At 36.0% G+C, this 72,089-nt stretch overlaps 1 pseudogene; it reads left to right on the forward strand.

The window, feature by feature from the left end:
• Positions 1-19,170: 19,170 nt before the first annotated feature.
• Positions 19,171-40,895, forward strand: LOC149177037 (uncharacterized; annotated as a pseudogene).
• Positions 40,896-72,089: the final 31,194 nt, after the last annotated feature.

A 72,089-nucleotide genomic window follows, 5' to 3' on the forward strand; every position in this document is an offset into this window, starting at 1 on the left:
ATACATAGGTAGAAAGCCGAATGGGCTATTACACAGTAAGAAACAAAAGCATAACAGTGCACAGGAACCGTTGGATCAGTTAGATCAATGGATGAGATTGTGTGAGGTAGGCAGCTAAGATTAAGTCGTGCAAAATAAAGTCAAGAAGATGAATGGAGGAGATTAAACCCACATGTTAGCAAAATAGTGGAGCAGTCTTCGTAGGTGGTAAGCGGGTTCTGGCGCGCCCTCAAAGCAGTAAACGGTATTCTAAAATTTCACGCGATTAGCCTAAGTGAGCGACACGTAGCATGAGAAAACTAATTTTCTCACGTGCTCTCGAATTGATATCGGTCGTGCAAGTATCTGTGCGAGATTGCACGATAACCGTTCGATTGGATGGGCCACATCGACGGTAGAGATTGTCCGGGCTAGTTGGTGAGCGGACGACGTGATAGTCATTGGATGGGACGAGACAGATCAACGGTGGAGGTTGAATGCACTAAAGAGAGCATCGGTAAATGTGCAAAGTCGTGTGAATTGACAGAATGGTAAATTAATGAAGGGTTAAATGGTTTATGTATAATTTCTATTACACAAGAGTTATAATTGAAATAAAGCGAAATAAATATATTATGGTTAATGTTGGGTTTAAACTAAAATCCAAGTTAAAAGGGTATTATTGATATGCGTGGATAATAATAATTAACCAAATATTATGGAAGAATTTTATAAGGTTCCGCTCGAAGGTTTATAAAGGTTTAGACTTTGGATAATTAAATGAAATGTTTCTGCATAGAGCTTATTGAAAGAGCATTAAACCTTGACTTGTGAAGGTTTTACTGAGCAGGAATATTAAAATTCCTGGGACATGAATATGATATGCATTTATATGCATATTGTGGATAGGTGCGGCTAAGGCTGCATCATTTGGTATCAGAGCTTGGTTAAAGCTCTTTTTAATTAAAGTAGAATTGTGCAGAATGCAAGTGTGATTGCGAAAGAAAGAGGAGATCAGTAAAAGAAAATGTGCTTTATAGAAAATTGACGAAGATATTGCAAAGAGGAGATCAGGTTATTTGAATCTGATAAGTAGAAGGCATGACATAAGATGAGAGTAAGTGATACTCTTAAGAAGAGATTGCAGAAGCATAAAGAAAGCATAGCGATGTTTGTTTTCTTGAGGAAAATGGATATTCACTCAAATGTGAAGAGTGGATGGAGACTGCTTGTGAAATCATACAAGTATTGTTTTATTTAACTCTGGTTTGAGTTTTGTAGGTTAAAGACAGAGTAAATATTGATAGAAGCAGACAGACAAGGAAAGTTGTATGTGTTCTAAAGAACAAAGTAAATGAAAGACTGGAAAAAAAGTGGCAGTGAACTTGAAGAATCCGACTGAAGGTTGGACAGAGAGGACAAGAGTGTTCTCAAAAGGAAGCTAAGCAGAAGCATTTTAAAGTGGCCATAGAAATTTGGCAGCAGCAAGCTTTTGAAAGCTTGGAATGATCTTTGCTTTAAATATCATTGATATGCAGGTAACATCAATTAGTGAAGTATCTCAGCAAGAAGATCATAACCTGAATAGCAGTGATGAAGGAAGCCAGTAAGGGTTTCTGACAGAGAGTGGCCAGAACCTAGTATTTCATTTGTGTTTGAAATACAACAAGACAGTTGTGTTCTCAAAGGTGCAAATGAGTTGAAGCCTAGAGCATGGAGTGCTCATATGGTTCTAGAGGAGAGAACTAGAGAGATGCCAAAAGACATAGCTCAAAGGAGAGAAGCCTAGTGAGGTATCGTGCAACAGGGAGGACTTGTTGTTAGAGAGACTTGTGCAGCTCATAGTGAGTCGCTGAAGAACTCATAGAGATGGAGAAGAAGTCTATGAATACTGATAGTCATTGTAGAGGTTCATAGAAAATCCACAAAGTGAAGAAAGAAGATGCCAAAGCAAATGGCATATGGAGACAAATGAATGATGAATAATATGAGAGGGAGAAGGCTGAGATAATAGTCCATCTTGAAGTACTAATGGAACTATTACAGAGGAATGAGAAAGACCAAAGGTCTGGTTTTCTTATGAGAAGAAAGATAGGTGGCATAAATTATAAAAGAGGAAAGAGAAAATGATGAATGATCGACTTAAGGAAGAATTACTTAGAATAAATGAGTATTTGGAGGAAGACTTGAAGACTGAAACTTCAAGTGAGACCAAAAGGTCACATGATTTTAAATCTGATAATTTGTGTATGTTTGTAGGTGAAACATGTGAAGAAGGACAATTTGTTGATATTGTCATAAATGAGGAAGAAGACAGGAAGAATCTAAATTCTGTTCTGAAAGTAGATGAGATAGATAGGTATCATGTAAATGCCCGTACATAGTTGGGGAAAAGTTTTACTTTTCAGCATATTGCAAGGACTGAAAATAGAAGAAGTTTGTCTCATGATGATGGCAAAAAGCAAGAAGAAGTGGAGAAGGATATCAAGCAACCAAGTGGAGGGCTTGAAGAGGCTGAAGAGAAGACCATTGAAATATTTATGAGTCATGTAGAGGACTTGGAACAACAAGAGGAGATACTGAGGTCTTGTGGTTTTAAAAATCACAAGTTGTGTGTGAATACAGGTATTGCAGAAGACAAACCATCCTATGGAACTGTCTTGAGTGAAGCTGAAAGTTGCCAAGCAAAGTATGATGATGACTGTCTTTCAAATGAAGATCAAGTTGAGTTATTACAACAGAAGGAGTTCATAAATTCCTTTCTTAGTGAAGGAAATATCTTCAGTAGAGATGAGACAGTTATATCTTATGATAAGGAATTTGTTATTGGTAAGGACAAAGAGAAATTGATTTTCTTAAATGGCCAAAGGAAGAGTGATGGACAAACATCTAAAACTATCACAAAGATGGAGGATCATAATTTTATTCTAATCGAGAATGAAGAAGTAGTGTCACCAAGAAATTATACTTGTGACAAAGAAGAAGATAGTGAGGATTGTATAGAGCTTTTAGGAGAAATCCCAAGTGAGATGGCAAATTTATGGCATGAGTTAAGTCTTTTGGAGAAAAGGCTAGAAAACCAAAGAGTAAGTGTTCAAGTTGTAAAATCAGAGTTGAATGAGAATGAAGAAGTTCACTACAGTGGACAAGAGCAGGAAGACATCATTGAAGCAGATGGTGTGGAAGAGAGACTTGCTGACAGTCTCGAGAATCCTTTAGAGAGGTTGAATTAGCATATTGATGTGCTGATAGAGGAGTAAAAATCAGAGCAGCAAGCTGAATTGTTGCCAAAGGAAGAAGAGGCACAAAAGCCTTATGTTTTTTATTTTAACAATTGTTTTATGATTGCAGGTTTTGTTGCAGATGCTGGAGAATATTTGGTACAAGAGAGTAGCCAAGTAAAGAAGAAAGAAGAAGATTCTATGGAAGTATTTAATCCATGGAACGAAGATATTAGAATGTTGGAAAGTCAAGAATTGATGCAAGAAGAGGTAGTCATGAAAGAGAAAGAGCTTGAATAGATGAAGAATGTGAAGGTGTCGAAGTTAGTGGACGACAACAACAACTTGAAGCAGAGAGAAAGAGATAGCAGTAAACGACAGAGTATGTACCAACCCAAGGATGTGCTGGAGACGGAGATTGAAGAATTATGGCAGTTGATGATGAAACAGTCCAGGTTGAGGAAAATGACAACAAGAGGAGTGATCAATCAGAATTTGAAACTAATTGAAGAGAGGAAGATGAACCAAAAGACAACAGATATACAACAACAACAAAGGTGCAAGGCATTTGGGAAGTTACAAACTAAGGTTTGGGACCCTGGAGGTTTTTTTATTGACATATGAGGACACATGATCTAGAGATCATGAATGTTTTCTACCTTGGGAGTCTGATGCAGGAGCATCATGGTTCCAAAAATTTGTACATTTAGTAGAATTTAGGGGTCTTGTGTTTTTTAAGGAAGTTGGTTTCCTATGCATCAAATTAATGTAATTCTAATGTTTTTGAGTGATTTTATGAGAATAGGATCTAATTAAGTATTGAGAGGCATATTGTAAATGTTCTCGAATGAAGGGGAACATGAGAGAATCAGTATAGTTGAGAGTTCATAAGAATTGATAGATTTGGAAATTAATTATAGATCTTAAATTAGGAATTAGTTCATGATTTTTGGGATTGGGAGGATTCTTAGGATTTAGTTCAAAAGATTAAGGATCTGAACCGGAATGGGTTACAAAACCTTTTTTATAAATGTAAGCCTAAAAGGCATAGAAAGAGTTAGCTAGTTAGAGTGTGAATTAGAGTTCAGAGATCAGATAGGGTTGACTATAAGCCTATGGGAAGGAAAGGAAAAAGGCCACTAATTAGAAAATCAAGCCAGAGAGGCTCATTATGTAAATAAATGTTTATAAAGGCAGAGAATTCGTTTCCTAAATTCTGTGGTTTGTATTGTTTAACGGAATTATTAATTGTGTGTGGATTAGAGTAATTCTGCGTAACATAGGTTTGCAGGTGTGCAGAATCAGAGAAGAAGTGCAGAGAAGAGTGTTACGGGGTTGCACACCGATAGTATTGGAGAAAACCTTCAATGTTATAGCAAAGGTATAACTGTAAGGTTTCCTAAACCTTAAGGATTTATGAAGGAAGCGTAAAGGCGCGAAGAAATGAAGTAACAGAGTGGAGATTGAGATCAGAACAAATACACAGGCAGAAAGCCGAATGGGCTATTACATAGTAAGAAACAAAAGAACATAACAGTGCATAGGAACCTTTGGATCAGTCAGATCAACAGATGAGATTGTGTGAGGTAGACGGCTAAGATTAAGTCGCGCAAAATAAAGTCAAGAAGATGAATGGCGGAGATGAAACCCACGTGTTAGCAGAATAGTGGAGCGGTCTTCGTAGGCGGTAAGCAAGTTCTTGTGCACCCTCAAAGCGATAAACAATATTCTAAAATTTCACGCGATTAGCCTAAGTGAGTGACATGTAGCACAAGAAAACTAATTTTCTCATGCGCTCTCAACCTGATATTGGTCGTGCAAGTATCTGTGCGAGATTGCATGATAACCGTTTGATTGAATGGGTCACATCGACGGCAGAGATTGTCCGGCTAGTTGGCGAGCGGACGATGCAATAGCCATTGGATGGGATGAGACAAATCAACGGTGGAGGTTGAATGCGCTAAAGAGAGCATCGGTAAATGTGCAAAGTCGTGTGAATCGACAGAATGGTAAATTAATGAAGGGTTAAATGGTTTATGTATAATTTCTATTATACAAGAGTTATAATAGAAATAAAGCGGAATAAATATATTATGGTTAATGTTGGGTTTAAACTAAAATCCAAGTTAAAAGGGTATTATTGATATGCACAGATAATAATAATTAACCAAAGATTATGGAAGAATTTTATAAGGTTCCGCTCGAAGGTTTATAAAGGTTTAGACTTTGGATAATTAAATGAAATGTTTCTGCATAGAGCTTATTGAAAGAGCATTAAACCTTGACTTGTGAAGGTTTTACTAAGCAAGAATATTAAAATTCCTGGGACATGAATATGATATGTATTTATATGCATATTGTAGATATGTGCAGCTAAGGCTTCATCAACATCTATCTTCTTCGAATTTTCTTTCTCTCTTGCTCTTCTCCGTCATGGTTTCCTTTAAATGCACGACTCTCTCTTGGCACTTCTACCTCCTCCTCCGTGGGTAGTATATCTGCATTTAATTCTTCAATTTCATTTTTTTTTGTCCTCAGGGCAGGAAGGTGAGGAGTTGCTTGAAAATGTAGCTTGAGTCAACATTATTGGATTTTATTGGGAGTGTGTGTCGATCATGTGGTCTGCATTTTATTGTGGAGGCTTCAGCTTCATAGCTTTCTGGTTTACCTTGAATGCATATGACATGGGGCAAGCTCTTCACCTGTTTATAATCGTGTCACTCTTTTAGAAATATCATACATCCTTCTCTTTTACAAATATCAGACATCCTTCTTTCCCTCACTCTTTCAAGTGATGCTCCTCCTAGACTTGGCACACGCAGAATACTTTGAGAGCTGAAGGCATGACTACTTTGAGTGCTTTGAAACTTCGAGGCAAAATGTGCACTAGGCAACTACAACAAAAGGTTTCATTTTCTTCTCACTCATCATCAAACCTTTTCTCGATCAACCCTGCTGGTTTGTGCAACAAGCCATTGCTTTAACCAGTGATACAATGATTTCACGAGATCATTCACATGATGAGTTTTCCCAGACCTCTCCCAGCCAGGGATTTGATACCATTTGTTGGTATTTCAGAGTTATTAACCATTCACAAGCAAGAATAAAATACATAAAACTGAGTAACTGAATCACACACATAACAACACAAAATTTACATGGTAAAACCCTAACAGTGTGTCAAAGAAACCACCATAGGGCAAGGGATTGGAAATCTTATTAATCAAAGATGATTCTCCTCTGTTACAAGCCTCTCGGGCAATCCAAATTAATATGGGCTACTCCGTTACATAACTTATTCTCGTTATACAACTGAATGACCAGTAAAAACCTAAATTTACACATTATTTACATAATTTGTTGTCACTTTTCAACAGAAAATATAAAATACAGTTGGGCTTCCTTTAATGGGTTGAATGGCTTATAAACTATATATAAATCCTACCAAAGACCTCCCACTTAAATTGTGTCCTCTAACTTCCAACTTCACTCCGTTGGATGTTGAGTATTTGCAATGTTGAGAAGTCAAGCTCTCTTCCACCTTCACCAGAACGACCAAGGAATTTTGAAATGGCAATAATGCACGATATGAGGGACATAACTTGTGTATCATCAATACATTCTAAATATTTTATACACCGTGATTAACACATATCTTTTTTAAAAATGACAATGAAAAGATGCTTAAATAAATCACATCGAGATGAATGGCAAAGTTTAGAATACACAACTTTGAGTGAAGTTTAAAGACAACAAATGAATACAATGTCCTCAAGTAGATGAAATCCATATTCGGTTGGTCAACATTTAATAGTGAATGAAAGTTTACTACACAACTTTGAGTAAGGTTTGTGGTAGCATTTAGAATACATAACTTTGAGTGAAGTTTAAAGACAACAAATGAATACAATTCCCTCAAGTAGATGAAAGCCATATTCGGTTGGTCAACATTTAATAGTGAATGGCAGTTTAATACACAACTTTGAGTAAGATTTAACGACAACAAATGAATAGAAGGTCATATGGTAGATGAAGATAATATTTGGTTGGTTAAACATTTAATAATGAATGAAGAAAAAGGTGACCTAAATTGTTTAAAAAAATGAAAAATGAAATTTTAATGTTCACGAGACTAGATATAGTCTATGAGACCACTAGCTTCCCTGCTTTTTGCCTTTTGCAATTCAATCCTCTTATTATTCAAATTAATAATGAGATGACCCAACCTTCTAACAATCCCCTCACTGAAAAGATAATGCCAAGGAACCATTGTTAACATATTGTTGTCACTGTCTCTGAAAGCATCACATTCTAAAATGAATTTTGTTTCCAATTGCATTGCCCGGGAAGTGCAAAAAGTACACACCCATTCTTCTCAAGCTTCTTTAGGTATTTTCCAATGACATGGTTCACACCGTAGCTGATGCGAGTTAGTTCTTAATTGAGCAATAAGAATCTTTACTCTCTATGGAATGGTAGGTCCAATGTACTATTTTTGAAGGATATCACAAGTGGGGTTGAATTCTTGAACATAGTACTTCTTCTTTCTACCCAACTCTTTTCCCCATATACACTTATGAAACTTCTCCACTACAAAACTCTTTAAATCCTTGCTATTTATGAAGACATTAACAGAGAATTTCGGCCAAATTCAAAGATCCTGCTAAGACAACCTTCTACATATTAGAAGCGTGAGGTCCATTCATGCCATCGATTCTAGGTTTTTCATCCTTGTGACCTCTAAAATGCAGAGAACAAAACTGCTGACTACCCTAGTTTGCACGACCCTAGCCATTGGAGTTTCCCATAGTTGTTGGCTATTTTCATTCTTGGCAAAAGAAATTGCCATGCGTGTGAGTGTGGTTTAGGACAGACGTTGAAAAGCTGCAGTTACTTCAAATTTGAACGATGTGAGATGTGTGTTGCCATGAATCAATAGCACCTTCTTTGCATGGTGACCAGATGTACAATCTCGTTTACAAAAGGCATGCCGATGACAGTTACATATGTCATGATGTTTTACAAAAATAAAAAATGGAATCACGCTGGCATTGGAGTAGACTTTTAGAAACAAGTAGGATTGTTTCTATAGAAGTTATTTGCATGGAACCCCTGTAACGACATTAAGATTTTTTGTTTTCAACATTAATTGCACTGCAAAAATGTATCTATAGTGCATGAATCATTGGCGCTAGAAACATTATTAATGTGTTGGTGACTTCAATTTACACATACTACAAAATTATTGATTTTCAATTTTTAGATAATATCCAACTCTCTGCATGATCATCATCCCTTGCTCATAAAACATGCAAGATACCACTACCACTCATTTCCAGTATTTATCAACCATTACAATGTATGTGAGTACTAGGTGCTCAAGAAATTTATTCCATAACTTCAAAATTGAATGTACACCTTTGCCAATACCAAATAACAATCCTTTCGCAAAAAAATGATTAGTGAAAGTTGCAAGCTAACTTTGAATCCATAACATCTTTTTGTAGGATTCAGAATATTAAAGTATTTTTTCTTTTCACGCCCACCAATTTACCATGGCCATGCTTGAGATTTCAAAAAATTGTATTTTCATTTCATTAAATAAAGAGTATATAACACTTGGAAGAACAAGTTTCTCAGCGAAAGAGTGATGATAATTGTATAATTCTCCTAAAAGTTGGGGACTGCCGTACTCCTCGTTGCTTTACAACACTTTGACAAAAATTTCAATATCCTTAGGAACTAACTAGTAATGTATGTACTTAGTGGTAACTTTACTCATGAAACAAAAGATTTAGGATTGGAAATTTTGTTCGTGCCAGGAAAGTCAATTTTAATTTAGAGTGCATATAGATGTGAACATGCCATGATAGAAATGGTTTAATCTGAACAAATTTGATGGACTAACACAATAAATTTAGATAAAATTGAAATTATTTTCATTTTTTATTTGCATTTTAAAATAATTTGATTTTTTAAAATATGTATCTTTTTTCAATAAAGTAATTTGATTTTTAAAAACATATATTTTTTCTCGATAAAAAAATATTGGTTATACATTTTTTTTTATATATATTAGTTTGCCTAAATTATTCAAAAAATTATCAATTTACCATAACTATATATACATATATATATATATACAAATATATCTATGAGAATATTTTGTTCACATTTCAATTCTAATATATTAGATACTTGCATTTAATGGTGTCATTTTAATTCTACTTTTTCCCCTTTTAAGTTCTTTCAAAACATATTTTTTTAAACCTTTGTAGTTTTAATTTTTTTTTATTTTTTTTACAAGAACGGTTATGAGATTTCATTAACTGAATGGCTAACAGCCACAAATTCGGTTACAAGAGGAAGAACAGAATTCAACATGGCTGTCCACCAGAAGGGAGAGCTCTCCTGCTGCTTTCAGTTTCCTTTTTTTACATTTGGAATATTGAGCTTTGGCAGCTAATTTCCCGAGCTGAAAGATGCAAACAAACTGCTGTAATAAGAGGCAATAAAACATGGCTCTTTACGGTATTGGGTCCCAAAAGGTTTCCTTGTCTCTGAGAATTGTGCCGGCATCTAAGTGAACTGCTTTATTTGCCTCTATATCCGCCTCTTTGTTATTGATTCTTAAGACATGAAAGTAATTCAATTTTAGGGACTTGGTCATGTTTTTGATCCTTGCAATAATCCTTGCGAGATGCAGATCCATAGGCTTGGAATTGTTCACCACTGTACTTATGATTACCTGGGAATCTCCAAAAACGTTTGCCTCCTCAATTCCTAGCTCTTGAAGGAGTTTGACACCTTGGAAGAGGGCCATCGCCTCAGCTTGTATACTTGAGGAGTGGCCTAATCCCCAAGCAAATCTTAGTAGGGGAGAGCCTTCTGGATTGATGATAAAGCCTCCCGCGCCAGCGATTCCAGGATTCCTTTTTGCAGCCCCATCAAAGAAGAGAGAGGGAAGAGGTTGGTTGGACAACCAGAGCTGGAAGTCCTCTTCGTTTTTCTTGATTTGCCATTCTTTGAGGGATGGAGGGGGGCAGCTCTTTTTTGGAAATTTAAAATTGAGGACAGATCCTAAATCTCTGTCCTGTTGATTTAGATTTATGTCATCCCCTTTGTCTGCCAGCCACTCAGCTAGTTGGGTTTTTACTGAGTTGGCAACTAGTCTATAGTCCTGTTCCTTACTTTGGAAAATTCTTCTGTTTCTTTCCAACCACACTTGCCAACTGATAAATTTAGGTAAAGCACTCCACGCTGCTTTGATAGTTTTGTTTTTTGGGGATGAACCTGGATATCTGGTCATCCAGCCTGCAAACAGATCCTGAATCGAGGTGGGGAAATCGAACTTGAAGCTCCAGGCCTCAAGAAGATCATGCCAAATGGAGGTTACAAATTTGCACTTGATAATGAGGTGAAGGGCAGTTTCTGAGTTTTCTTTACACATCATGCATCTAGAGGGGCCATGGATGCCTCTTTTCTGGAGTCTGTCTTCTGTGAGGATTTTTTGATGGCAGAGGAGCCAACAGAAGAAATCAATTTTTGGGATTGATGGGATTTTCCATATCCCAACCCAGGGGGCCGGATTGGGGGGCACATGGGGGCATTCCAGCCACTTGATATACCCCTGAGCCACTGTGTAACCTGTGCGCGTTGAGCCCCAGCCTCTCACGTCCATCCTGCGCGCGTGAGTGGGAGCCAACCCCTGCAATTTCGAGAGGAACGAGCTCAGTACAGAAGACAGTGCGGGAGGAACGGGGAGCTGCTTCCAGCCTGCCCAAACATCGTCTTTCCAGATAGACACGTCCCACAGAGTGTTTATATTATGCTCAGAAGTCCAACGCCTCAGATCTGACGTGCCTCTCAGCTCAGCCAATGGAGGTCTGCCCAGAATGTTGTCCGTCCACAAATGAATCCGTTTACCATTACCAGGGATCCAGTAAGCATAGTTGCTTATCAACGGGCCTATTTTGTTAATGAATAAACTGAGAGGAGTTCTGTATTCGTTTTTTGGATGATCCAAGCATCTGAGTCTCATACCTCTAAAATATTTTTTCCACAGAGCTATCTGGACCCAACCTGGGTTAGGAGCTATGATTTTCCATAATATTTTGGCTCCCATAGCTAGATTTTGGACTCCAAGGTCTTTGAAATTTAGTCCTCCCTCATAAATTGATTTGGTGACTGTTTCCCAATTAACTAAGGAGATCCTCTTCTCATTTTGCTTGCCTCCTTTCCAGAAGAAATGTCTGATTTGTTCCTCCATTTTTTTGATGATACCCACAGGTGCTAGGAGGACTGAGAATTTAAACAATGGCAAACTGCTCAACACTGCTTTAATTAGCACTGATTTCCCTGCTAAATTGAGCCAAGAAGCTCCCCATGCTTGCATTTTGGATTTGAATTTTTCTAGCTGTGGGTGCCAGTCCTTGCTCAGGGCCCTCCTGTGGAAAATTGGCAGCCCAAGATACTTAAATGAAGACCAGGAGACAGAGGCTGCGAATCCTAGGCATCTGGCAATTGAATTTGCAATCGAAACAGGGGTATTCCAGCAGTAAATGTTACATTTGTCCTTGTTTAAAATGCTGCCTGAGACCTTACTGTATTCATCCAGAACTTCTTTGAATTTTATAGTTGAGCGAAGAGAAGCAGCCCCCAGCAGTATTGTATCGTCCGCAAAGAGGGCATGATTGATATTTTTTGCCCCTCTTGCAATGCACAGGCCAACGATTTCCTGCTCTTGCTGCTTTTTATCTAAGTTGAAACTGAGAACAGAGGCCTGGAGGACGAATAAAAGGGGTGAGAGAGGACACCCCTGCCTCAGTCCTCTAGAGGCTTTGAAGAACTCCGTCGCTCTACCATTCACCAGGGGGGCTATCCAAGGTTCTGAAATGCATGCTCTAACCCAATTGATGAAGTTTTGACCGAACCCCAGTTTATGAAGCACATCAAACAAAAATTTATGCTTAACCCGATCAAATGCATTAGCAAGATCTAATTTAATAGCCATACCTTTTTCCTTTCGATGAAGACTGGAGTGGATTGCCTCTTGAACCAACACGAAGTTATCTACCAGCTGTCTGCCCTGAATGAACCCTCCTTGACTGTCGGGGATGATTTTGGGTAGAATTCTTTTCAGCCTGTTAGCTATCACTTTGGTTATGACTTTGTACCCAATATTGCATAAGGAAATTGGGCGGAATCTGCTAAAAGAGTTTGCTCCTTTCTCTTTGGGAATGAGGGCAAGAAAGGCTGAATTTGTACCTCCTCCAATCTTCTGGCAGTCTTGGGACTTTTGAATCATTTTGAGAAGCTCCTTCTCCACGATCTGCTAGCAAGTTTGTAGAAACCTAGCCGTGAAACCATCCGGTCCTGGGGCTTTGTCGGGATCCATTGCGAAAAGGGCCTCCTTGACTTCCTTGTGTGTGATTTTTCTCTCAAGGATCTGATTCATTTTGGTGGTGATGAGGTTAGGGACAGCGTCCAACAGGCTGTCGTTATACTCATCTAAAATTTCCTCCCTGTATAGCTTCCCAAAGTGCTCCGAGGCTGCCTTTTTTATGCATGCAAAATCCTTCAAGACATTGTCTTCTTCTTTTATTTCCGTGATGGAGTTTCTCCCTTTCCTGGCTTGGGCTTGTTTATGGAAAAAGGAGGAGTTTCTATCGCCTGATTTTAGCCAGAGACTTCTGGACTTGAGCCTCCAGTATTCCTCTTCTGCCAGGCAGGCCTTATGGAAGCTTTGCTGAAGCCTGGCCTCCTTTTCCAGCTCTTCTTTTGTAATTTCCGCTGTTTCAAGGTGGAGGTGCTGATTCTCAAGCTCGGATTGGATTTTTTTCCTTTGCGCAGCAGGATTAGGAAGGGTCTTGGCCCAATTTTTTAGCATGGCTTTGACTCTTCTGAGTTTTTCCTCCCACACGAAGAAGGCGGATCCCTTGACTGGGGCTTTCCAACAATCTCTGACCCTGTCCATAAAATCTGCCTCTTTAATCCAAAGAGAACTGAACCTGAAAGGAATAGGCCCCAGGTCTTTGGGGGGCAGCAGTTCCAGGCTGATAGGCTTGTGATCTGATATGCTGCTGTGGAGGATGCGCGATCTAGTCTCTAGTCCAAGGAGCAGGAAGGAACTTTGCACCAGAAATCTGTCCAATCTTGCGGCTATGTGTCCCGGGCCAACCCTCTTGTTTGTCCACGTGTACTTGCCCATATTTGGCTTGATGTCTATCAGGTCCCAGTCTTGCATGAGGTCTTCCACTGTTTCCCTTGCCGGATCTCTGACGATACTGCCTCCTCTTTTTTCTGACGAGAGAAGGGTGAGGTTAAGGTCTCCGGCTATGATTATATTCTCCAAGTTTTCTAGATTTGCCAAATTTTTTATGGCCTCCCAACATGATTTTTTTTCACCTGCATTGTTAGGAGCATATACATTGACCAGACTAATAACTTCTTTAGATTCTAAATGCTGCAATTTTAACAAAATCCAATGAGTGTTTAGGGACTCAGAGATAAGAGAGAACTTATTTGGATTCCAGAGCGACCCAAGCCCTCCCGAAGCTCCACGGGCAGAGGTTGCATGCGCTCCATCTTTCTTCCAGATTTTTCTGCTTGCTTGGAGGAAGGCTGAGTCCTCCAGTTTAGTCTCCTGGATGAGAAGGATATCCGGGGCTTCCAGTCTTATTAGACTATTCATTGCTTCTTCCTTAGCTTTGGAGCCCATTCCCCTACAGTTCCAGGAGACTATCTTCATCATTTATTTTTGCTATGAGGAGCTCCTTTGGAGCTCTGGGTTTGGATCCTCTTCGTCTTCGGGGTTTTTGCTAGGAGTTTCTCTAGCGTTGGCTGGCTGCCCTGGAGCTTGTCTTTGTATGTTTCTTTATCTCTTTTTTCCTTTGTTGACATTCGTCCTCTTGTAGATCTTCTGGGGGTAGCCTGTGAATCCCCTATTTCCCCTTCTTCCTCCGATTCCTTGGACTCTTGGGTTTCCTCCTCGTCTTCTGACATCTTCTCTTTGGATCTCTCTGGTTCGCTTGTGGATTTAGGAGGTGAGACTACTTTCGGAATTTCTGTCTCTTGAGTGTTCATGATTTCTGATCCAAGGATCTCGAATTTATTCCCTTGACTTTCCATGGGTGGATGCTGGGCAGGGCCCGTTTGGGGGGCTCTGGCATTAACATTTGCATTCTTCCTGAATGAGGGTTTGGGTCTTTTGGCCTGGGTCCATCCTTCTTCCTTCCCTTTTTCCTCTACCCCTTTGGACGGGCAATCTCTGGCGAAATGACTGTAGACTTGGCACTTCCGACATTTGAATGGCAGCTGTTCATAGTCCAATTTCTGGACATGCGTCCAAGGGCCTACCCTTATTTTGACGGCTTCTGGTAATCCAATCTCCAGATCTACCTCTACACAAATTCTGGCGCAGTCATACTGGTCTTTGTTATTAGCCCTGTCTATGAATTTTCCAAGGGTGTTTCCGATATGCTTCAGGGATTCCCAGTTCCAACAATGAATCGGCAGATTGGGGAGCCTTACCCACACCGGGACCGCTGATGGCACATCCACCGCCGGATCGAAATCTGGCGTCCATTTGTTTAAATACAGCCCTTGAGGGCCCATGAAGTAGGGGCCATTTCTGAAGATCAGATCCTTGTCTTCTTTTTCTGAGAATTCGAATAAGAAGTAGCCCCTTCCGAGGAAGTAAGATGTAACCTTGCTTTTGATCAGCAGAGCCCAGTTTCTAGCAACCCAGTTCTCTGTTGATTTCGGGGAGGGCCAGAGACCTGTAAACTGTCCCACTAGAGCGCGATCCGCCAGAGATAATGCTACTTGAATCGGGCCTTCAGGAGGAAGAGCGATCTCTGGGATGTCTTCTAATCTTTTCACGAACTTGGCGGCTTCCACAGCTTTCTTCTTGGGCAGAGAGGCCAACAAGGATCTGAAGGCCTCGGCAGCGGAAGGCGTAGCAGTGGAGGAGGGCCCCTGGGGGGGGTCTGGCTCCTCCATGGAGAGCAGCAGGACAAAACCCTAGCCGACCGCAGCCAGGAGCTAGAGCTTTCGGCCAAACCCTAGCCGACCGCAGCTCGGGGAAGGAGCTCTCTGCGGATCCGCCCGCAGGGATCGCAGAGAATCAGGGGCGGACTCGCGCGCAGTCTTCTAGATCCGCAGGGTGCGGATCTCGCTTGCAGGGCTGAAACGCGCAGTGTTTTTTAATTTTATTATAAATATAAAATTAAATAAATTTAAAATAATAATATAGAATTAAATTTGTTTATGTAATAATATTATTTATCTTTTTGTTTAAATCATATGATATTGTTATTCATTTAATTTGGACCGAATATAATTTCTGATTATTTAAAATGTAATTTATAAATGCATAATTTTTTAAAACATTTAAATATTAAATATTAAATCATTTAAATTTATTTATTATTTTTCTAAAAGTTTAAAATTAAATTATCCGTTCCAATTATATTCTTCTAATACATAGTTGACCACAACTATTTCTCTACCGCAATCCTATTCGAAAACAACAAAAGACGCCAGGCAGAGAGTGACATTACATTTGCTGTATATCATGCATACGGATATATAAGATACAATAATAAAAAAACCCAAGCCTTTCATGCACATTAGTAGATGCTATTAGTTTTGTATGTTGTAATTTATTTATTTTATGTTTGAGAGTTTTTTAATAATATTTTTCCGTTAAATTTAATATTTTGTTAGAATTATAAAATTTATTGGGAGATTGGTTTGTAATACTAAATTCATTTATGCATTAAAAGAATCATAATCAAACTCTGATACATAAAATAATTAAAAATAACTTTTCACACACATGGTTTCTGACGGGAAAAGTTTTTTGCAGGTCAGATTTTAGCAACGGTTAAGATATAAATGAAGATTTTCTACGCCCAAAGAAAATATGTAAGAAATGTTTGGTGGGCCATTTGAGTGTCCGTGGTTGAAAAATGAATTTATTTTTTTATATTGTAGAAAATTTAATTGATGTGAAGAAAAGGAATATCAACTTTTGTTTTATTATAACAATAATGCACAATATAATATATTTTGGTTATTTTTTTATTAAAAAAAGATATTATAAAATTATAAACTCAACACAATATATGCAGTTTATATTTAAAAAAATATAGATTTTGTAATTTAAAAAAAAAATTTAGCAATACCATAAATGTAGACAATTTTGACTTTAATTTAATTTTACACTGAATTTTATAAACAAAATAAATAGTAAGTAAAATTGTATAGATATTATATTTTTTTTCAATTGAAAAGTTATTTTTTTGCCATGTTCTGCTTCTTTATTTAGCCCTCATGAAGAACCACATTTGTTGGTTCTAAAAACGTTAGCCAAAAAATTCTCTTATTTGATTTCTACCGAAAGACTTTGCTTAATTAAATCATTGTTGAGGGTTTACTCTAATATGACATAAATATTAAAATGAGTTGTCTTTAATGAGACTTTTTGGAAGCTTTTCCGGTCTAGTTTCTCTAAAATCCCGTAGGAATTTATTGAAATCACAAGCTTGATGGGTAACCCCTACACAATGGAAGTGCTCTAGGGGTTTTTCAGAGTGGGCTCTAAAAAAACCAGTTTAAATAACACAAATCAATATTTCACCTCAAATTTTTTCCCGAGATTCGAGCACAAAAATCCAAAATATCACATTAAATACAACTCAAAATAAAATATCTATACCTTAACCCTTTTTTTTATTCTATTTATAGTATATTAATAACTGATTGTTTTTCGCTCATTTGGGGAACTATGTGTCTCCCCCATTCACAATGATCTGTCTATTTCGGCTGAGGCTTTTGTACTCTCATGTATAATGATCTTTATATCTCCTTAATATAATCTATATCGCTTTTTCTCTCTGAAAAAAAAATATTAATAACTGATTGCAAATTTCCGATACAGCCTTTATTCCGGTAAAATTGTCGAGAAATGTTTCTTCTGTTGTACAGAAAAATAGATAAAACATTGTATATGATCCCCAACAATTCTTCAATTTGAATGTATCCAACCTCAAAACCTAAAGCACTCTTTGATAATCTACCCTCTTTTTTGATTCTCCATAGTCGTGTTTGATTTTCAGCACATCGGTATATTAATTTCGGCATTGGTTCCTCCCGCGGCAATAACACCCTGGCAGGTCTGAGAAATTTTGAACAATTTATGAGGCTCGGTACCAAATAATTTACACAAATCAACATTAAACACATAGTTAATGAAATAGTTAAGTGTACTTAGTGAAATAATTTCCATGCGTATACGATATAATTGTTATTTTTTATCTAGGTTAAATTTTAATAATTACAATGCATTCACACATAAATTTTGTATAGATTTTTTATTTATTTTTAGTGTACAAATTCCGTGGCAATGTGACCATGACATATCTCAGAAATGTTAGATCAATTTGTGAGGTTGTGAGGTTTGGCACTAAATAATTTACAAAAATCAAAAATAAAGATTAAATAAAGATTAAAAGTGTAGTTAATAAAATAATTTTTATATATTAATAAATATTTATTTATTAGTAATTATTTTAAAAAGTGTAAAGAGAAATCAATAGATTTATTAAATTGGAAAAATTGTATTTAAATTTCTATAATTAAATGATAATAATTATTATATTAAATTTAAGTATATATATTATTGAGCAAAAATCAATTAGACATGTATGTGGTATGTTTTCATTTAGTGAATTTCATATATGAGAGTTTGCTCTATAAGGTTATAGCCATGAAAAAAGTTTGTACTACCAGCCATATTTGTCAATTGATATGGGACTGAAGTACCTTAAACAAGCCATGTAACAAACTATTTGTATTTCAAGACTTAGTGTATTTTCTGTAATGTGCTTATCTCTATTATGCTTTGGATCACAGTCACAAATTTTGAATTTAATTTAACTTTCGAATAATATATGTTGTTATAGCTTTCCAAAATTCAAAACTCTGGCCCAATTATTATTGACAGTTATAGGCAAGCCCATTAAAATCAATATATGCTCATCTTGTTGCATAATAAAGTCAAGGCCAATAACCCAAGAGGTAAACCATAAAATATAAAGAATAACAACATTAAAAGTAAAATATGTTTCAGGATATTAAACAGCCAGAAAAATTTGTCTAAAATCTATTATATTTTTCTATAAATGATTTGTTTATACAAGTAAAACAAAACATAGAAAATAAAATACTTATACTTTCAAATAGAATCCCAAAATAATATCTAATATAACATATTGTTATTTTTCTAATTTAAACCATCATTAAATCACAACAACTGTATTATTAAATTTTACAAATAAAACATAATATTGTATTAGTGAGGAATCTAAATATCAATACAATTAATAAATTTTAAATCTTATTATTAAACCTTCATTAATTTCATAAAAATATCACATAAAACTACTCCCATTTTTATTCTTTCCACGGGCAAAGGCAAACCATTTTGGAACAAAAACGATTTCTACAGCTCCGGAAAATTCTGGAAACGTTCTCCTAACCAATACGGCTTAGGGAGACTAAATTCAGGCGATTATATTTTTTGTTTTGAGGCGATACGAAGACTAAATTCACGATCGATAACGATATAATAAAGCATCTGAGAAGTAAGTTCACTAAATTTATCGTTTAAAAATAAAATAAAAAATTCACCTAAATTGAATTTCAATTTCAACAATATATCGATATCAGACATTATTACTATATTCTTGAATTTTATCGTTACCTGCTCCATAATTTTATCGAATATCTCACTTACCTACTGCTTATAGTGGATTCAGTCTCAATATTGTCATCATTATTTGTCAAATGCATTCACCATTATTCTGCACTTACCTGCTCCATAATTTTATCGAATATCTCACTTACCTACTGCTTATAATGGATTCAGTCTCAATATGGTCATCATTATTTGCCAAATGCATTCACCATTATTCTGCACAGCCTGAGAGCTACCTTTACCTATGGATTGATAATTTGTTTTAAGTCTTAATATTGACATGCCATCTTTCATTGGATATTTGCCGGATGCATTCAGCATTATTCTGCACAGCTTGAGACCTGCCCCTGACCCATGGATTGATATTTGTTAAAGTCTGAATATTGCCATACCCCCTCTCGTGCGACATTTGACAGATGCATTCAGCATTATCCTGCGCACTTTGAGATCGAAGATGCTTCCTTTGTTTGTCTTTCTGATCTTGTCTTCTTCATGGGTTTCTTTCTGGTATCGGCGGCTCAGGCTCACCTCAACAATGCTTCTGATCAGCGTGCTCTCATAGCATTCAGGGCTACCCTGAGCTTGGATTCAAACAAGGCATTAAGAAGTTGGAACACCAGTGTATCCCTGTGCAGCTGGACTGGAGTCCAATGTTCTTTACGCCATCAGAGAGTTGTTTCGCTAAATCTCACAGGTATGAAACAATAGCCATTATGACTCTATTCCGCATGATTTAGGGAGGCTGTTTCGCTTAAGGGTTCTGCGGTTGAGCAAAAACCAACTGGAAGCCCCCATTCCCTCCACCATTGGTAGCTGTCGTCTTTTACAGCGAGTCTCTCTGTCTAATAATTTCCAGTTGAATGGAAGCATTCCCACAGAATTAGGGCTTCTAAGAAATTTGAAATTCCTTTGGCTGGGAATAAACAAACTGACTGGCTCCATTCCTACCTCCTTTGGAAACATGTCCTCATTGGAAAAATTGTCTCTGAGTTTTAACCAGCTTCTTGGCTCTATTCCTTCTGAACTGGGGAGGCTTTCTCAGCTTAATACCCTATATCTTCATCACAACTATCTTTCCGGGCAAATTCCACCCTCCTTTGGAAACATGTCCTCATTGAAAAACTTGTCTCTGGGTTTTAACCAGCTTCATGGCTCTATTCCTTCTGAATTGAGGAGGCTTTCTCAGCTTAATACCCTATATCTTCGTCACAACTCTCTTTCCGGGCAAATTCCATCCTCCCTCTCTAACTGTACTCTTCTCTTAGACCTGCAACTGCATTATAACCAGTTAACCGGACACATTCCATGGGAGTTTGGTGGCAGACTATCTCAGTTGGAAAACTTATTCTTATGGGGAAATAAACTTAGAGGGGAAATCCCAAAAACCCTTGGTAATTGTACCCATCTCCGGGTCCTCGATTTAAAGATCAATCAACTCACTAGGATGGTGCCTGTGCAGTTGGGTCAGCTATTCAGATTGGAACGCCTCTTTTTAGGAGGAAATCAGATCATAAGTGGGAGCAGCACGACATTACCTATTCTTACTGCTCTAACTAATTTCTCCTTCCTTGAATAGATACACATGGGTGAAAATCATCTTATTGGCACTCTACCCTCTTCCATTTTCTCCTTCCTTGAATAGATACACATGGGTGAAAATCATCTTATTGGCACTCTACCCTCTTCCATTCGCTTTCCACCCGATTGTCTGTGTTCAATTGAGCCACAACCAAATAAGTGGAAAAATACCATTAGAGATTGGTAAACTAGCTAATCTAACATACCTTAATTTAGAGTGGAATATCTTCAATGGATCCATTCCTTCAACACTTGTCAGACTTCAAAAGTTGGAAAGCTTGTATCTGGGCAAAAACAAGTTACAGGGAAGTATCCCAACGGAAATGGGTGGGATACAAACATTAGGACTCTTATCTCTGAGCCAAAACAAGCTTTCTGGAGAGATTCCTCACTCTTTGGGGCAATTGAAACAGCTGAGATACCTCTACCTCGATCAGAACAAATTATCGGGAAACATACCCCCAACATAGGAGATTGCCTGATATTGGAAGCATTGGAACTGTCTCACAATAGTTTTCATGGAAATATACCGCAACTGAAATAGCTGAGATACCTCTACCTCGATCAGAACAAATTATCAGGAAACATACCCCCCAACGTAGGAGATTGCCTGATATTGGAAGCATTGGACCTGTCTCACAATAGGTTTCATGGAAATATACCAACAAGAGTTGCAGGTCTTCCAAATTTGCTATTGTTCTTCAACTTGTCCAACAATTTATTAGAAGGCCCCTTGCCTTTGGAGATTAGCCACATGACCATGGTTCAAGAAATAAATGTTGTTGCCAATCGATTAACTGGTTCTATTCCAAGTGAACTTGAAAGCTGCACAGAAGTAAAATATCTCAATCTGTCGTGGAACTCATTTGATTGTCCAATTCCTGATTCACTTGGGAAACTGGAATCTTTGGAGGACTTGGATTTCTCCAGCAACAACTTGTCAGGAACAATACCAATGTCCCTAGAAAATCTTAAAATGCTTCAACATCTGAACTTCTCTTTCAATATGTTGACAGGAGAAGTTCCCAAAGACGGGATTTTCAGAAAAATTAGGAGTGGAGCATTCATGGGAAATCTCGGTCTGTGCGGACCATGGGTAATGTTAGCACTCCAGGGAACTCTCCTAGGTTGTAGCTCGGAGATGCTTGGAAACATATAAATCTTCAATATCGTTCTCTGAACTATTGGAATGGATTGGGGTTTGGAACAAGTCAAATGACTGTTTCAACTCTGTTTTCACTCAAGACATGCATGAATACCCTCAACTTGATAAGGCTTTCGACCACTAATGCTCAATAGTTTATAGATTCAATGAATAGATGGAGAATCCTGACTGTACCAGCAGATGCATACATAAACACATATGAATGGCTAGCTACAGAAAGTAAATGAAGCTTGCAAATCTAATTTATCAACACAGAGATAAGATGACAGTTATCTGGCATTAGACACAGAAAAAAACATGAATAACCTATTCAAGTGCAAGCTTAAAACAGAAGAGAAGATGGCGATTGAACATGTAACAGCAAAAGAAGCTTGTATTACTGGAATGAAGATGAGACGCTGGGAGGAACAGAGTATCCATAGTCTCCAAAAGAGTTGAACCTCTATTACCTCGAACTTTCAGTCATTTATAGGCTTTTTAAAATACTCTTGAACTCTTTGAGGCTTGAGATGTCTTAATCTATCCCCTCTGTCTTCTAACTACTTGATGCCGTAACTAGACAAACATGAGCTCAGAGAGCTCTGTTTCTAACAAACACGGTAATCAAATTCTGATAATTTCACCACGCTGTCACGTGGTTCGCTTGTGCCAACGATGTTCCATGATCATTTCTGTTGGTTCGGCTACATCATATTGTTGTTTTTTTCCCTTTCGGCCATGCATTCTGTTATTTCAGTTCAACTGTTCGACTGTCAAAAACACTGACAAAGCCAACAAATTTCCTCCCTAGGTGACTGGTGGGAAGTGGGGTACGGGGCCATTGGATCGGGAGGAATGGGCGGAGGAGATCAATTGTCGGAGGCTTGAAATCGTGGTGGGAGTGGAATAAGTCCAAGTAGTCAGATCTTATATGGGTAGATCGAACGTCTATTGAGCGGAGGAGGTGCTTGAAGGATAACACCCGGGAGCGGTTTACTCAAGCGGAAATGGTTTATATCAAGTGGCCATCGGGTGGTAAGTGGTAAAGATCGGAGCTTGCCCGATTCCATTTATCGAGTGCCACGTAGCAGCAGAGGAGAGAGAGGAAACTACTTTATCGGGCGGGTATCCCTCTCTCTTGTTTTCCCGAGCGATATGCGCGATAGCCGTTAGATTTGGCGGAAATGATCTAATGGTGGTCGAAGCGGGTGAGCGTATAACGTTGGTTGGATGAAGTGTGGACCGTCAGATTAATGGGAAGATCGATGGCGGGGGACATGAAGGTATGGGACGACCTCGAGAAATGTGCAAAGGGGCGCATATGGACATAAAGGTAAGGTTTTCGGGGGCTTTTGCGCATTAGTGCATGTTTTCATGCGCTTTAAAAATAGACCGTTTCCCTCCTTTAGTCTTCAAAATATCAACACTGCACCTCAGGGCTAACAGGTACAGTTGCCACCATGTCCATCTTCCATTGCCAATATTCACAATAATCACTGGCTTATGAAAAAGGTAATCATTCCTGTTGAAATTCTTGTTGTAATATGCATTTTATTCATTGGATTCTTAAATTGGCAATATGCATAGAAAATTTTAGGGGTGAATATTCGCCCTTTGGCGAAATTAAGGGGTTTTAAATTTTTAGTGGGCGAATATTTTGTATCATAGTACATTTTTACAAATCACCTCAAATAGCCCACCTTATTTTAAGGGAGAGGTTAAAAAAGGTAAATTTAGCCCTTGAAATTAGGAGTTACAACCTTCCATTCGCCTTAATTTTCAAGAATAAGGTTTTATTTAAGTGAATCGTATAGGCCAAATACCATCTATACAAAAGAGGTATGGTAAATTAATAAAAATATAAATAAATGAGAGGTATGGTAAATAAATAAAACATTTTTTATATTTACTCCATAAGTCACCTTATATACATGCAAGGGTGTAAACAAATAAAAATATAAGTAAAGTGGAGGTATGGTAAATAAATAAAACGTCTTTTTATACTTACTCAAAAGGTATAGTAAATAAATATAAATATAAATAAACTAGACGTATGGTAGATAAATAAAACCTCCTTTTATATTTAGTCCATAACCTTCGTTCTATTTATGAAGGCTCAAAAAAGAGGTTTTATTTAAGTAAATCCTATGGGCCAAATACCATATTTCTAAAAGAGGTATGGTAAATTAATAAAAATATAAATAAACGAGAGGTATGGTAAACAAATAAAACATTTTTTCATATTTACTCCATAAGTCACCTTATATTTACGAACACTCAAAAAATGCATTATATTTAGGTGAAACCTATGGGCAAAATACTATGGGCTAGATTATTATTAATACCATGCAAAAAAACATTATTAACCCTAATATTAGTATTAATAAAAATAAAAATGGCACATGGTATTGACCCATGGTATTCACCAAAATGGAACATGGTATTGACCCATGGTATTCACCTGGAATGTAGCCTATTTAAACGGGGGAATTAAACCAGCATAGATCCATCTTTACTCTGGATCTATTAACCCCTGAGAGGTATCAAATATCGTGATATGCAAACTAGCATAGAGTGAAAAAATATTTGATCCCTCTCGAGGCTTGGTGGATCAAGAGTAAAAATGGATGTTGTAACTTAATGTATGTTAAACATTTTAGCTTGGTTAAAATAAAAAATAAAATAAAAATCAACTATTAATTTGATTAATTTTTATAAATTACTAATAGTAATTTTTAAGCTCCAAGTTTATGATAACCCATGGTAATACCATGGTATTCATGTGAGCATAGACTAATTAAAGGGGAAATTATATCATCTAAGATCCATCTTAATTCTGGGTCTATCAAGTGCTCAGAGGGATAAATAGATTTCATCCCCCTAAGAGTGGTAGATGTGGAGTTAAGATGGATATAGGTTGGTTTTTATGATAATGAAGATATTAAATAGACTTAGGAAATTATATTGTAAAAACATCTTAAGGTGAATGGTTAAAGCATCGACATTGGACAAGTATATTTGTATACTTCTATAAAAGGAATGGATTGATTGCACTAGTCATCCTTCTATAACTTTCCAACATAGGCTAGAGTAAACAGATTGTAATTTGGGTAATTTTTCTAACTGCAAGCAGGAACATACTTGTGTATTGGCAGGGTGGTTACGAGGTCCCTAGAAGTGATGAATTTGAATTTTTCTTGGTTTTACATATAGTATTAGGTTTTTTCTCATGCTTTCTGTGAATGACACGGGTGAATTTTATCCTACACCCACTAGGTTATCGATATGTAATTTCAGTAATTCAAAAGATATTTTAAAGAAATGCAATGATTTCATTTGTGTATTCAATAAACACAATATTCTAATGGAATTTTGCATTTGTGGTTTACCTATACAGATTCCATGGAGAAGTATTAGTGGTGTGACATCAGTTGTCCTCAAGCAAAGGCTTTAGTTTTATTCTTTTCTACAAGAAAATACTTTCTTCCAACATTTTTGAGTTCCATGAAAAATTTGAAAGTCCTAATAGTATTCAATTATGGGTTTAAGAGAGACATAGTATTCAATTATGGGTTTAAGAGATCCACACTAAATGATCTATCGGCCTTATCTTCACTTAGTTTAAGACTATTCACTTGGAGAGGCTACATGTGCACCCACTTCAAGAGCATAGTAAAGTCATGTAGAACTTAGAGAAGCTATCTTTAAGCTTTTAGTGAAGATTGGAAAAATGTCTGGGTTTAATAACACCCAGTCGAGCATTAAGCTTCCAATAATGCTAGATTTTAACCTGGAGCAATTTTGTGATTTGGAGGAGATGCCCCCTCGTATTTGTGACACATCTTCAGTTGTGAATTGGACTATTACTAACTGTCATTTCCTTCGAAATTTACCTGATGACTTGGAGAACCTCAACGCTTTAAGAATGTTAGGGAAAAAAAGAAAGTACATTATGCTAAGTTCTCTTATGCTTTTCAAGTTTTTCTTGGATATCTACAACATTTCAGGTAGGAAAGTACATTCTATTAATGAAAATTTGTCTGGATAGAAAGGCCCAATTTTAAATTCTAATGTGTTGGAAACCTAATCCTAAATGGGTTAGTGTGGAAGCTGAATAGACTAAGTAGTCCAAGAGACCTTGGGATGTGGAACCCAACGGTCACATGTTTTACTATAAATGTAAATCATTTGTTAATAAAATTGTACTCTCATGATTTATCTTTCATATTGTTCTTGCTACCCATGTGTGTGTTACATGGTATCAGAGCGGGCGTACTCCTACCCTGCATAATTTCTTTGAACCATTTGTTTTATGAAAGTGTTGGATTTGAGTTATGAGCCTTAACCTGGTCGATTCGTGTATGGGTCAATTTTTGTGTTAAGAGTTGAAATGATGAATTTTCTAGTATTTAATTCGCTGGTTTATAAGAGAAGTATTGTAATGTATGCTCTTCAAACGTTAGCAACAATTTGCTGTGTGTGCCTATGAGAGGAATTTTGTAATCGAAGTATGTTTTGTTTTCTTGGATGATGAGCGATATTTGTATTAAAAGATTGTAAGCTCTGCTTGTAAATGAGTATCGATTCATATCGACTTTGTTTGCACATGTTGAGGAAAGGCATTTGAAGCTAGTTGAATTGCATGAAATGGGCAATCACAATTAAACTAAATGACAGCGTTGTTGAGGTTAATAAATCGATTTTTGTGCAATCGAATTTCATAACAGGAAGACAGGATTTGTTGGGTCGATTTCTGTTTGTGAGCATTATGCAGTGAATTCACACCTGGAGTTGCTTGGTAAAGTCGAGTGCTGAAGAATTACATCTGACAAAGTCATGAATTAAAGCAATTTAATTTGTTTTAGCACTGATTAATCGATGTGCAGAGGTTGATCTAGACGCAGAATTTGTCAGGATTCTGTCTGTCCTGAATCAATGAAACAATTCACGTGAAGGAATCGATTGAATGTTTTAATGAAGAACGCTTGGTATTTCCTACTGTTACGCTGCCCATTGGTATCAGAACCGTTTGATGAACTCCCAGACGAACGTTTTGATGTTAGAACCATTTGATGAACGCCCAGAAGAACATTTTGATGTCAGAACTGTTTGATGAACGCTTAGCTCCCACTGTTTGATGAACGCTTGGTATTTCCTACTGTTACGCTGCCTAACATGGAATCAAAGTAAAGCAGAGATCATTGAATCTGCGTTGAATGTTGAGTGGTAGATACGCCACCATCGATGAAGGTCCGAAGTTTTCCAGCTCCTGGTATGTGGTATTGAATCATATTAACGCTGTGTTATTGAATGGTATTAATGCTGTGGGTTTATACATATGCCTGTATTGCTTTATCGAGAAGCAACTCAACCGTCCCGTGGGTTTATACATATGCCCGTCCAAAATCTGTATATGCGTTGAACTATACAGCGCTCTGCGGTTTTTTAAAAAAAATCATTTAAAATCATTTGAATGGTAAGCTTTGGCAGTTTTCAGGCGCTCATTGGTATTCTTTTGATTTGGCTGAGAAGAGTTTTGGTGAATACAAAAGTGGTGTATGCGTTGAACTGATTTGGTGTATACAGCGCTTTGGTATACAGCGCTTGCATTCACTTGGTATATGCGTTGTTCAAATTTTATATGTCATGTTGAATGCGTTTGAATAATAACATTTGAATGGTATCTCTGCGTGGGAGACAGCTCCTGGTATCGACATTTATATGGTTTCCATTTGAATGTGTTATTGAATGGTATTTGAATGCGGTATTGAATGGTATTAACGCTGTTGGTATTTCGGAGAAGTTAAAGTGTTCCATCGATGCTAGCACTTCTATTCGGCAACCGTAGTACTGAAAACACCATGGAAGGAAGCGCCAGTTTAGCTGTGTCCACGATCGTGTAGAGGCTTTGCAGTCACAGTGGTATTACACCACTGAAACTCCATCCCTCCACATGCGCACCTGGGGTTCAAGCCATATAATTGAAGTAATAGGAAATTGCAGAAATCTGTGGGTGTTTTCATGAATTGTCTTGACATTTCCAGCATTGGTAAGAATAATCGTACTTGACAGAGAGTCTGGAAACGGAGTACATGACATACAATGTTTGTAGGATTGATAAAAGATTGTCGGTTGATGTAATAAATCTGAATTCGATAGCGTAGATTGAGAAGTGTTAACCAGCGACACTGAAAGTCGATGTATTTCGGTCATAGGCATCAAATATTTCATCTTTGATGCAAGCAGTGGTATATATTTGTTGGAAAGTCTGTTGAACTTTTGAGGGCTGTATTGATAATGTGTTGTAGTGATTCTCGGTCCCTGGAGTGTTGCCTCCGATGTAAAATTTGCAGTGAAAAAGTGGCATATATGCAATAGTATGGTGAATACGGTGTCTTAACAATTTCTGTTGGATTGTGGTACTAGACAGTGTATGCTCTGCGTTTGTTAGAAGACTTCTTGGTATTATATGAAAAATAATATACGTTGCAGGCTGATATATTATTAAAATCAAATGTTTTAAAAGCATCTTCAAATCAAGTTCTATCAGTTTGTGTTCGAGTTGTCCTTTGTGGGCAGATTTTATCACTGTCAAAGAGTCAAATCTCCTTAATAATTGGCTGCATATACATCTGAAGCAGGGGCGAGTATTCTCTAATCTCCTGGAGGTTTTCCTGAAACTGTGCATAGTTGGAAGGCTTTTGAAAGGTCATGGTAAAATGCTATGGTATATATGACCAACACTATACAGTTTGCTAAGTATTTGGACATGTAAGGAGGTCTATCACTGCTGTTTCAGCATGCTAGAGATTCATTCCAATGCCCATGACATGGTGTTATAATTATTGAAGTTTTGATAGCCATCATTTCTGATTTGAAAGTGAAGGAGTACTTGAAGGATCCAAGCAAGTTTGCAGTTGTTGCTGCCCCAATTGTGGCATTGTATTTAAAACCCATTATAGTTTCTGTCTACATATATATGCATTGATTCCCTGATTCATTTGCTGCACATTTATACAAGATATTGTTGTGTACTGTGAGTGGATATTACTTTTCTGCATTAAGTAATAATTGTGATCAGTTTTTTAAGGTGTAAATCTGACATTGAAGAAAAATGGCCAGAATCAGTGAAGTATTAGAGTTCATGAAAACTCTTATACAATCTATTGTTGATGACACATTACAAATCAGCATAGGATCTCTCTCAGAAATTCAGACATGTCTACAAAATGCACAGGAAAAGATTGATTTTTTGCAGCTTGAATCTCAGCTACAACAAGAAGAATTACAGCAGTGGAGTCATCATTCTGAACCTGTTTCTGTTCAGAAGATTGAAACAGACTCCCATAAACAGCAAGACAATAATGTTACAGTTCATTCAGATAAAGCAGTAGTTGTACATGCAGATGCAGAAACTCAGTCTGCACTTCCCAAGCCCATCATCAGACCTTGGGAACAACTTGTCCACAACAAGCACAGAACTGGTCTTGGATATGACAAGGACTTGTCCTTTCATATTCCAGACTACTTAAAGCCCATTCAGTTTCAGAGTGCTGGATTCATTCATGATAGTTCAACTGCTCCTCATGACAGTTCATATCAAGCTGTTCCAGATTCTGCCCCTCTTCCACAACAACAACAACAACGACAGATTGTGAAATGCCAACACTGTGACCGAGTTGGCCATTTGAAAGATCACTGTTTTGATCTTCATCCATGTAAGCACTGTCATAAAACCAGTCATTCTTCACACAGATGCTTTAGAAATAAACGTCCTGCAAGAACAAAGATTCATCTTGGATGGATCGCTGCTTGGCAATGGGCATCAACATCCAAGAAGATATTCCAAACACATGTCAGAACTTGTTCCAGAGTATTGAACAATCTTGCAGTTGAGTTTTCTCCATAATCTCACCTTGTATCTGACAGGGGGGGAAATGATGGTCATCTACAAGCTTCAAAGCCACATCAAGCAAGCCTGAGCCACAACTTGCCACACCAGTTTCAGAGTTGTAGCCAGAGACAAAGATGCCCATAAACATGCCTTCAGTTGGCAATCTGGGACACTTCCTCTAGCAGAAGACTTCAGCTTCTTGCCAGTTTCGGAAGAATTCCAGGAACAAAATTGGGGACACTTCCTCTAGTAGAAGACTCCAGCTTCTTGCCAGTTTTGGAAGAGTTCCAGGAATTGCATTAAGCATTCCAGAGTTGTTGGTCATCCTTAAACCATCACAGGTTGAGACTTCCCTTTCTAGGTTGAAGTTTTCCCTTTTATGTGAGGTGATACCTCCCTTTCATGGTTGAAGGTTTCCCTCTTCAAAACAATAGGAGCACTTCCCTAGCAGAAGACTTCAATTTCTTGCCAGTATTGGAAGAGTTTCGGGAACTGCACTAAGCATTCCAGTGTTGGTGGTCATCCTTAAACCACCGCCCTTTATACCAACATTTCAGAGAGCACATTCAGCCTAGTGCTGCCATGCATTTTTTGCACATTTTGTATTACAGCTCTCTTCTTGGACTCATACATAACCCTTCGGATTAAGGGGGGGAATGTTGGACACCTAATCCTAAATGGGTTAGTGTGGAAGTTGAATAGACTAAGTAGTCCAAGAGACCTTGGGATGTGGAACCCAACGGTCACATGTTGTACTATAAATGTAAATCATTTGTTAATAAAATTGTACTCTCATGATTTATCTTTCATATTGTTCTTGCTACCCATGTGTGTTTAACATAATGCTTTCAAAAAACATTGTATAATTGTAATGTTTCTAAAAGGAAAGCATATTTTTTCAATTTAAGTATCATGATCCCATATTCCAACTTATTTTTCAGTAACCCATTAGGATTTTTAGCTTTGAATAAATCCATGTCTTTTGATAAGATCCTCTTCCAAATTAGAACACAGTTTCCTTTTGGCAATAACCACATACAATATCTTGATTTTGTTATTAACAAAATAGAGGTTGTGAAACAAGCCTGTGCCACACAAGGACTTGATTCATTGATTATGTATCAATTATGGCTCTTGATGTAACAATGTCTTGATTTTGTTGCTTGAAAATAGAGGTTATGCTTTACTATTTCACAGAATTTCTTACAATCTTTCCAAAAGTATTGATTTGTAATCTCAGTCACTGAGGGATGACAGTAGTGACAAAGGAAATATTCCATGGTTTGAAGTTCCCCTCTTACTAAATATTTAAATATATGACCACAATTTAACTGTTAGTTAAAGGAATTGTATTTGATTTGTAAACAATTCATTGCTTGTTTTATAGATTTTGATTTTTTCCATTTTTTATTTTTTTCTCAAATTTGGTATGAGATATCTTCCAAGATTTGGGTTCCCTAGTTTCCCCACCATACCTACGAGGTTCAGATGCTATCTAAATAGTCTCGGAACGTTACAAATTTTCCAGTAAGTGTGCTTTGAAACATTGTTGTTGCGTTTCCATGGTGTTAATGCAAATAAGCACTGCAACTAGTGCCATTATATAGATTAAGTGCCGAAATCTAGGTGGTCCTGTAATTATGGAGTGATTGTTTTCTAGCTACTAAGGCCATATGCATTTTGATCTCTTATCTTGTCCTCAGATATTCAAATTCAGAATAAGAATTGAGGTCTCGTTTCCACTGTAGATTGCAGTCAGTTACTTGAACATAATATATAGTAAATTATCTTTTACTAATCAATTGTCGATGTGATCCCTCACAGGAAAGGAAATTCAAAGTGACTTTGATTTCACATTGATTTGTCAAAACATCCACAAAGGAAAGGAGATTCAAAGTGACATTGATTTCACACTGATTTGCCAAAATGGAGGCAAGAGAAAAGGAAACTTTGTATTCAACAATGCTCTTAATTTCATATGTACATGCACAGACATATTAATAGAAAATATTGAAGGGTTGCCTAAGTAATATTTTCCATTCCACTACATTCTTTACAGCTTGTAAATAAATAACTCAGAACAATTCATTACACTACTTGTTATTCTTTATTAATTAGTGGTTAAGATTTTGATATTGAACTCGCTAAGATTTTTCTTCCTTTTGTGAAATTATGTGTTCTATAATGCTTTTTTTCCATTCACTATGTATAGCATATAAAGTGTGTCTAATGGAGTAGGAAGATTGGAAATTCTTGTGATCCTTGAACTATGTTACAAGGCAGAAACCCAACGGGGCAGGGTAGGTGCATCCCCACAAAGGGGTCACAAATACTAAAGTTGGTTTTGGCTAGTGCCTTGAGCTAGAAAATTTCCTTTACCCTTGTATTAACAGTGAATCTGGAGAGGATTCTAATATTATCTTTATAAGATTTATATCAGTTAAGATTGATGAATAAAATTCATGAGACATGAGCTAGGATGTCCTTACAAGGTGGTTGTTGATTATTGGAAGCTATGATGGCCATTATGTCAGGCCAGGTGGTCGCACTCCCTTGATCGTGAGCACGATTGTGATCAAGATGGAAGACTTCATTCAAAAAAGGTTCTATTTCACTAATCCTTTTTATAGAGTTGTTAGATTCAATTTCCAAAGGTTTTAATTACACTATAGAGTTGAGTTCTAAGAGAGTTGTGATTCACAGTGTTAAGTATAGCGGTTATGACACTTGAATGAAGACAAGCATAGTAGAGGTATCGGACTCTGTTATAAGCTTACCTGCATATTATAAGGGACTTGGTTGGGTTTTCTATAATTTTATAAACAAGTTCCATGTCGTGGGAATGTGAAAAAAAAAACAGTGATATTGCCACCATGTGGCTCTTGTCATATATGGTTTTATACTTTTTCAAAAAATTCTCTAAGAGTTCACAATGCTAAGATTCACTAGGACTTTACAAAGTTTTATTATTTAGTGAAAAACTCGCCAAAATCTTACAATATTTTATAATTGAGTAAAATATTCGCCATGCCTGGTGAGAGATTCGCCAAAAAATTATATATACATATTATATTATTGATAAAATCGCCTTCCATTTTTCCTATATACCATGGAGATTCGCCCATTTATTATACATATAAATTTAGGGGGGGTTCTTAAAATTTTCCCTCGCAATATGGCAAGGGACGGGATCGAGGAGAGCTGTCCTCGAGATTACAGATTACAGAAGCTATTCCTTGGAATTCATGCCTTCTAAGGATTTCACAAGAGGAACTTATTTATGCAACTAACGGATTCAATGGCTCGAATGTATTAGGAGTCGGTAGTTGCAGATCAATCTATAAAAGAGTCTTGACCGATGGCACATTGGTTGCGATCAAGGTTCTCAATTTGCAAAATGAAGAAGGTCACAAAATTTTTATCAGTGAATGTAATGTGTTGAGAAAGGTTAGACACCGGAATTTGATCAAAATCATTACATGTTGTTCAAACCTTGATATCAAAGCTTTGGTATTTCCTTATATGCAAAATGGAAGCTTGGAAAAATGGTTATATCCTGGTGAAGATGTTAGCCAGTTGAGCTTTAGTCAAAGATTACACATGGCCATAGAGATAGCTCAAGGTTTTCTATATCTGCATCACCAATGTTTTGTGCCAGTGGTGCATTGTAATTTAAAACCTAGTAATGTGCTTTTAGGAGAGGACATGACAGCATATATAGCAGACTTTGTTATTGCAAGATTAATTTTTGCAAATGATATAGATTCAGTGACTTTTGCACATATACTTAAAGGATCCATTGGTTATATTGCCCCATGTATGAATTTTTTTGCTAGTTAAATACATTTATGTCTTACTTTTTATCATATTTATAAACTTTTTATTTGAATTTCTTTGTTAAAATAGCTTGAATCATCATTTTGCAGAGTATGGATTCAGTGAAGACGTTTCATCAAAAGGAGATGTATATAGTTATGGAATGGTATTGTTGGAGATCTTAACAAGAAAGAAACCAACCAACAACATGTTTGTGGAAGGATTGAATCTTCCCAAATGGATAACTATTAATTTTCCAAATAAAGTGGAAGAAGTTGTTGACAATAGTTTATTGAGGAAAGTCCATGATGACACAAATGAATTACCAATAAAAACACATCTTATTACTGAACTTGTGAGTATTGGGCTTTTATGCACACAAGAGTCCCCCCAAAACCGACCCAACATGATTGACATCATGGGAGGTTTAGATAGAATTAGAGAAACTTGGCAGTCTTAGACATGTTCTTTCTTTAATAATTTTGTGTAGGCAGAAATATTATTATTATTTTTTTAAAGGTGGTAAAATTTATAATAAGACGGTTGTGCATTGAGGATAGTTGTCACTAGCTTTTATATGTGAATGTGAGTTGATTTATCACCAATTCAAGGAAAACCAAGCTATATGAAATAATCAATTAAATTTATATGTGAATGTGAGTTGATTTATCACTATTATTCAAAGAAAACCAAGCTATATAAAATAATCAATTAAATATACAAAGAAAACAAATTCTTAACTAATCAAAAACAATTTTAAATCTTACTCCAAAACTCATAAATAAAAATATTATAAATTTAAATATTCAGTTCATTAATTATATATAATTATAATTATAATATTTTTTCTTTTTTTTTTTAAAGTTGAATTGAATTGCTCCACTATATTCAAATTCAAGCTAAAAATTCTTTTTTAATAAAACACATTTTTATAAGAAAACAAATTAACAAGTACCACTATGGGGTCCACGGCTTTATTTAAAAGCTTTTTGCATGGAAAAAATTCATGTTTGATTTGGTTTATAAGAAGAATATTAATGTGATTGATAGTTAGTACTTACTATAAATATATGTTAAATGAGTTGTTGTTAGTGTGATTTTTTGGAAGTCTTTAGTGCGATTTTTTGGAAGTTTTTATGGTGGACTTTTCGGGCTAATTTTTTGGCAGGAATTCATTGAAATCACAAGTTTGATGGGTAACCTACACAATAGAAGTACCCTAGGGGTTTTTCAGGGTGTTGAATCCATATATACAATCAAAAAACTAGTTTAAATAACACAAATCAAGATTTCACTTCAAATTTTTCTACCAAATTTCAATATAGAAAACTCAATGCATTTTTCTCACCAACATAAATAAATATATATATATATATATATATAATTGTGTTTTAAAAAAAAAAAAGACATTTTATATTAAAACTCTAAATTAAATAATAATTAAATTACTAAAATTTAAAAGAAAATTCATGTTTGATTCTGATTATAAGAACAATATTAATGCGTTTGATAGTTAGATGCTTTTATATCTTTTTTCTAAATACTACAAATATATGTTAAATGAATTTTTCTTAAAAAAAATTATAATGTTTTTCCTTTTAAAAAATTAAATTATATGAAAATTTTAAATTATATAATAATATAATTAATTTTTTTTAAATGTTACTTGTAATTTATAACTCATTATAAATAAGACTTATTAAAAATAATAATAATCTAGAAAAAAATAACTAATTAGTAGTCTATATGATAATATGAAACCGTGATACCCAAATTTATAAAAAAGGTCAAATTGGAATGAAAATATTAAATACTAAATATTTAAAAAGTTAAAACTTATTTTAAATTATAATGAAAATAGATAATAATAATATATTTTAAATTTTATTTTAAAAATGAAAGAATACATCTACTTCATGTTGCAATAGCTACATAGTATTTGTATTATATAGTATATTAGTTTTTACTATATAAATAAATTAAATATAAAATTACTAATTTGATTTGGGATAATAATTATATAAATATTTTAATAAAATAAAATTATATATATATATATAGATAGATAGATATAGATATATAAATTTTAAATATTTTTACAAGTGTTTTTATTAAAAAAAGCTATATATATTAAATAATATTATTTTTTGAATATAAAAATATAATAATAATTGATTAACATAATCTATATGATAATGTGAAACAGTGATACCCAAATTTATTAGAAATGTCAAATTGGAAAGGATAATATTAAATATTTAAAAAGTTAAAAAATATTATAAATAATAATGAATATAGATAATAATACATTTTAATTTTATTTTAAACAAACGAAAAAATATATATACTTCAGGTTGCAATTGCTACATGGTATTTTTATTATAGTATAATAGCTTTTACTAAATTAATAAATTAAATATTGCAACATAGTATTTGTATTATAGTGTATTAGTTTTTACTATATTAATAAATTAAATATAAAATTACTAATTTGATTTGTGATAATAATTATATAAATATATTTAATAAAATATATGTAAATTTTAAATATCTTTACAAGTGTTTTAATAAATTTAATTATTTTTTGTTTTTATTAAAAAAAATATATAAATTAAATAATATTATGTTTCAATATAATAATTGATTAACATAAATATATATATTTTACAACTTAATTTAATAATATTGAAAATTAATTATATTGAAGGTGTTTTTATGATGGGTTTGGTTGAGGAGATCTAGCCAATGAGATCTTTTAATCTTCGTTCTCTTCTATCTAATGATTTTTTACCATGTGGCACTTTGAATCACATGTTTTCTACTCCCGATAAAGCTCCAACCAGCCAACAGGCCAAAAAAAATCATAGAAGCCTTCATTTTTATATATGCAATGCTCGATCGCGCTAGATCCCACAATTATGAGGGCCTAGCTGGTGCGACAAAGCTCGGCTTCAAATGTGGCTTCGAGTTCAAGTTTTAGCCATGCGAGTATCGAGGTGAGGGCTTCGAAACGCTTCGAGGGTTTGGAAAAACATGAGGGCTCCCTTTTCAGGACTTTCAGAGCTAATGGGAGATATTTTAAGATTGTATATCATGGCGGTAATGTAGCACAGTCCTGTTGATCCTAAGCCCTAAATATAAGACTCATATTGCAACATAAAGGCTATTCTTCGAGAAGAAAAATGAATGAATTGTACAAATTGTAAGCAAAAGTTGAACCCTGTCTCAGACTGGTTCAAGAAATCAAAGGAAAACCATGTCAATTAGCTGAATTTGGGGCTAAGACCAATTGGAAGTTACATTTTCTCCGTAGATGGCAAAAATTGCAAGCATAAGACAAACCCTGTCTCAGACTGGTTCAAGAATTCAAAGGGTAGCCATGAAAGCCCCCTAAATCTCAGTTTGAGACCAGCTGGCAGGTACAATTATTCATCTTCGTCAAGTTCCTCATCATGGTCGCCTAACTGGAGCCATATCACGACAACTTAAATTGGGGTTCCATTCTCATGGGAGGAGAGACCAGGGGTTCCCAAGAACTAGAAATTCCAGACCCTATACGACTTTTTTGGGGAAAATTCACTATTGATTCCGTTGGAATTTTTCGACATGGAAGCGTTTGAAGCGGAGTGAAGGTCAAAGAAGAGGGTTGATGATGTGGATCCATTTGTGTCGGCTTTTGTGGAGTGCACAAAGAAACCAATGGCAGCGATGAACGACTGACAAGGACATGGTGGGTGTAACACCCCCTCTGAGGTCTACCCAAAGTAACCCTGCCAACTAGGGTAAACATGAGAAGAGATGCCAATACAATCAGATTCCACCTCCTATGCCACCTTAAGGAAGTGGAATTGACAGAACATCACATACATTCATCCAACATCATCAACATATCCCTCAGGAGACAAGTTAGCCACTCAGACAGCCTGTCCCTGGGTCCCACTTCTATTCTACAACCCTTAGCCCTCAGTGGCTCTCATGTTATGGGAAAGGGAGCGACAAGAAACTCAAAGTCGCTCTCACAAGCCTGTCTTCCTGTGACTATGGTCCAAAATTGTCAGTTCTGTGCCATCGACCCTAGGATTTAAGCCACTTTTCTAGCCCAGAATCCTAGCCTCTACCCATAACTTGTTGTAACTTTCAGAGATCATTAAAAACCGATAACAACGCTAATCAATCAAAAATCACCCTCAAGACTAGGCCTGAGCATCCCCATCTGGGATTGACATTATGTCAAACACTTGGAATTAATGCAACCTACATGTCTAGGATACAAGACAGAGCATAAATGACTGAAACAACTTATGAAACATCATTAGAAGGATCACCTCCTTCTCCATTGAACTAATAGATCATCAATTAGGTCTTGCATCCATCCATTTAACATTTACAAGTAAATACAAGAAATAACAATGACATAAACCAGTCACATAACCATGCTTATAATTGACATTAAACCATGTAAATATCAGAGATATGACCGCCATTAAATCCACATATAAATCAGTGCAAAAGTAAGAGAACTTAGATTTTATTAATCGTAGGGAAATAAGACCAGGTTCGGGACTTCCACGTACTACCTGACCATAGACATGGCTGAACCAAATCTCTCTTTTAGCTAGTCACACCTGTGCCATATTCCAAGCATGAATGTGGGATCTCATAGAACAACCAAGGGAATCCAGAGGTTAAACCACTTCCACCCTCATCAAACTGTGATCACACCAAGACCAGTGCTCCGATCACAACCGAACAGAACTTGGAATCCCATCTGGAATCCATCACTATCCTTGAGTAATTTTCCTTCTCCTTGTCTCTCAGGCTTTACCGCAATCCAATCCTGGATCAATAGGTCCTAAATCGAGACTTCTCCCTCAGGCTTTACCGTGTATCCCGCCAAAACTGGTCAAGGGATTCCTGGGCCTTTGGGAATGGAACTTGAGACCACCTCTGTCTCCAATTTTGTAATCCATTCGGCAAACCAAGGCTTAAAAACCGAAATAAACATCCCAACATACCATGGCATCCGGAAAAATGCTAGGCTAGGATGAAAACCACTGTCATAACTCGAAAAAACTAATAATGTCACCAAAAGCAAGAGAACAATACACCAACATGCAAAGTCGTGCATGTCCAAACTAGCTAGGAAATCACACATGCAAAAGGTTACCTGCAAGTATTCTTGTTGAAGTTGCTTGAGTCCTACTTTCCTTTCCTTGATCCTTTCTTTCCTTCCTTTTCCTGTGCTTGTTTTTCCATTCTTTGATTCAAAGCTAGAGTGCTCCAAGAAAACTCTAAGTGACCAAGAATGAGAGAGAGAGAGAGAGAGAGAGAGAGAGAGAGAGAGAGAGAGAGAGAATAATGAGAGAGCCCCAAACTTGAAATGACCAAGCTTACATTGTCAAGACCTAACACTAAGCAACCCGCCAACTGATCCTCATAAGCCTTTTTATGAATGAGGCCTCTAATTTCTTCATTTTCCATTATTTTCCTTCAATTTCATCCTCACATGAAACCTATGACCTTTCACCTTACTTTTCTCCTATTTTCCTTTATTTTCATAAATAAATGTGCCAAAAATGCCTTTTTTCCTTTTAATGCCTTTGCCTTTGCCAATTTCCTTAGCCAAAACAAAAATCCAGTGATGCCCACTATGATATCTTTGCCCAACATTCAGCTTGGAATATGTATCCCTTAACTGTGGTCGTATTTTGTATGTATTAACTTTTATTACATGAACTTTTCAACAAGGCTATTACAGTGGGAAACCAAGGTCATCGTATTTTGCCAGCAAATCCTGGACCATCAAGGTCGATGCTATGACTGTAATTTCAGCTCATGTTCAACAGTTGAGCAGGCAAAATAACATCTCCATAATTATTTGAATTTCAACTGTGCTCTGTTAGTACTGATCAAATTCAATTTAGGCACTTCAACTTTGCGTTATCCCTTACAATGCTTAAGTCTAAGGTGAAAGGGCCTTCCCATGCCTTTTCCAATTACGTATTTCCGAACGTCTTAATCTATTTTGTTAGCTAAATGGAATAGTTTCTATACCTTACCATATCCTTCTATCCTAATTGTATATTCTTCTGAGAAATTATCTGTAATCTTCTTCATTTTAGCAAAAGAAAACCATCTGGCACCTTTTAGTTTAGGATCACCTCCACCATCTCGATTACTTGCTTCCCATGATGTTGTAAAAGTTCATAGATGGGCGGGATCATAATTAATTTAAATGATATCTTGAATCTTCTACAAATGGTGAATAAATACATTTCCCAATTGTCATCGTATATAAACTATATTGTACCAAATGGTCTATACATTTCAATGGCCTTATCAACACTTTTCTTTTGCTTGCAAGCATAAAAACCTATTCCTACAATCCCAAGAGTCAACACAATTATTGTGATGGCTATGCATGTGATGGAACCCCTGCTCAGACCCGATTTTGGATTATCTACAAACAACCACACAAACAGGTTACTCTGATCCTTAACGCTATCTTATCATTTTAATTGGTTATAAACAAAGGCCAAGAGTATGCAATGTAGTTGCCGTGTTCTTACGTGGAGTGTATATATCTCCCATAAAAACATAGGGCCTGAATACATGAGGAGCCTGATAGACATGATTATTGAGGTCAAAAATCGTATTCACAATCTGTGAGTATTCAATGTTCGTCGTATCATCCTTGGGGAAAAATTAAACCAAACAATGGAGTTCATAGTTCGCAAAATGGAGGAAGAACAAATACACTTCCATAGAGATATTTGACCAAAGAGTTTGCACCAAGCCATCGAATCTTTTCTTATTGTTTAAATATAAAAATGTGGGAGCTCTGAAGATTATTTTTCCCTAATAAGGCCATTGGAATTTATACATCTAAAGATTTACCTAGAATCCCATTGAGCATGTTTTGTCTCCATACACTTCTAGACTCATTTCGTAGTTGGTAGCATTGTAAATTTGGAAAAACCTAATAGAGCTTGAAGCTTTCTTTTGAAAAAAAGGGTTTCCCTATAGCCTGCAATTTCAAATTTCAGACCACCATGATCAAGTTACTCAAAACCAATATCAAGAGTTTGGAAATCATAATTAAGATTAAACCATAACAAATATGAGAATCAACACCCAAATTTATGGTTGATAGGGACCAACTCATTGACTATCTGCTTTCTAAATGAGAAGTTGACCTTAGGGTGATTAGAAAGATGACAAAGTGGGTTCGGTAAAGCCAAAAGGTACTCACAATATAGTAATGTTGGAATTGCCAATCTGAGGTGCATCGTTGATGCTGTTATTCTGAAGGTCTATCACTTGCAGGTCTGGACTTACGCTGCCATTGAGAACCACAGTTCCATTCAGATTATTATTTCTGAGATTCAGAGTCTGAAAAAATGGCAGGTTAAAAATATTGGAGGGAATCTGTCCAGTCAGACTGCAATTCTCCAGCATTCTGTGAAGCAGCACAACAACATAAATCTGTCATTATTCTAACAATTCTTCTTTCGATCTTCAAAGCTTTTGTAAGAATTTGAAATTTTGAGAAACTTACATTGTTGTCAAGCCTTGGATAGTCATAAGCCACTGGGGAAATTCGGAGGAATTGAAGGAATTGTTGCTCAAGTCCCTGAACACTGAATCTGTTATACAGAGATTGAGGTAATCCCACTTTTAGAATAGTAACACAAAGTGTTTATCATCTACTTACATATATTGGAGATTAGTTAGCCCGGATAAGTCTGGAATCGATTCCTCCAGTTTATTATTTGATAGATTTCTGAAAACAACATCAGTGCACTGCATTGAGTCTCATCCCATAACCATATATCGATAGCATAGAACAAAAGATAATAATTTTTATATACTAAGAGGGGTATTGTTTTGATTCTTTTCATCAAATATCAATAGAATAAAATAAAATATTTCTCCCTTGCAAAATAAGCAATAGAATAGACAATCTTCTTGTTTTATTGAGGAAATATTCTTCTTCATTTCTTTTTTTCTTAATCGATTTCATCTAATCCTTATAAATCTATTCCTATAGAGCTTAAATACATACATGTAACCTGCAAGTATTCCCGCCGAAGCCGCTTTATCCAACCTTGACTTGCTTGATCTTGGTTCCCTTTGCTTTCCTTCTCCTCTTGGTGCTCTTCTCCTCTCTGAGAATAATTCCAAAACTGAATTGACAAAAGACTGAAAAAAGTTGTGAACTGATCTTCAGAAGCCTTTTTATTAATGAGGCCTCTAATTTCTTCATTTTTCTCTGTTTTCCTTCAATTTCCTCCTCACATGCAACTTGTGAACTTTCACCTTCATTTTCTCCTATTTTCCTTTATTTTCATCAAATAAATGTCAATAATGGATTTTTTCCTTTTTAATGCCTTTGTCAATTTTCCTTAGCCATAATAAACAAGTGATGCCCACTGGGGTGTTTTACCTAACATTAAGCTTAGAATACATCTCCCATGGCCTTGGTATTATTTTTCCTTTATTAACTTTATTACATTAACTTTTAACCCGCGGTTGTTATAATGAGGAAGAGGTAGGGCTTGAAAATCTAATTGCTTAAATGTTTTGTTTCTGTTGAAGGCTCAAAAATCTCTCCCTACAACATTATAACGAGACCCCCTGGTCGAGAACTTATAGAAACTCATTTTCCATTAAAATGGTGGTTCTGACTGGTTAACCTAGGTCTAGTTACCTTCTCTCTATCTCTACTGGCTTAAAATATGACTTTCACCTACCAATAGAGAAGAGACATTAGAATAGACCTCTTGTTGATGAGGCAAGAAAGTGATCCTTAAGCTAATTTGGGGCTCAGCTAAGCCACAACTAAAGTTTGCCTCTTTAAGAGAGGACTTGATCCAAACTAAGATGTAAATGCAGAACTAATCTAAAACATGAATATCCTATCTCAAACTAGAATGGGATAGGCCTTTCCTAATCCGTGAAAAAATTAACTAAAACAAGGGGAAAGAATTGACGTAATTCATCATGTGATTTTGTATTAATTAAAGGAAGTAGTTCATATTAACTAATACAAGTGAAAGTAAAATAAACATGTAAATAAATGATAAATAGTTGTCAGTGACCACATGAATACTTCATTGGATTAGGATTGATTCCGAGCTCATTCTACCCTCCAAAGATAACTTTAACAAAGTTTCAATAACAAAATATCAATGACACGACAATAGTGAATAATATCGAAGAAAAATAATATTGTTTAGAATAAAGATTAGAACCAAAAATGAAACTTTAACAATGAGCCAATAATTCTGCATTTCGGTAATAATACACAAGAACAAGAATCAATTAAAACCATGTCAAAGTTATATTACCACAGTTCCAAGAGTAGCTCTGACCCTTAATAAAACTACCTACAATAGTGCAAAGCAATTATAGTAGAGCCATAACTCATCTACAATCTCTACAATAAAACTCTCTACGCTCTACAATAGTGTGAAAGCACAAATCGAATTATTACAGAGCCCCCCTGTGTGTGATTGTGATCCCCCTTTTAACAAGATTGAATACAAGGGTACTTATACATATTTATAGAGCTAACAGTCTCCCCCGATTCTCTTGAGAAATGGAAAGTCGAATCTGGAAATTGTTGCCATGAAGTGATGTTCTTTAGCTGAAGGATTGATTTGTTGCCCACGTGTTTGCCTTATTTAGTTTATGTTACAACAATCTTCCCATTTTATAACTACGTCGTGCCACATGGTAGAGAGTGTTCTAATCGAAATGTTACTTTCTCCTTAGAGACCCTGGGTTCATCCTCATTTCAGTCAAACATAGCTTATTAGTTCTAATATTAAACTTATTCAAAAACCAAATCGAAAATTAAACACACAAACTTCTCGCAAAACCATTGGAATAGACTTTTCAATTATTATAACAATGACCCCATATGGAAGTGACAAGCGTCAAGAACCATGTGGTATCAAAGAAAAATCTCATCGCAACTTTTGAAATGAGACAACACAAAATATTTGCGATATTGGGTAGCTCCGATATGGAGTAGATGCAAAATCATAATTAAACTTGTTGTAATAATTATATCGGGTCTGGAATATTGGAGGTTTAATATCAGAGATTTTACAATTATTCTGATTAAACAGGAAGACACAACATTCTTATTAATCAACGTTAATACACATCAGGGCCGGATATCAGAGCGAATAGTATGTCAGAGATCAGAGATCAGAGGTGAATAGTTATCAGAGGTTGGAGGTTGAAGGCGTAGTGGATTATCAAAAGTTGGAGATTATATGATATCGAAGATCAGAAATCGACAAGGTGATATATCAGAGTTCGAAGATCGAAGTTCTACAGAATGATATATCAGCATATCAGAGTGGAGGCCTTTAAGGATATCAGAGTTTGGAGATCGGCGGTGAATGAATATCGCATATCGAAGATCGAATATTTTGAGTGGTGACACATAACAAAGCTCTGATAGGGGATTCTTCGATATAAGGGAGCGGAGGAGAATTATGAGATATGTGGGTATTCTGTCAAATAAACTACAACCACGGTTAAATGGGCCCATGACTTATGTTATCGGGGATTTTGAAAGGGATCTTCTGATATCGATAAGTTCTGAGGTTCGATATCACTACAAGAAAAAAAGACAGTGGTGAGGGGCGAAAAATGTCACTAGAATCTCATTTGTGACGGTCAAAAGAGCCTTCGTCACCAAAGGTGGTGTCGCCAAAAGTATAGGTGTTGTGGTGACATTCAAAGTCCATCACCAATAATTATTTATAAAGACGTATAACGACCATCACCATTTCATATGAAAATTGGCAATAGACCATAGCCTCGGTTATCAAAAACTGAACGTCACCAAAGGTAGCGTCGCCAAAAGTATAGGTGTTATGGTGACATTCAAGGCCTGTGACGAATATTGACTATAATGACGGATAGTGACCGTCACCATTTCATATGAACAACAATGATTTATTGTGATGGATGTTTCATGGCTATCACTATTGGTACATATATATGGTGACGTTCTTTGACTATCACCAAAAGCTGCATTTCCAAAAGTATAGGTGTTATGGTGACATTCAAGGTCCGTCATGAATAATGATTGTAATGACGGACAGTGACCGACACCATTTCATATCAACAACAATAATTTATAGTTACAGACCTTTCATGGTCATCACTATTGATGCATATATATGGTGGCATTCGTTGACCGTCACCATTTCATATTTTGGTGAGGGTTGAAAAATGTCACCATAAGCTCATTGGTGATGGACAAAAGAGCCTCTGTCACCAAAAACTGATCGTCACCATTCCACATGGATATTAGGGCACAATGGAATCAAACCACCAACCTCCTGCTTGTAAAGCAGTTTCTCTTCCATTGAGTTAGCACCCTTTAATGAATTAGACTTTTAAAAAGTAGACCTTCAAACTTCATAAATTGTAAATTCTACAATTTTCAATAAATTAAAGTCTCGACAATCTTTTACTAAACAAGCAAAGTAACATCGAAGTTGCAAGTCCCTACCTAATGGTTATGGAAGTTATGAAATGTGGGTGGAGGGAAAAATAGTTACGTATAAGAGAATCAATATGTTTAGTTGAATACTCAATTAGAAGTGAAACTTTGAAGACATTTATAACCTATAAATGACCTATAACTAGCAAATGCACCAAATATTGCAAAGGAAATATCATAAGTGGATAGCATATGGAAGAAGAGCATTGATGAAGACATATGCAATATGTTATCAGTTGAGTGAAGGAAAAATCTCAATGCTGTTGTTGTTGGGTGTTTAGATATATGAATGATATCTAAATTTCTTTGCAAATATAACACAGATATCCAGAAACCATGAACGACATAATATATATATATATATATATATATATATATATATATATATATATCCATCCCCTTCACATAAACCAACATGCAATTTGGAATTTCACAAGTCCGCACTCAAAACATGATAGCAACAAACAAATAAAAAAAATTGCCTTGAACAAAAAGCAATAGTTTCACCTTCATTCTTGAGCCATTTCTATTTATTTGAATTTGACTTGTGACATTCTTTATCTGACGAGGAATCAAAATCATCACTAGTATTAAACTCATCCAACACGGAATTTGGAGATCCCACTAACATCTGTGTTTTGTTTCCATGCCTGAAAACCATGGAGATCCATGTCGATAGTAGAATAAGATGTGTGCTTGTTGCTCAAGAACACATTCCTTATTAACCATTGTTACCTAACATAAACCAAAGAGACAACACAATATCAACGTACACAAAATCCCCTACTGAAATATAATCATAACTTAGCTAAGAAGTCTAAAAGATGTTCTTAACTAATAAACTTTGTATTTGGAAATTCTGTTTCTTTAGATTTAAAAAAGACTATGTTGTACAACACTTCTGTCTATTTATCTAGGCAATTATATCATAGCATATGTCACACAGTAGCAATCTACAATACCTAAAGTAAAAAGACAAATTTGCTCAAGAAAATAGATTTGAAAAGAGCTTTGAAAACTATATGTTTGTCATCAAAGCTTTAATTAGTTTAACAACAAACTAGTTGGAGTTTGAAAATCAAAATCATTCATAGGAAACGAACAAGACAATGGCCAAAGTCGCTATTCATACAAATAAAGCTAGAGTCACTATTTCCATTGCAGATAACTGAAATTTGGGTAGTGGTCTAACAGTTAGAGCTTATTTGCAGGAAGACTCGTCAATACCATCATTTTTTTTCCACAGTCTGTTGTGTCTCTAGATCCAAATTAGATAGCTTGCTATTCTCAAGTTCTACCTTTCAAGTACTGATTTCTGGCTCACCCTTTAAAACACAATTCTACCACTCCATTTTATTTTATTTTTTCAATAGAATTGGCAGGACCTTCCCACCCTCTATTAACAAGAAGAAATGTTTTTAACAATTTTTTTTGTACCATAGTGACAAACCCATTGTCCCTAGGTAATATAAACCAATATCCAAACTTGAAAATACAAACCATAAGAATTGTCTAGGTGGGCCTTGGCCTTGTGCTTAAGATAAAATATATATTCTCTAGAAATATATACAAGGAATTTACATTAATTACATCACAACGTCATCATAGGTGAGCCCACATGGCTTGAAACACCTCAAAATACCCAGGTTATTACAATATAGGTATAATATGATTGATTATATTCCAAGGGTCAAAACTGCAAGGTTACATCCATGATATTATTTGTCAAGTATCTATGCCAATGAGAGCATGCACAAGTATGAACTCATTAATTCAATGGAAAAATACTTGGTAGGTTGTGGGCCAACTACCTCACAAAGTTCATATAACTAATTTGCCACCATATAACAAACTTGCCAAGACTTATCCTGTAAAAGCAAGCATAGTTTTAAAATAGATTGAGATGAGTTCTAATTTTTTTCTTAAAAACAAAATTGTAACATTTTCCAAACATTATAAATCAAAGGCCATTGGCAAGAACACATACAAAATTAAACTCATCTAATGTATGAAAAAGAAAAGTCACTAGATGCACTAAGAAAAGAAAAAAACATAAAAAATAAAAAAATCTTCAAATATGTAATTAGTTGATACAAATGAAAATGAATATAATGGATCTATCAATGTCATCAAGAATACAAAATGAAAAACAGAAACATAATTGATTTTCCAAAAATTACAAAGTGAAAAACAGAAACATAATTGATTTTCCAAAAATAACAAAATCCTAGGAAATCTGTTGGACAATAGAAATATTCTTCTCATCATTACCCATGCCTTTCAAATCTAAATTTATGACATGCTTGAAAATTTTTCAACCTATAGGTAATACTTAATTATGCTTAAAGGTTCACTACACCTACACTATTCAAACACAAGATTAAGATTATTATGCTTAAAAGTTTACTAAACCTCCACTACTAAAATATGTGATTAATATTATTAATTAAAGTTTCAATCAGCCTCCACTATGCAACCATGACAGTAAGATTGGAAGAATCACTTTAATTCAGTTAATAGTAAAGTTCATAACATTAGTTTTAGTCAAATCAAGGTCAAAGGTGTATCAAATAAAGATGTGAGGATAACTTATGCATATAAGGCATGTCAACACAGTTTGGGGAACTGGAATCACTAAAATAAAGGCCATGTTTTGTGCAGCTTAACTCCAAATACTTTGATGTTTCTTTTGGGTACTTGTAATGACATACAACTATTTGATAGATGAGACTAAAATCTATAATACTTAGTTGTTTTAAATACTTGAACAACCAGTATTAGACCATAGAATACAATGCTAACATTATTGATTTTAAAATACTTGAACAAATTGAATTGGTGGCTTTAGTTGAAATAGATGGGATAGTAGGAATCAAAACAATGATTTGTCATCATATGTGATGCTGTTTTTTTCTCATCTGAAAGAGGAATCCATATAAATTTTCAAGAATCAACATTCAAAATTGTTCCATGTTAAGTGACAAGTAATTCATATCCTTATATGTCTACCTAAGTCTGAATACATTGCTAATTTCAAAGCATGTACTTATCATATCACTAAGAACTAGCAACACTAGATGGTCAACCATGCTTCAACTTTAACCCAAGGATATATAAGAACATTGCAAAATATGTATTATTTATTGACATCCATGTTCCGATTTCATTGAATGCATGCATTCAAATTTTCAAATTTTGATAGTTATACTTCCTTGCATGGACTAAGCATCAAACAAGAGTGTTTTGGTTCAATAATAAAATTTGATCTGATTTTTGTTATTCAACTATAGCAACAATAAATTTAGGTTATGCATAAGTATACACAATTCTATTCAACAATGCAAGGAGTATTTTTATAGTGCAATGAAAATATTTTGATCTATTGAGGAGGAATAGTCATCAAAGATCAACCTTTCTTCAAAATTAAATTAGAAACTACAAGAAATGCTTGAAAAGGACATTTATACAATCTCGGTATACATTAGTTGCATGGGCCCTGAAGGGATTGTCTACTAGAAATCTTTGAGCGAAGTTTAAAATCGAAGGATATCCACTTCAAGGATTGAACTTTTACCTTGATACTACCTACAAAATGAGATACATACTTCCTCCAAATTGATACCAATTACAATCCCCATAGATCCTTCTTTAATAAAATCACCATCTCAACTTTTTGGTCTATTTGGGTTCCAAATGCTCTCAATGCCTATAAAATGACCAATGACTTAGGTTAGAGTCAGTTGATGATTGTGCTTATAAACCATTTCACTAAAAAAATCATTGAAATATGAAAATTTTAATCAATAAAGAAACACACACACACACATAAATCATTCAATGTAAATGCAAATTATTAGAGACAAAATATGCAAAGTTTTTTTCATGTATATACCATTTAAGGGTGAATATAACAAAATGGCACTAAGAACAATGCATATCCAAAAAAAAAATATAGGCGGTGAGGCTCTAGATGGCCTGTAGAGTCCAAGAAAAAACATGCCACTCATCTATATGCCATGTAAGGGTGAATATGGAAAAATGGCACCAAGTGCAATACAAATATGAAACAATATACATAAACAGTGATGCTCTACGTCTCCTCTAGATTCCAAAACACAACATGCTACAAACTATTACATAACAATGTTTTAGGGTTTTAGGGGGTTGAGGGGTTTCAGGGTTTTTTTTTAAATTGCTTCATCCTATAGAATTTGTTGTAGCCATACCCAGACTAGTTTGGTGCAGAACTAGAACTAGTCAATCTGACAAGATTGGTTTCCAAACTGGTCGTTTAAGTATGGGAAAGGTCATCAAACCAGTCCAAGGGCTAGTTTAAAGGGTTATACTATGAAATTGATACCATATTACATGATATCAAAATCCTTTTCTACCGTTTACCAAATCAACAACAAAACTTAATGTTTTTTGTTCCAAATGTCTATATACTAACCAGATACACACAAAACGGTCTACTAACCAAGACTTACTTATGAAAGATATTATACCACAGTATTGGTAAATTCCAAGTGAAATAGAAAAACCATAAGTTAATTGAAATTTCGTGAGCTTTCCAACGGTGCCACAGTGTACCTTAATTAGGACTCCCATGATGGATGCAAAGGGGAAGGCGATGGAAGCACTCAAAAACACAAGCAAGCGAGTGGGAGAAAGTTGCTTAATGAGATCAAAAAAGGGGATCTACAAATCAAGAGTTGAAAAAATTCAAGGAGCCAACACCTCTGTAAATAAATCTGCCACACATACCACAGTCTATGCACTGGAACGCTAAGTAATCTATTTTTCTGGTAAGATAAATGAGCAAGAGGAAGGGTTTTCCTAAGTATGAAGACATGTATGAGTTAGTTGCATGTGTTTGCATCTAAAAGGCCTCTGGGTTCAACAACTCTTTAGCAAGAATAAAAGGCAATAGATTCGGGTTATGGGATTCAATCGGCAGCAGAGTGCCCCTTCATCGGGAGAATAAGGCAAGCCTAAGTTCATGGATTGCAGGAAGAATCCATTGTCATCTTCCTAGAGAACATTAGAGATAGTTTCTATGGATTGAGGCCACTATTTTGATGTAAAGAGGAAACATGATGTACTTTTCATCTTTATGAATGGATCGATTTGTTAATTGAAGTGAACCCAGAGATGTAGCCCATATGAAAGAACTTTGTTATCAATTGGCTAAGTATTACCTATGTAATTTTAGTTCTTTTAAATTTTAGTCTTTAAATGTTGATTTTAAAAATGAACCTTTAGCGCTATTCTCAAATCAATGAGTAAGAGGTTGACAAGTCCCAACATGTTCAATGTCCTCCATGCAAAATTGCCATCATGTTCAAAGTTGATATCTCAATTGTTTTGATCATGGTTGAGTAAGTGTAATCTAAAGTTTGAAACCAAAAGAGAAGGAACTCGATCTATCAGGTTAACAAATTCAAATCAAAGCCAGATTTAAAAGTGGGAAAAGGGCCTTTAGGATGTCCATACACAAAATCAAAGGGCCTAAAGAAAATAATTGTTGCTCATTTTGGAACAAAGAAAAGCACTAGGCTAGAAAAATATTGCTTTTGTATCATTGCCTATTGAAGATAGAATTGGACTTCCTCTCCTTTTATTTTCTCCAAGGCTCATTGGATGAATAAAACACTGGGTAATGTCATCTCCTGCTATTTTATTTTTTTGACCTTTAGATTTCAAATTATTCCGAAGAGTATTCACTGATGGATTAGAAATGGTAACCATAAAACAATGATATATTGAGGTAGAAAGTACAAGTATTATTTCAAAGAAAAACTTATAGATATCCTCCTTATCTAACGCCATTTCAAGATGGTTTTCCATGACTTTTAATCTGCAAAATATTATTCATTATTTTATACTATTAATCAACATTAACGGAGGCAATGCAAGCAACAAACAGAAGGAACAAATGGTTGGAGTTATTCCTGTGTAGTGGGAAAATAATTGTTAACATGACAACAATTGCACATAAATACTATTGCAAGAGGGTCTTATGTAGGTAGTTTCAACATTACAAGTCATCAAGCAGCATCATTTCAACCAGTAAAATGATATTGTATACAACTACTTCAAACTCAAAAAGGTTTCAGAACTACCACCTTGGCCATGCTCTAATAAGGCGAATGTAGTAGTATATTGTTGCTAAGATTTTAAGGGTTCTATCAGTGTCATAGAGGGGTAATATAGATATTGCATGATGATTTCCAACACTGTTTGAAATAAAAATAGAGAATGTTTGGCAACAGACTTTATGCCAATCCTCCACTCTCAATTCTGGTATGATATAGGAGGTCATGAAAGCATGGAAGCTATAAATTTATGGATTGTTGATTTTTTCAAAAACATATGACTAGAGTTCCTTTGGTCAATGTCCCATTGTCTTCTATAGGGTGTTTGATGAAAGTGGAGGAAAAAATGCTACCCATTTTGTTAATGACGATCTATCCAGGTTCATTGTAGAGGATTCTAATTTTCCTTTAGCACTGGAGAAAGCAATTAGAATTTTTTTTTTTGCGGAGACAAAAAAAGAATTTGCTAAGGCTTGTTTACTTCACATTTTTCTCTCATCAAGTGCAACAACTGTAACTACAATGGTTTTTGGGAGAAATCTAATGGGTGTAAATGATGGAGACTATCAAGTTGTGTTTCCTAGACATGGACAGGTTGTATAAATGTCAAGGGATCACAGTTCTTGTTGCACAAGAGATAGAAAACATATTCAAGGATTAGGAAGATATGTGGATGATGTTTATTTGAATTGTCAGTTAAATGTCACAAGGGTTTTGGGTGATTGGCATACAAGGTATGAAAGATCTTACTGTTGGTGGTAGGCATTTGAGTGCAGGGTTCACCTTATTTCATGTGTGAAAGAAAAGTTTACAATGTCAAGTTGAAGCTGAAGGAATGGGCAAAGACACATTATGTTCCCCCCTCCAAAGAAAGATAAGACCTTAAACTCAATTTGAGCACCCTTAAAACCAAATAGGATAGTCAAGAAGTCACACGAGAAATGCAACAAGAAGAAAAAGAGATCACAAAAGCTATTACAGACAAGAAGGAAGGAAGAGGAACATTAGCGGTTAAAATCAAAAAGTTTATGGCTAGAGGTAGAGAAATATCTCAAGGAAAAATCAAACAAGGAACCATAGGCAAGGCATGCCAGGGTTCAAATTTACACATTCACAAATGGGTGCAACGATCTAAGGCTAATCTCTATTGGTGGAATGCCACCTTTCCATTTTTGAGTTCCATGTTTCACTATCGCTCACAACACTTCCTTTATCTCCCATCGAACTATTCCAACTAAACAAGATGAGATACCATACTTGAAGGGTGTTGGGTGGAGATCGAGAGCTAGTACTAACACACATAGTTGTAGCAAAAGGCTTCTCCATTATCATAGCTTTCGTCACCTTCATTTTTCCATTCCCACGCTTGTAGTTTGTTGATGCATGTTTTCCTGAACTGTTGGTCAAATTGAGCTGCAAATGAAGGATCTGTCTTGTTTTCTTTAAATACATGGGGAATACGTGCTTTTGTATGGTTTTGAGGGGCTTAAATCAGTATATGACATTGAAAATATATATATGTCAATTTATGAATAAATTATGTATCACATCGCTAGTTTTGAGGGACTTATGCATTGAGTGAAGTATGGACATGTTAAGCTTTCATTGTTTGCAGAAAAGTCAATAATGCCCAACTCTCCACTAGTTGCTACCATTTCTAAGGAAATGTTGGCTAACTTATGAGCTCTAATAGGATCTAGTTCTGTACTAGTAGCATTGAGACAAATAGGACAATGGTAACACTGTGTAACAGGGTTTAGAAAAGTACAATATAACTAGAAGTAACCAAACCTTTAATCTTATATCGATTCCACTGGTCCAATCTGCATAAGGAAACTATTGTAATCTATAGCAATGGAAATGACAGAGTTGTACTTTCCCTAATTTACACATATCATACTTAATAGCATGACGTTTAAATAAGCTCTTAGATGGATGGAGAAGTCAAGCTCATATTTATTCTTACTCACATTATCATGTAGAATATGTAATGCTAAACATTCAATCACTCTAAGAACCATTTAGTGACAACCTAGAATAATGGTTCCTATGTAAATGCCAGCAGAAAATCCTATTATGCCTAAAGTGTAAATTTAGAAGCAGAGTAGTGATTAAGGGAAAAAAATAGAAATAAAAGGAAATCTAAGTGTGTTAAAGCTAAGGCAGGGAGATATGAATGCTTGCTAGGGTTTGACCTTTCAGTGGATTATGCAATGGTGTTGTCCAAAGTTGGTGTAATAGGTAAGTTCCTTGACAGGAAATTCAATCATTTATTGTTGGGAGAATGGCTTTCTCACATGTGGGAAAACGGATTAGGATACTTGCGAATGTTTCATATCTTGTTGAAAGGATGGATTTTATTCCAGTTTAGATTGAGGCAGGATGCTTAAGTTATAATGTAGGGAATTGGTATCCCGGTTTTGATCCCAGGCACGAGGCGTTTCTTATCAGGCATGTGTGGTTGCTTCTGCCTGGACTTCCCCCAATTTTGGACAAAGAAAGACATTGGAGCTATAAGCAATGTAGTTGGAAAAACTCTCCTGGTGCATGAAGGCTAATGTAGAAACAAGGATTGGAGAGTGGCTAGAGTGTTGATTGAAGTAGACATTTCGAAAGGGCTTATAATAGAAATCACCTTAAAATGAGGCAAGTTCTCTTTTGTCCAGCCCCTGGATTATTGGGGAGTTCCCTTTAGGTAAAACTCAGGCATGGTCATGGAAGACTTTCTCTACCATTATATAACTCATGATCTATTACATTGAGATCGAAGATGTCCAAAACGTAGTTATAATGAGGCTTTCTCATAAACTTGCAGAAATCCACAACAATGGAGGTTGAACTAGGATTTGATTTAGGGCTCTGGGGTGTCTCTATTCTTAATTTTCTGCCAACTGATTCAACTACATTCATTGACTCCGCTCCTAGTGATATAGGATTTGAACACAAAGGCCTAGAACTCAGAGTATGCAAAGTGAAATCTATAGCTTCTACCATGTTTACAATCATCTGATCTTCAACAATATAATTACTGAAAAATCACTAATCTCTTGAAACCAACTTGGAAATGCTGATCTGATTCAAGATACCTGATTCTTGACAAATTTGGCAATCAGATAAACTAGTATTTTTTCATTTCTCTTTGAAGCGGAATTTGCACTTTTAGGCCATCACTGCAAGGTTGCATAAATCCTAGTAGCCTTGATCGAAATCCAGGCACCCACTTCTCACCGTGGCTTGGGAGCTATAGCCATTTCATTCCTCGATGCAATCTGACTTCTCATTTGAATATTTGAAAATTTATAACATCAGTGCAATATAATTCTAATAAGGGAGCTTAAAATTTACAGAATTGAATATGTGATTACATTATCATCTACAAGAATGATGAAGAGAAAATTAAATAACTCGTCCATGATAGGGTTAGTGCCCACCAACAGAGATCATGGAGATCAGTAGTAAAACTACAAAGCTAAGAATTCAAAGGCTAGCTATGTATTAGTGATTACTGATTACTACCATGTAATATATTCTAAATTCTTAATATAAATGATGTTGATGCATTGAAGAACATAAAAATAATACATGCAAGTGGGTGGTCAGAAAAAAACCCACAATCCATAATCAAATCAATTTTACGGAGACCAGGAAATCATCCCTGAATCCATGAATCAAAACCCCATAAATTGAAATTTCTCTATACATGAATGAATCTTGTTTCAGTTTTGTTCACTAAATTCATATTCTGATTGGGTTTATGCATATTTTGTTTGTGTTCCAAGAGCTGAAGGTTTTCCAAGAAATTTACTTCAATCAATTATAAACACAGGAAACTCACCGATAATTATAATGGCATGATTCAATAAAACAGGGCACTTGAGGTCTGAACGAAAGGGGAAGGCCCGAGATTTGGCGATCCTCCCTGATCCCAGCCAAAATTCATCTATGGTTGCACTCTGCAGCGAGCGGAAACCCAAAACAAACACAGAAATAAGAAATCAATAGAACGGAGGCCGACATCCAGATTCCAAACTACAATATGCCCAAAAATTAATCACTTCCCGCCATACCTCTAACCCTTACCGCCATACCTCTAACCCTTGCGGCCCTATGGATGATGGAAACTGATGATGGTGATATTGGCAACTGTTTCCTTTGGAAAGGTCAGTGATGGCATCTCCTACCTGTATTTCAATCATTTAATTACTCACATAAATCATTTAATTACTCTCCCGGAACCGGTACAGAAATAGGTGCTTTCTCCACATTGTTGATCTCAGTAACTGGAGGGTTCAGGGGAAACCTATGTGGGGCACCTTTCAGGTGTGGGATGCTCGTTTAACCTCTGTATTCATCTCGTCTCTTATTTACAAGGGTGCATCGCGTTCCCAAAATCTTCCTGTCAAACCAGCTCCTATTTAAATTCGTGTTGGACCGATAAATATACCAATAATTAAGTCCATACCTCCTCTACGACCAATGAAAAGCATAACAAGGTTGAACGAGGAGCAGCACCAGTGTTAGATGCAGTAGCAGCATATAAAAATGAAGTATCAACATATAAAAATGAAGTAGCAGCAGTGTCCCCTGATGGACCAGAAGCAATTGAAGCAGGAGCTCTTGATGTACCAGATCGAGATTAAGATTCTTAGACTCGTGAAATAGATTTTGCTTCTGGTTTGAATGAGCGATAGAATGGCTTCAGATGCTCAAGCTTCATATTCTGTTTCCAGTAGCGACAAAATCCATAACATTGTTTCCTTCATGAAATTGTCTAATTCATCGAGCCTCGAGATGTTGTATGAAAAGAGATATGAAAAAGTGGGCCTGAGAGCGGGTTCTTCTAGTAGGGAAGGGCTAAGAAGTGCAATAGAGGCAGGGGGTTAATGCATAAAATTCAGAGATACGGGATGAACGAAATTGGATGGGTCCTCAAGTTCAATAGCGGCAGGGGGGTTAATGCATAAAATTCTGAGAGACCGGATGAACGAAATTGGATGGATTGTGGCAACCTGAATTGACATGACATTTCTCGCATGGGAAATGTACTGAGATTAGTTTGATAGGGGTTTTCTTCTATTGTGGCCCAGAAAGATTGTACTAGCAGGTGCAATGACAATCTTTGTTCAGAGTGCACTTCGCCACCTCCGCGAAATCCATTGAAGCAACAATGATCACCTCACATCGACCCACTTCCGATCTAACCCAGACATCTCACCTCATATTGACCCAGTTCCGATCTAGCCCAGACATCTCACCTCATATCCACCCAGTCCCGATCTAGCCCAGACATGTCGATAGTGTTAGAATGATAGGCCGATCATATACACCTACAAAACCTACCAATAAGCGCTTGAATTTTCCTACCAACACCTACAAACAGATTGTGATGGAAGACTAACCGCCTACCGACACCTACAAACAGATTGTGATGGAAGACTAACCGCCTACCGACACCTACAAACAGACAAATTATGATGGAGGACAAACTGGAGCGTTGGAATTTCAAAACCAAAATTAAGATTTGAACGCAGTTCAATACCGTCATCGATTGATTTATGCTATGTTGGTAGAGATATAATAAATATTAATTAAAATAAATAAGAAATAGAGAAAAGGTTACATTGAGAATAAATGGTATTTTTTCTTAAATTAATGTCTTAAAATTCTAGTGGATGTACTCTAATAAGAAATCTAGGGAATTAACCAGGGTGTTTATGAGTTACTTATAATAATAGGTTGTTTGTCAAATGTATTTATTTCAATATTCAATTCTCTATACTTATTAATGAAATGAGGATTTATGATGCACCATTCAACAAAGAGTTTATTGGGAATTTTTTTTTAACTAGCATGCAAGATTAGGATTTATTTTACATCACTTATTCAACATTTTTATTCAATATTTGTCTTCAATATTTATTATTTCACCCATCAATTGTTAAAGTGGAAAATTATAACAAAATAATTCTATATCCTTTTGAGGTAGAAAAATTCAATAAGAGTGCTTGGTTTCAAAACTTCAAATTATAAAGATACGGTATCAACCCAAATCATTCAAATAAACTCTCTTAAAGGTAACATTTAAATATAATTTATTCTTATAATTAAATGTGACAAGCTCTATTGTAATCAATTTCCTATGAACAATATGTTCTCATACCATATAAATGAGAAAACAAAAAGATTATTTACTTAATCCATGGGACCACTAATGAAATTATGAGACCAAAGCCATTAACGAAGTCACCATTGAGGAAATTTGTTAGATGTGATTTGGGCTTTTATCACATATGCATATAATCTACGAAAACATCTTCCAAAATATCACCAAACATATTGATGTAATCCATGGGACCATTCATGAATTTATGAGGCCAAATCCATTAAAAGATTTACGATTGAGAAAATTTATTATATGAAATTAAGGCTTGGGATTTTATCACTTAAGCATGTATTCATGTTGTTTGCACTTCCAAAACATGTCATCAAAACTATCACAAAGCATAAGATATCATATGCAATGAAAGATATTAAAATTTACACTTTTGTTGTAAGTTGTGCATTTATTATCTGACATGGAATTCTTCATAAATTTCACTTTTGATTCATCCCTTCTAATTCACACAAATGTCGACCATTATTTACCTTTCCTCATCATTTGGCGTCTCAAATCCATGTCACTACCATGATATTTTTCCACTACCTTGACACAATTCAAACTTGAAACAAATTCAATCTATGAAATTGAAAACCCGCTTGGGCCTCTCAAACTTTCCATTGAAAACCTCCACAATGATAATGCTCACCTTGGTGCAAAAAATGGTGATGCATATTTTCTACTTTCAAAATTGAACCTTTGTGGGCATTATTTTCTATGGGCACACAATGTCAACATCTAACACAATCACCACGTTGCACAACACACTCACAATGTGGTTTGGAGATTGCATATAGCTATGTGCTCCATGACATACTCTAGCAACCTAACCCATTTGTTCACTACTCTTTCTCTTGATAAATAAACTTGCACATGGATATTAATGAACAGACACATTTTCTTGAACTAATGCAACTGTCAATGGTATTCTTCAATCAACACACAAATTTAACCTATCAAACAGAATGATAACTCTCCTATGAGCTATGACACAACCTTCTTTGATATTTTTATACGATAAGAGTTATATATAAAATCCACATTCTTGTGTCCTTCATCCTTGCAATCTCTATGAGGCTATAACCATGAATAATAGAGTATTTTGGCACCTCATCTTTCAATAGCATAGTAATGGGTGGAGGAGAACCAGTGGTCAATATCTCTACCTGACTCAATATCCACATGGCCACTGGAGAAAATATGTAGTCTAGTAAACTCTCTCACTAGATAAACAACTCTTCTTTTTAGGCATAGCACAATTTACAGTGTCTATTAGGAAATCCAACAAGTCCACATTGAAGCCAATGATTGTGGATGCAAACAAAATTCCTTCTTATCTAATCTAAAACTTGAAACTAATCCTCAAAGCCTTGGTTATAGATTAATGAAATGGTCATTTTCTCTCCTAAATGCATGGTGACACTACACATGAGTTACATACTTCAACAGTCTCCATCTTTGTCATTGTTGTTGATCTTTAAACTTTTCTTTGCTCATCCATGATAATGGGATTCAATGGAGCCCCTTCGGAATTTAGGACTTGGTCATTTTCCCCTAGTGTACTGTTTTATTTCTTGTATCATTGTGCATTGTAATCTTGGTGTTGAAATCTTCTCAAAAAACGTCAAATGTTTTCTCCATCACACTCAATTTATGCAAAACAAATTGACATTGCCTACCTTTCTCCACCACCACCTCGGTAGTGAATATTTTATTCATCCAATACAACTCATACAAGTTAAATATCTTTGTTTCATGAGTTATCAAGTACCTGGGGTTATAAATGTAACCTTTGAACTCTTCTTCCTAATATTCTTTAGACAAATTTTCCTTCTTTTGTGGATAGCTTTCCCCATGCTTGCCATCTATTTTTTTTCTAAGAAGTGACTATGAAAGTCCTTAATTTCCCTCATAGAATTTGTTTGGGTTCTTCTTGTGCATTGAGGTGTTTGAATGAGTATAGGATGCTTGCCAATAGTTTGTGGTGCCTTTAGCAAGCCCTCATTTATTATATTAAGGTGTTGAAACATTTCCTCTGTGTTTCATGGTTTTAAGTTTACACTAAAAATCATAAATTGGGGGTCATTTGAAGTAGGAGGGGCTTTCAAATTGGGGTCAGGGTTTCCCAAATATCATTATATTTATTAAATTCTATCATCAAATAGGTAAGAACAAATTCAATTTTAAACGTTTAAAGAAACAAGATTTGTTGGCCAAAAGGAGTAAGACACTCTTATGTTTGACTATTTTTACCCTCAACCACGGGAAAGGGTTGGAGTGCACCACCTAACATCTGAGAGAGGTCCACACATGTGAGGAAGTTAGTTGGGAGTCAATTGTTTACCGCTTGTATTGAGCACACCATTTCATGATGGCACATGGTTTTGTAATGATGGCTTAGGATGACTCTTTTCCTATAATAGGATGGCACTCCTCTCATTTGTACATGGTTGGAAATGGAATAAAAATCTCATTTTCTCACTATTGGTATGAAATTTTTCCTGTCTCTTAAGCATTTAGTCCCAAGTTAGAAATAGAAAGGATTTTGGGCATGCACATTACATTGAAGGAAGGAGCTAGTGAAACATCAACAAATGCAAGTAAGATATGGAGTTTTCCTATGTTGTTTCATTGTGAAAATATTTAAGCTAAATTTTGATTATTGGGGTTGCTATTTTCATAATTTAATTCTTTACTTCACAATTGAGCTTAGAAATTTTAATTTTCTTTAGTTATATTACTTACACTAGATCTAATACTAGTCTAGCCTCTCTTTGATTTCTATACAATCCGGCTTCCTAGAGTGATGTTTTCCAAGCATTCACCAGGGAATGTGTAGAAACTTCATAAATACAAGGCAAAAGGGCTTTTGCTTGAGGGTCAAGATACGACTCCATGCCAATTGGAGGCATTTAGGGAATTTTCTTTTCTTTTCCAATCATTTCTTTGATTTTTTCCTCTAACTTTTGTTTACTTGTAGCCTAGGACTTGTGTATCTTTACCTTTAGAACTAATTTTCCGTTTTCCTATTTCAATGAGCTAATTTCTTCATCTTTTGTTACAAACAGATTTTGTTCTATAGGTCGACCATAAGAGATGGCATAATCTCTAGATTGGTTTGTTGTTTGTATGATATTATCTACAGGTCGTCCATTTAAAAGGGCCCGATTCCAAATTGGCTTACCTTCTTTTTGTTTGATATAAGGATTTATTGTGTTTGTTCAATTTTTTAAACTTAGATCTTTTCATGATAATAGTTTTTCTCAAGTTTTATCTTTTGAATTTAGCATAAATGAAGTTTTGATTTGGTTTCATTTCACATAGCTTTTCATATAGCTCTAAGCATAAATAAAGTCAAGCACTTCAATTTTCAAACATCTAGTGAGTTTTCATGCTTGGAAATGAATGGCCAACATTGCCACTTGCTCTCTAATCTGAGGTTTTATGCTAACATTGCACCATTGTCAAGTGGAAAATCAATTTGTAAGGGGACAACGATCTAACCTTTCAAATGTATCCATACACCTCAAAGTTCTCAAAGGTTGTAATTTTATCTTCATATACAGATGACATGTTTTTTGCTCTAAATTGCAGCAAAAGCCTCCAAATCCAAATCAGGAGAATAATATCTCAATTAAAGCTCGAAAAAGAGTGAACCCAAATATGATATAATAAATACATGTGAAAAATCTAGTCGAATCAATAAGGTGGTGAAGAATTAAATATCATAGAAGGGTACGAAATCTGTTGCAAAATCATAAAAATTATGAGCAGAGAAAGAGAAATAGAGTCCCAAACTTGACAAGGGAGAATAGCAGTGGGAAAATAAATTTTAATAGGTCCATTTAGATTTTAGAGTAGCCGCCAAATTAGATTTTAATAGGTAGTAAAATCTTATAAATCAATTGCTATGGTCGCTTAGGTTTTCATTAAGTTTATTTTTATTTGAGCAAAAGGAGGTCATCTCACATAGAAGCTATATATAATGACATTGAAGATAAGTAATAATGTTAGTCTAATTAGGGCATCAATAAAAACTATATGACGCCTCTCTAATATATCTAAGTATGTTCATATAAGGAGGGAAAATGGATATGAGTTTTACACATAAGGGAAATATCTATCAATCTTTAGGGAGGTGAAAAATATGCTTAAATATGTAAATAATGTTATCAATAAACTTAAATAGTTATAGGTAGCCCATTATTTTTTAGGAAGTTCACTTAGAGCTTAAAAATATGCTATTAGAAGCTAGCCATAGCTTATAAGGCCTTCACATGTGTTGTTAAGAGAGACATTGGATAAATTTTAACTAAATGAAATAAGGGGTACAATAAGATCAATGTATAGCACCTACTCAAATCACAAAGAATATACCCAAACCATAAAGATGACACACTTCTATAGGAAAAATTATGAAACACCATAGAACAACTCAGATTAAAACTTATAGCCAAAGCATTAAGAGTTAGAACAAAGTCTTTAAGTGAACATAATAAAAATAGTACACATTGGACATAATAGGTGTGCTAAGTGTCAGGGAGTGCTAGGATGTGCTAGGGAGTGCCAAAGCATGCCAAGAAATGCAGGGGATGCTAACACGTGCTACATAGTGCCACTATATTGTTAGGCATGCTAGGTGTTATGGCATGTCAAGATGTAAACTTTCTTGCTTAGTTTTTTTATGGCCACGGTTGGATGTGAGCCTTGTATTCGTAACTTGTTAAGTTGTATGAGTTGATATTCAACACGAGTAGCCTAAGATGAGTTATAGGAAGTTCTTAGGTGAACAAGGCATAGTCTAGTTGTAGTAATTTTAACTTGGTCAAGCTATTGTTATAGTCTGCAAGTTGGTGTTATAGTTGAGGTAGGATTTGGTTGGGCTCCCATGTTGCAAAAAATTTAAGGGTAGTTGTGAGGAATGATAGCTTAGGAGTGCCAAGCATGCTAAGGAATGAAAAGGTGTGCTAACACATGCTAGATAATGTGAATGCATGCCAAGGAGTGTTGGGGAGTGTTAGGGCTAGGTACAACATTATTTTTTCAATGACTTGGTTGGTTTCCCAAGTCGCAAAAAAGCTAAGGCAATCTATAAGGGCATGACAACTAGGGACTCCCAACATGTGCCAGGAAATGCCAAGAAGTGTTAACACATGCTAGATAGTTCCAACGCATGTTAGGTATGTTGTTAGGGCCTTCTTTTTGAGTTTTTGTGGGAAGACAAGACAAGAACAGGTGGCGGGGACAACCAGTTGAGTTGTGGAGTTGACAGCCGAGGGAGGGAACAAGAACCCAGAGTGGTCCAGCAATTGCGAAAATGTGGCGGGCGAGAACAAGAGCAACTCAACAAGTAGGGACTAAAGGCAACCAAAGGTAGCGTCATCTGAAAAGGAAATAAGTGGAACTAGAAGTCTAGGTGTGAAGCAAAGGATAAAGGGTAGAAGAAAGGACGGGAAAGGGTTGGTGATTACTAGTTGTTGATGAACCAAGCGAGACGGGAATCAATGTAGCCTTCCTAAGTTGTGCAAGGCAGGTACACCCTTGCTCTGTTGGTCTCTGATCTGAGGGTTGGGTCATTCTTGCTGTTGATGATCAAGCTTCGAGCCTTTTGTACTTATTTATGCATTTCTTTATATGAAGCGTAATGAAAGATATAGTTTGGACCTATGATCTATTGTTGAGTTATATACTGGTTCTTTAAAAGTTTAAAATATTTGTCTATATGTTGTATGATTTCCTAAGGTAATGTGAGTAGAATAGTATGGTTGATTACAGTAGGTGCTTGATTGTTATGAGTTAAGATTGGTTGCGGGTTGCAATTCCCTCCATGCCTCATTCTAACCCCTCACACTTCAGTCACGGGACGCCTCGGGTGAGACTCCTTACCCTCTCAGGGTAAGGTGAAAATGTCGGCGTTGTTCTAGACTACAACGGAGCCTTGTTGGCCCCTTTTTCCTAAAAATGGGGTCTCTTCCCTGTTCCCATTTTCATGCCAACACATGCCAAGTTGTAAGGCATGCCAAGATGTGCCAGGTGTTAGGGTGTGGCACCAACACATGCAAGTGTTAGCGAGTTCCAGGTGTGCTAAGGAGGGGGTGACAAGTTATGCTAGGCAGTGCCAAGGCATGATACAGTGCTAGGGAAGCATGCCAAGATGTACCAAGTTCCAAGGTGTGCCAATGTGTGCTAAGGAGTGTTAGTGAATGCTAGGGAAACACAAGGGAGAACTAGGTCAAAATGCGTGGAAATGAATGAATAAGATTGTGTGACAGGGAGTGCAGCGAGTTCCAGGTTTGTTAAAGAGGGAGTGACATGGTATGATAGATAATGTTAAGGCCTGCTAGAGTGCGAGGGAAACATCCAACCAAGATGTGACAAGTGCCAGGGTGTGCCAAATCATGCTAGGAAGTGTTATAGAGTGCCATAGAAACACAAGGGACGACTAGGTCAAAATAATGCATAGAAATGAATGAATAAGATTTTGTGACAGGAAGTGTTAGTGAGTTCCAGGTGTGCTGAGGGAGTGACAAGATATTCTTTGCAATGCTAAGGCATGCTAGAGGCCAGGGAAATGATATGACAAGATGTGCCAAGTGCTAGGGTGTGCCAATGCATGCTAGGGAGTGTTAGGGAGTGCCATAGAAACACAAGGCAGAATTAGTTTAAAATGCATGGAAATGAATGAATAAGAGTATGTGACAGGAAGTGTCAGTGAGTTCTAGGTGTGTTAAGGGGTGAGTGACAAGGTATGCTAGGTAGTGCCAAGGAATGCTAGAGTGCAAGGGCAACATGCCAAGATGTGCCAGGTGTTGGGGAGTTCCATCGAAACACAAGGGAGAACTAGCTCAAAATGCATGGAAATGAACGAATAAGAGTGTGTGATAGGGAGTGTCAGTGAGTTTCAGGTGTGTTAAGGAGGGAGTGGCAAGGTTATATGCTAGGGAGTTCTAAGGCAAGCTAGATTGCTAGGGCATGTTAGGGAGTGCTAGGGAGTGCCAAAGCATACCAAGGAATGTAGAGAGTGCTAACACGTGCCACATAGTGCCAAGGGATTGTTATATGTGCCAGTTGTTATGGCATGTCAAGATGTAAACTATGTTGATGATTTTTTTTTTTATGGCCACGGTTGGACATGAGCCTTGACATGGTAACTTCTATCTTGTTAATTTGGATAAATTGAAATTATACATGATTAGCCTAAGATGAGTTATAGTCAGTTCTCAGGTGAACGAGGCAGAGTCTAGTTGTAGTAACTATAAATTGGTCAAGTTGTTGTAGTTGAGGCAAGATTTGGTTGGGTTCCCAAGTCCCAAAAAACATAAGGGTAGTTGTGAGGGCATTATAGCTATGGAGTGCTAGGGCTTGCCAAGGAAAGAAAAGGCATGCTAACACATGTCAAACATTGCCAAGGCATGTTGAGGAATGTTATGGATTGTTAGGGCATCACAAGGGGGAACTAGGTCAAAATAAATGGAAATGAACAAGTAAGTGTGTGTGACAAGGAGTGTCATGAATTCTAGGTGTCTCAAGGAGAAAGTGTGTTAGCGAAGGTCAAGATAGGAATTGTAGGAGGAAAGCCTATGGTTAAAATTATAAGGGGTTGGCCAAACCAATTTAAGACAAAGGGAGACTTTGGGTTGGGCACAACATTGTTTTTCCTATGACTTGGTTAGGTTCCAAAGTCACAAAAATAGTAAAGTTATCTATGAGGGCATGACAATTAGGGAGTGCCAATATGTGCCAGGGAATGCTAGGAAGTACTAACACATGCTAGACAATTCCAAGGCATGTTAGGCATGCTAAGACAAGCCAAATGCTAAGGCATGCCAAGATGTGCATGTGCCAGGTGCCAGGGTGTGGCGTGAATGCATGCTAGGGAGTGTTAGGGCCAAGTGTCAAGGAAACACAAGGGAACACTAGTTTCAAATGCATGGAAATGAAGTGTCAACGAGATCCAGGTGTGTTAAGGAGGGAGTGACAAGGTATGCTATGTAGTTCCAAGGCATGCTAGAGTGCTAGGGAAGCATACCAAGATGTGCCAAGCACCAAGGTGTGACAATGCATGCTAAGGAGTGTTAGGGAGTTCCAGGGAAACATAGGGGAGAACTAGGTCAAAATGCATGAAAATGAATGAATAAGAGTGTGTGAAAAGGAGTGTCAAGAATTTCCAAGTGTGTTAAGGAGAGATTTACATGGTGTGCTAGGCTGCGTTAAGTCATGCTAGATTGCTAGGGAAACATGCAGCCAATATGTGCCAAGTGCCAGGGTGTGTCAACATGTGGTAGTAAGTGTTAGGGAGTGCCAAGGAAACACAAGGGAGCACTAGTTCAAATTAATGCATGCAAATGAACAAATAAGAGTTTGTGACAGACAATGCTAGTGAGATATGGGTGTGCTGAGGGAGTAATAAGGTATGGTAGGTAGTTCTAGGGCATGATAGAGGCTAGGGTAACATGCCAAGATGTGTTAGTTTCTAGGGTGTGCCAATGCATGCCACAGAGTGTTATGGAGTGCCAAGGAAACAAAAGGGATCACTAGTTTCAAATACATGGAAATGAATGAATAAGAGTGTGTGACAATGAGTGTTAGTGAGTTCTAGGTGTGGTAAGGAGGGAGTGACAAGATATGTTAGGTAGTGCCAAGGAATGCTAGAGTGATAGGGAAACATGCCAAGATGTGCTAGGTGCTAGGGTGTGCCAATGCGTGCCAGTGAATGTTAGGGAGTGCCACAAAAACACTAGGGAGAACTAGTTCAAAATGCATGGAAATGAAGAGATAAGAGTGTGTGATAGGGAGTGTCAACGAGTTCCAAGTGTTCTAAGGAGGGAGTGACAAGGTTATATGCTAGGCAGTGTTAAGGCATGCTAGAGTGCCAGGGCATGTTAGGGAGTGCTAGGGTGTGCTAGGGAGTGAAAAGCATGCCAAGAAATGCAGGGGATGCTAACACATGCCACATTGGCCCTAGGGATTGTTAGATGTGCTAGGTGTTATGGCATGTGAAGATGTAAACTGTGTTTCTTAGTTGTTTTATGGCCATGGTTGGACGTGAGCCTTGACTTGGTAAGTTATTAAGTGGGATGAGTTGAGATTAGACATGAGTAACCTAAGATGTGTTATAGGCAGTTCTTAGGTGAACAAGGCATAGTCTAGTTGTAGTAACTATAACTTGGTTAAGTTGTTGTAGTCGAGGCAGGACTTGGTTGGGTTCCCAAGTCTTAAAAAAAGTAAGGGTAGTTGTGAGGGCATGATAGATAAGGAGTGTCAGGGCATGCCAAGGAATGAAAAGGTGTGCTAACACATGGAAGACAATGTCAATGGATGTTGAGGAGTGTTAGGGAGTGTCAGGGGAACATAAGGGAGAACTAGGTCAAAATGCTTGGAAATGAATGAATAAGAGTGTGTGCCAAGGAGTGTCAGTGAATTACAGGTGTCCCAAGGATGAAGTGTTTTAGGAGAAGTTCAGAATAGGACTTGCAGGAGGCAAGCCTATGGTTGTGATAAGGCATGGACAAAACAATTTTAGAAAAAAGGAGACTTTGGGTTGGGCACAATATTGTTTTTCTAATGAATTGGTTGGGTTCCCAAGTGGAAAAAAAAGTAAGGCTATCTATGAGGGCATGACAACTAGGGAGTGCCAAGGTGTTCTAGGGAATGTAAGGTTCCCAAGTCGTGGAAAAATTTAATATTATATATGAGGGCATCACTGCCAAGGTGTGCTAGGAAATGCTAGGGCCTGCTAACATGTGCCAGATAGTATGAAGGCATGTCAAACAAGCTAATATGTGCCAAGTTTTAAGGCCTCCCAAGATGTGCAAGTGTTTGACAATGCATGTCAGGGATTGTCAAGGAAACAAAAGGGAGGAACAAGTTAAAATGCAAGGAAATAAACACATAATAGGGTTAATAAGTCATCAATTTACCTTTTCCATGAGGGGCATGCTAGGCACACCAACACTACGTGCCAAGTGCTAAGTGTGAGTGCATTCTAAGTGCCAAATCTTCCTCTGTTGCTTCTCATCTACTTTCCAATAATTTATCTCAAATAAATTTAATATTAAACCATGCCAAAGTATACCAAGTCATCTCTACGCATGCCAAACATGCTAAGACTTGCCAAGTGCCAACACGTGCCAAGTGTCAATGCGTGTCAGGGAGTGATGCATGCTATGAAGTGACATAGCATGTCAAAGAGTGCTAAGGTAGGATAGAGAGTGCCAATTCATGCTGATTGTTAGGGAGTACTAGGAAAACACAAGGGAGCACTAGGTCAAAATGAATGGAATTGAATGAAAATGAGGGTGTGTCAGGGAGTGTCAATGAGTGCTAGTTGTCATGCCAAAGAGGGAGTGACAAGGTATGCTAAGCATGGGTAAGGCATGCAAGGGAATATTAGGGCATGTCAAGAAGTGCTAAAGTGTGCTAGGTAGTTCCGGGGTATGCTAACATGTTCCAAATAGTGCCAAGGCATGCCAAGAGATGTCAGGTGCTAAGACATGCTAGGATGTGTAGGGTGCCAGAGTATGCCAATATGCGTCAAGGAGTTTCAAGGCAACAAAAGGAATAACCAAGCTAAAATGAAAGGAAATGAACACATAATAGGGTTAATAAGTTAGGAATTTATCTTTTTCAAAAGGTGCATGTTAGACACACTAATAATATATTACATGCCAAGTGCCAATGTATGCCAAGTGCTAATGTATGTCAATGCAATATTATGCCAAGGTGATCGAGGGCATGCTAGGGACTACAAGTCATGCCAACACATGCTAGGGGAGTTCTATGCTATGCTAGGGAATGCCAACATGTGCTTGGGCATCCTACTCATGGCAAGATGTTCTAGGTACAAATATGTTCCAGGTACAAAGATGTTCCAAGACATGCGAGGTACCAAGGAATGTTAGTGTGTTCCAAATCATGTTAAGGTGTGCCATGAGTGTTGAGGAGTGTTAGGTTTGTCTTATTAATAAAATTGATAGAGCTTGATTATGTATTAAATAATATAGTTCCTACACACACTAGTGGAACTTTATCTAAAGGGAATTTGCTAGATAATAAACCTAATAGAGATGAATCATGTGTTGACTCATAGGAAAACTATATTCTTATGACTTGAGGGAAATGGTACACATTAATTACTTCTTAAGAAATTGACTGAATCTAACCACTATGGCCTTAGACACATAATGAAAAGGATTCCACAATAATGGTCTTAAACCATTATCTTTTGAAAAAATATATAGTAACAAGTACATAACGTCATCAAAAGCTCATTGGAATGACCAATGATGACGAACATTTTTTTACCGTCACCAAAAGTAACCAAAAAGATCATTGGTGAGGGTCAATAAAAGATCGTCACCAAAGAGAGAATTAGTGATGGGCCTTTAACTACCCTCACCAAAAGTGTCACCAAATAGATAATTAGTGGCAAGCCTTTAACGACCCTCACCAGAAGTGTCACTAAAAATGGCTTTGGTGACAAACCTTAAAGGACCATCACTATATGCACTTACAACAACTCTTTTTTAAGGACCGTCACCATATACGACATTGGTGATGGACCTTAAAGGTTTGTCACAGGCATGAACCTCACCAATGACCTTTTTTCTTGTAGTGTATGTTATAGCCGCTTTATAATATAAGCCAAAGCCACCTTTTGGAAAATATAGCCACTAATAATAATAAAGAAGATCTTAGTCTGAGGGGCTATGTTTTATTCATTAATCTAAGATGTTTAGAAAAAATTATTTATAAAGTTTATTAACAAAACAAAATTAATCAAACTTAGGCAAACTATAAAAATAATATTAATGTAAATAAAAGATACATTAGACTTGAAATGAATTAAACATACTCAAGCCTACATATAATTCAAAAGGGGTCCCCATGTCTATTATGACAGAATAAAATGGGGGTGTTGTGTTTTCACTACAATAATGGTGACAGACTGGGAAGAAGCAATTATCTCTGTCGTAAAGATACGAAACTTAGTTTAAAAATGAAGGAATTATAATTAGATAATTTGAAATGCTCAAATTCAGATATCCTAACCATTTTGTCCCTATTATATGTCATCACATAAATAGATATACCATTATCGTTCATGAACTTGTAAAAATTTACCCCATGAATTCAATGTTTTAGTAAATTTATATGTACAACAATTTTCTTAGTTGGACATTAGTTTTTGAATAAACAATCTAATCAAGAAAACATATTTTAATTTAACTTCAATACCATAGGCATAACCAGTGCTGCTAGCAGGCATCTATAGCCTCGACAGGGATTCTTTTTAACCCTTTTAGGTGCTAGTGTCCCATCTATTAGGAATAAATGCATAGTTGTAAAAGATCAACTTAAACTTATTTGAATGTAAACTGAAGATCGCTATCATGGATTCGTAAATAGCTAACGATAATGTCATTCACGAGATATTACATGGTGAACAAGTCGGATCGTGATGAGACCTCTTGTCCTTCAACCTTGCGGTCAAAAGCCATTACCTTGGCTTAGTGACCAATAATGTAATGTCACAATGTTAGAACTTATGATCATGGTAGGTTGGCTTGTGATGAGACCTCCTATCCTTCAATCGCCCATTTTTGTTTTTATGTTTAACTATGGTTATAGTTAATCTCATAGAGGTTACTTAATATATGGGGTGGAATTCTGCTCCTTAAAAGCAAGGGATGGTGTAAAAAGTTTTGAGTTGACTACTATTCTCTTGATTAAACCTGCTTGCTAAAAGAACTCATGACTTTAACTAACTGTTGTTACAATTGTTTTTCTTTCTTCAAAGATAGGGGTTAAAGATAGTTCATTAACAAATAACGGAAAGATTTAAACTTAAAGAACAAAAACCAAGAACTCTACTTGGTTAGGAAAGCTGAAAATGAACATAAACGAAATCACCTTCATTGAAGTGATCCTTAGATATTAGGTTCCATTAATATAAATTAGAGCATAAAAATGAATCGCCCAATGATTATCAAGCTAAAAGAGAAAACATTACTCCATTTTATTGTGAAATGGAATGAAAAGACAATCCAGCTAAGCCTAAAATGCTTATCAAATAAAAAAAAATCAAGAGAATGAACATTGAGATACATCTTACAAGATAAATAGAGGATTAACAAAAATGAGATTATGTTGATCTTATCTTGTATGATTATTTGTTAATAAAACTCTTTTGTTTCAAATCATAATTATTGATTTAGATTTATTGTTGTATGCTTTGACAGGGGTTTTCTTACTTTTGCAAATCTTGCTTAAAGATAGTTTGTGAGTCTTTATGATTCAATTTTAAAAATAATACTGACAATCAATTTGAAAATTTACGCCAAATTGGAAAATAGAAAACTCCCTGATGTCATATGATGATTGTTCTTCCGAAATTTTAGTTGCCAACAAAGCTGAATCTACAAATCAAATCCATGAGAACTTGTAAGAAGAACAACAAAATATAAGAAAGGAACAATGAGAAAAGAAAAACTGAAATAAAACTCAAACCAGATGAAGATGATCATATAAGTGTGTATTGGAAGAATTAGATCGATAATTTTACCTAATGAATCTTCATTTTTCTCCCATGTATTAATCAAAGTTCAAAACCATCTTCTTACTTAATTTAAAACTACTACTAAACTAGTCCTAATCCTAATCTAAAAATTAGGCTAAGACTAAGTGAAATCGTACTTCTAATGAAACCATTCAAAAATTTAATTTAATGCATGAATATATATATCATACATTAGTAATAAAAGTATAAATCTAATCAAACCAAAAGAACTAAAACTAACAACATTATGTACAATTATTGTTAATGTATGTACAAGAAGTAGCTTATTTGCAATCACCTTCTCTTCGAATGTCCTTTCCAGCTGAATTTCAATTGGATCATAGAAATATGGATGGATTTCCATTAATAATTGGGGGGAGTTTAAAGGAGAAGATAACAAGCCAGATTTTGGAAATGGATCTTTAGATACAATGACCTGCAAAACTTTATCAGTGTTATGTACACATGTTAAATTATTAATAATCGTTTGTGAGGGAAAATTTTCCAAATATATCTCAAATGTGTCAATGAAATATGGATGGAAATCTGATAGATTCAATGGAATATCATTAATATAATTAAATAACTGATCATATTGTAAATATACACTTTCTTGTTAAACTGCTTTTGAGAAGAAAGAAGCAATTGATAAGAGATTAACATCAATTGAAATTGGAAGAGTAATAGCTCTTGATGTTCATGATTATGATTTGAAACTTCATTTTCCCATTCAGGCAATGCATCAATTGAATGTTCAATATTGAACTGCTCAATATGCCAGCATAAGATATCAAAAAACTGAAAAATGAAAATAAAAAACAGATCTGAAATCAAACAAAATAAGTGAAGGAAAAATAATGAAATCAAATCATAATTTACACTATTGTTACAACACAATTGGGACTGGTTTGAAGTGATTTCCTCTTCACAAGGATTGGCCAAAATAATGGAACTAGAATGATTGCCAACACTAATTTTTGAATTAGAGAGAGGATCGGGATTATGAATAGAAGTGATAATTTGATAATCATAAAAATCATAGATTGGAATGGGCCCTCGAATCTTGAAATCATGAGTATGATTAATTGTTTGAAAATGAGAACTAGTTGAAAAAAATTTTGAGTTGTGTTTCTCTTCATTTTCAAGTATGATGTGACTTTGATCATGAGGATTTAATGTATACGAATATAAATCAACATTATCAATGTCAGAGTAATTATCATAAAGGACTTCAGAACATTCATTAAATTTTATTCACTCTCATCTGATATATCAAAACAAGAAGGAATATGGAGCACATGTTCATTAATTCCAGAAGAATGATCAATGAATGATTCTCTATCTTGATGAAAAC

The sequence above is a fragment of the Pinus tabuliformis genome, chromosome 4_1, assembly GCF_031772625.1.
Source record: "Pinus tabuliformis cultivar Carrire ecotype Pingquan chromosome 4_1, CPIR1, whole genome shotgun sequence".
Classification (NCBI taxonomy): domain Eukaryota; kingdom Viridiplantae; phylum Streptophyta; class Pinopsida; order Pinales; family Pinaceae; genus Pinus; species Pinus tabuliformis.